The following is a 63100-nucleotide window of genomic DNA, read 5'->3' as shown; positions in this document are numbered from 1 at the left end:
GCCCCGCCCCATCAACCCTCAGTTTGTTCTCTGTATTGAAGAGTCTCTTACGGGTTTGCCTCCCTCTCTGTTTGAAACTATTTTTCCCCTTCCTTCCCCCATGGTCTTCTGTTAAGTTTTTCAAGGTCCGCATAAGAGTGAAAACATGTGATATCTGTCGTTCTCTAACTGACATATTTAACTCGGGGGAATTTTAAATCTTAGTAATATTAAAAAGTGACTACTGGGCTCATAAGAAGATATCGTTTACCCAGAGCCATAATTCATTTTATACACTATCTTCTCTGGACAACCACTGACCATCTCTCTCCTCACACCTTCCACCCTTGATGAAGGTCACACAGCACCCCAGTTCAGCGTCACCATTTTCCTTTTTTACTTTCCTCTTCTCCATTAGCATTACCGCCGCCGCCACCACCATCGTCATCACAGTGAGTGTTTACAGAGCACTTAGTGTGGTTGTTCACCTCCTTGTCTACAGGCTATGTGTACAATCCGAGACCCTTAGTGTGTGCCTGAAGCCGTGGGCAGTTTCCAGCCCTACTATGTGTCTCCTATGTCTTCTTCTGTACGTACATACCTATGATAAAGTTTAACTTGTAAATTAGGCACAGTAGGAGCCGGATAACAATTATTAATAACATGGAACAGTTATAACAACATACTCTAATAAAAGTTACGTGCATGTGTTCTCTCTCCCTCCAAATATCTTATCGCACTGTACTCAGCCTTCTTCCCGAGATGCTGTGAGATTAGAAATGCCTACATGAGGAGAGGAGGAGAGGTGAATGATGCAAGTGTTGTGATGTCTATTAGGCTGTGATGTCTATTAGGCTGCGGGTGACCTGAGGATACTTCAGGAGGAGGATCGTCTGCTTCCAGGCGGTAGTTGACCACAGGTAACTGAAGCTGCCGAAACCGCGGAGAAGGGGCTCTACTGTGTGTGCCAAGCACAGTATTAGCTCATTTAATCCCCTCAACCTTCATTACTGTGGGTAGCTCTATTATGACTCACTGTTTAAAACGTTTTTTAAAGTTTGAGAGAGAGAGAGAGAAAGAGAATGAGTGGGGGAGGGGCAGAGAGAGAGGGACAGAAGATGCTAACAGTCTCTGTACTGACAGCAGCCACCTCAAGACAAGGCTAGAACCCCAGACCGTGAGATCATGACCTGATTCAAAGTTGGATGCTCAGCCAACTGAGCCACCCAGGCGCCCCTATTATTCATATGTTAGAGATGAAAATACTCAGCACCGAGCTGTAAAAAAAAGTGGCCAAAATAAAATTTAAATTCCTAACAGTCTGGGCAATGGCTAAACACAAGGCCGTCTTGTTTATTCAGTGTAATTCCTACTTGTTGACTTGTCTTTCTCCCCAGCTTACTTAGTGCTGGCCGAAGGATAGGTGATGGGCTATGTGGATGGGTACTGATTTTACGATTCACAGCCTTTCTAAAACTGTAGGCAGATGTGTGAAGTCAGTACTTTCAGGCTTCAGGAACATATCAACTATTTTTTCTTATAAATGCTTTTCATCTCTTGGTAGAAACCCCCTCTGCCCATGTGAGGCAATCAGCCTTCGTGCATTTTGCTCTATTTAAAAAGAAAAACAAAAAGCACTCGTGAGTTTATTGGCCCTAACATGTAATCAGCTGATATAAATCAAAAGCATATTTGCATTTTATTTTATTTTATTTTTAAAGAATCTCTATACCCAATACGGGGCTCGAACTCACAAACCCAACCAGCCAGAAGCCCCTAAAAGCGCACTTACATTTTAAAAAGTAATAGAGCCTAATAAATAACTCCTTAGGGTTGAAAGTAGACTGAGGTCTTCCTCATCTATTGGTTTCAGGTAAACCAGTCCAATTTATATCTAAATTAGTTCATTTATATCTAAACTTTTTAAGTGATCTATTTTCTCTAACTGCTTTTATTTTCTGTCCTCTGGATATTCTCCCCCTAGTCCATTGAAATTAAAACACACAAAAAAACGTTATCACTAAATCCAGTGGTCTTTCATTAGAATACTTTCCCTTTCAACTTTTTTTATGGCCTTATTTTTTTTCTCATTCCTTCTGCATTGAAAAACTATTATCCTAAGATTCATGTAACACTTGTTTCATTCCTGTCCCACTTCTCTTTCAAATTTCCCCCCCCCCCTTTAAAAGCTTTTCTTCTTTTGATCTCCTAATTGTGTGAATTCTTCAGGCTACTTACTACTTGAACAAATAATACCCATATTTAAAATTGTCATTGGTGCCCCCTTATTTATACCTTCCCAAAGTGTGATGTTTGGAACACTGTTCCCACGAGTCTGCATTTACAAATGAACAGCCAGGAGCCCTGGCAGACACTTTTCTTGCCTGCAAGTTCTAAAGACTGTAAAATTCAACATTCTCTTTCATGATCTTACTTCTAGATGAAGTGACCAAGTAACACAATTCTGGCCAATATGGTATAAATTGGAGTCTGTTGACCCTTCAGCCTTCTTCCTGTTTTTGACACGGACTTGAAGCAGGGAAAAGCAAAGTGAATTGCAGAGATACCAGCTTTTGTACTGCACGTAGGCCGGCAATGTTCTGCCTTCTGAGTTCTTAGGTAAGACAGAAAAATCTCTATTTGTTTGGACTGCAGTAATCAGGCGACGTACATCTTACAGCTGACCATACTCCTAACTAGATATAAGAGTGCAACATACTGAGGTGCCCGGGTGGCTCAGTCGGTTAAGCGTCTGACTGCAACTCAGGCCATGATCTCATGGTTCGTGGGTTCAAGCCCCATGTTGGGCTCTGTGCTGACAGCCAGCTCAGAGCCTGGAGCTTATTTCAGATTCTGTATCTCCCTCTCTCTCTGACTCTCCCCTGATCACGCTGTCTCTCTCTCTCTCTCTCTCTCTCTCTCAGAGATAAAACATTAAAAAAATTTTTTTAAAGTGCAACATACCATATGTCCCTCTTAGAACTTCAGAATGCACAATACAGTATTAAAAATAAGAAATTGGGGTGCTTAGATGGCTCAGACGGTTAAGTGTCTGCCTTCAGCTCAGGTCATAGGTTCGAGCCCCACTTTGGGCTTTGCCCTGATCTTGCCGGTGTGGATCCTGCTTTGAATTCCCAGTCTCCCTCTCTCTCTGCCTCTCCCTCACTGTTTTCTCTCCTTGCTCTCTCTTTTTCCCTCTCAAAAGTAGGTAAGCATTTTAAAAATGAATAAATCTGCTTAATTTTGTACCATAGATCATCTCCCAAACTCATTTGATCAAGGAGCCCTTTTTTCCCTGTATTATTTACCGTCCCATAGAACCCAGTTTCCTGCATTGTTGCTTTCAAAGTGTGATCCCTAGACCAGCAACATCTGTATCATCTGGAAACTTGTTTATAAACAAAAACCTAAGGGCCCAGTCCCAAATTGAAATATACATTTTAACAAGACCACAGGTGATTTGGACGACATTAAAAATGGAGAAGCCCTGCTTCAGAAACAGTGCTTAGAGGATAAAGTACAACTAACTTTAACATCTTTATGTGACCTATCATATCAAGACATCTGTTGTCATTGTCCCTGAATGCCTACTTCACTAATAACCACACAGTTCTTACTCATTGCTCACGTTGTACAAGGCATTGTTTGAAATACTTGTGTGATCCTCAACGTAACCCTGTGAGGCAGTTACTCTTATAATCATCTTACAGATAAGACAGCCGAGGCTCAGAGGAATTAAGCAGCCTACCCAAGTTCACACAGCTCTCTGCTGACAGAATTCTTGGTTTAAGGGCTTAAGGGTCACCATGCTATATTGCTTCCTTTACCTGTTTTTTGTTTTTGTGCACTTTCCTTCTTTGTGTACTTTACACAAAGGTTTACAGTGATCTCCCACATACACCAGTTAAAAAAAAATCTCAGCTCAGAAAGTTAGTTCTCCTGGGAAGGTTTTTTGATCCTCTCCCCCCAAGCCAGGTCAGGTCCCTGCTATACATTCCCCCGGAACATGTTTTTCCTTCATGCTTATCAGCTTTTAAAATTATTTCTATTTTTGTGATTATATGCTTACTGCATGTCTTTATAAAAAAAAAAAGAGAGAGAGCTCTACTGAGGCTTTAACTATATCTGCTGTGCCTGATAGATGGCACTCGAATATTTTTTAGAATATCTTGCCTTAACTCTTACCGTCACTTGAAAGGTTCTCTCCCTCCACGTCACCTATCCAAGTTCTAGCCAAAAGAAGCTGTAGCATGGTAGCAAAACATGGGATTTCATTCAGAATTTGAATCTGAATCTGAATTTGGATTTGAATTCTTGTACATATTAGCTTTGTAACTTTGAGCAGTCACAAAATCTCAGAGCCACAAAAGCTCAGCTCTGTTACCTGGGGATAATACCTCCTCACAGGAATGGTATAAGAATTTAAGTGAGGCTTCTGAAAGAGGCGTCTAACCTACACAGACAACGTAAAACTATAGGATTCTGTTTTATAGTGATTGAGACCCTAAATTGTGTCTCTGAGTTCCAGCTCGGGAGCAGAGACTTGAGTTCAAATCCGAATTGATTATATTTATTGTCTATGCAGTTGACTTACCAATCTATTTTTTACTGGATTTTTTCACGTATTTTTTCAGCTGCATTCATACTTAATTTATTATGTTTTTATGTTTTATGTGTTATCTCCCAAACATGGTACATATTCTGCACTGTTGTATTTTTTTGTTCAACATAAGCGCTTATAACCTTCAGCACGCAGGAATTCAATCATCTATATTTATTTGAAGGACACACATATTTGCTGTACTGAAAGTGCAATAAGTAATAAAGCTCAGTAGGGATGAAAAGTAGTACACATAGCAGTTGCCATCTATCTATGTATGTATATGTTCACAAGTGCTATTTTTCAAATTACTTTAAACCGAGATGAATTGCAAAAGAAAGTCCAGCAGGGAAAATTAAACAGTATTTGGAATAAAATCATGTGGCCTAATTTTCATAACCACAGATTTCAGAGAATACCACCATCCATGCCACGTGTGCCAGACAACCCCGTTGTCCGTTTTAGCAGTATAGGGGCCCTTATAGTATAAGCCGTTCAGGTTTGCAGAGTGACACCTAGTGGGAAGAAAAATAAACACAAAGCAATCAGACTAGAAATACATTTTTCCTAAGCCTTTATGATAAAAACATTTTGACTCTGATTTCTGCCATTTTTCAGACAATGGACGATCTATCTATCGATCGATCAATCGATCGATCTATCTATCTAGATATCTATCTATCTAATCTATTTTTAATGTTTTATCTATTTTTGAAAGAGAGCACGGGCAAGCAAGGGAAGGCCAGAGAGAGCAGGGAATAGAAGACCCCAAGCAGGCTCTTTGCCTGCAGCAGTAAGCTGGTGCCAGGCTCGAACTCACAAACAGAGCAAGATCATGACCTGAGCCAAAGTCAGATGCTCAGCAGACGACACCACTCAGGCGTCCCCAACAAGGGAATGTTTACTAATTTCCAAAAGGCAGGAGATTTCTACAACAGATGTTTGGTGTTTTCTTAATTTCTTTTTTGTTTTTTGTTTTTTTTTTTAACTGATAGATTTTAGCGCCCTAACAAATCTCAAGATATAGCCCAGGTCACCTGTAGTGCACTGTAAAAGAAGCATTTCTGTTCTTCATAGCTTTTAAACAAAAAAGCAAGCAAACAAAAACATGACCTTGTAACCTCTGGCCTTCACAAGAGTGCTAAGAGTTAAGGAAATGGGAACAGGGTGTGGCTGGTGTGGTGCTTGTTGCCAGCTTCCCCGGATAATTTGCACTTACGTGTTCACCTTTCTGCTGCCAAGAATTAGCTTTCGTGCTGCAAACTCCCTCTCCCCTCTTTTAAAAATCGCCAACACATCCATTATTTTAACCTCAAGGGTAAGAAAACAAAACCCAAACCACCATTTAAAGTTTTCCCAGCAGTCGACCAATAATCATTTGTCCAAGTTGCTGAATTAATTTTTTAACATACATTTTTCCAATCAATTCAATCAAAAAAGCATATAATTTACCCATAGATGCTGAATGATTGGCTTGGATCAGTTACCAGCTTTGTGATTTGCTCCTGCTGACCATCCTGACAATCTCCTAATTTCTATCTGAAACCCTGCATGCTGAATCTGCACGTGTCAAAGCCTACTGTGTTTTTAAAACTGCATGAAAGGTAATGATAGAAAAGAAAATACTCTAAGGCTCTGGAATACATATCTTGGTCTATTTCTGTTTTCCTAGAGACATCTACTACACGTACATTTTTGTTTGGTCTGTGATTTGAATCCAAATAGGAAACTGGTCAATAAAAACTCTTAGCTATTCTTGGGGCGCCTGGGTGGCTTAGTCGGTTGAGCGTCCGACTTTGGCTCAGGTCATGATCTCACGGTTTGTGGGTTTGAGCCCTGTGTTGGGCTCTGTGCTGACAGCTAGCTTGGAGCATGGAGCCTGTTCTGGATTCTGTGTCTCCCTCTCTCTTTGACCCTCCTCTGTTCATGCTCTCTCTCTCTCAGAAATAAATAAAACACTAAAAATTTAAAAAAAAAACCCTCTTAGCTATTCTTAAAAAAAACACAAGCCTTTATTTATTTATTTTGAGAGTGAACATGAGCATGGTAGGGTCAGAGAGAGGGGGAAGAGAGAATCTCAAGCAGGCTCCGCGCTGTTAGCACAGAGACTGATGAGGGGCTTGAACTCCCTCACCATGAGATCATGACCTGAGCTGAAATCAAGAGTTGGACACTTAACCAACTGAGCCACCTGGGAACCCCCCCCTTTTTATTTTTTAAGTTAGACTCATGAGTAAACTCACAACTCTGAGATTAAGAGCCACATGCTCTACTGACTAAGCCAGCCAGGCACCCCAATCTTAGCTATTCTGAGACCAATTGTCCAGCATCTTTCAGCTTCTGGAACAGGACTTGCAACTAGGTTGGGAGATGGTTGGGGCTCTGTTGGTGAAGGAGCTGTGAGCATTTGCAAATGCAAAGCAGAGAACACATCAACACTCAGTGACTGGTTTGCTATGCGGAGAAAGAACATTTTGTAAGTGAGTAATAATTACGAAGTGCCAACGCATTGTGAAAGTTAGAAGAACTATAGGATTAAAAAAAAAGAGGATAAGGACGAAGAAGATGATACGATTAAACTACGGGAATGGGAGACATGGTAGAAGTAACACCGTGCTTCTGGAACAGTTGACTTTTTCTCTAGCTTTACTGACTTTCCACCTGCACAGGCTGGTCCTTATCCTCTCATTTGACTTCAAGGATAAGGTTCTTAGGCTGCTCGAGCTCAGTAGCTACCTTTCTTTGTTGTCTCTGAACCCGTGTATCTAAAGTCAAGTAAATTATTTATTTGCCTGGGTTAATATGTGTGCCGGTTGTCATTCAGACACAACACAAAGTAGCCAACTAGGTAGTACGTGGCAATCGTAACTGATAGGATTGTTAGTTCTATATATGGACTTCTGTTCAAAATTAAACATTAACGGATGCTTGCAACTTAGTGAATTATGGGTGAGTTTTATATAATGCATTAATTTTTACACAATGTTAACTTAGAAAGACAGGGGAAGAAAAAGGAGGAGGAAGAGAAGGTGACAAAGACGGTCTTTTAAAAGAACAAGAAAACTGCTAGGGAAAAAGACTATCATCACCTTTGATTGGTTAAGTAGCTAAGATACCTTTGTTTCTCTGTTCTCTTTCACTGATGTATGTGCTCTAGTGACCAAAAATTTAAAAAGTAACTCAAAATTTAAAAAAAGCAAAATCCAGCCAAAATACTGTTTTTAAAAAAATTGTTTTTTAATGTTTTACTTATTTCTGAGAGAGAGAGAGAGACAGCATGAGCAAGGAAGGGTCAGAGAGAGAGGGAGACACAGAATCCAAAACAGGCTCCAGGCTCTGAGCTAGCTGTCAGCACAGAGCCTGACGTGGGACTCGAACCCACGAACCGTGAGATCATGACCTCAGCTGAAGTCGGATGCTTAACCGACTGAGCCACCCAGGTGCTCCGCTAAAATGCTGTTTTTACAACCACTGAATTTCAACTTGACCCACCACACTACCTACAACTAGCTGTATCTCCATGGATGCCACAACTCTGAAATCAGCACATCACAGTCACGGAATGCTCATAGGGAAGACGCCCATGATTTGGGGGAAAGTTAACATATGCCTGATAGACCGCCACTTCCTCAGACAGGGGATTCCCAAATGCTTTATAAATACTTACATGAGAAAAAATAAAGGTTAAAAATTGGATTGTGGAACTTAAATGGATTGTCTTCAATAACATGGAAAATCTGATACTTCAGAAACACTCCGTAAAGAATCTATAATGGAAAATTTAAATGTCTAGACATTTTGAGGTACTCTTTGTTTTCTAACGAGAAAAGAAGATGTTCAAAACTCACGCACTGCCTAACAGTTGGGGCACATCTGCTTTGCAGACATAGCAGACCCATCAGGTTATTTTTAAGGAAGAGTGTATGAAGTTTCCATTCTTGCCTAAACTTTGTAATTACAACAAAGGGAGCTTTCTGGAAACCATCTTGGGTGGAGAACAGCTCAATGAATCAAGCATATCTGGCCTAGAGAGAGAAAATATTGAGGAATACAATAAATGTCTTCTCATGCACTGCCTCCAGGGTTAGGTTGAAAGGGAATTACAATTGCTCTGTAACTACTGAGAAAAAAATCTGGCAAAGTGTAAGAAGGCAGATTCCAGATGAATAAAAGGAAAAACTTACTACAATTAAAAAAAAAAAAAAAACACTGGAATGAGCTAGCTGATAAAGTAACATTGAAGTATTCACCCAGAGGGTGGAATTAAGTGTCAGGAATACTGCCGAGGAATTTTCCATACTGAGAGGAGCTTGGACTCAATAGTTGCATGGAAGTCTGAGTGACTGAAAAGTAGTATTCCATAGAAAAATTTACAAAAATCACATGGCTATCCCATGATAAGAGAAGATGAAGACCAAACTGGTTAAGAGAACACTGAAAATATTGGTCTTCTAATAAATGCTCCCTAGTTTTTCATGTCAATTTGTGGCCAACTATTTGTGATAACTCCCCCATAGTTCAGGTTGCAAACAATCTTTGCAGAAGTAGCTATTTGATTTACTTCTCTAACACCTTTCAAGCTTTATTAATGTACACACTGAACAAATCCGCAAAAATACTTCATCACTGAAGAATCCTAATGAGTGTGATGACTTAATAATACCAGCACTACAAAGAAGACAACATTACCTCACGTTATAATTAATACCCACCAGTGAGATATCAACACCATTGTAACTGTGTTTAGAAAGTGTCAAACCTGTTAAACCACCAGCCAGACTGATCTTCGTCTGCACAGTTCCCTTCGTAGTTGTCATTATCTCTGTCCTGTGTGCTGAATTTCATTCTTTGGTGACTAGCCCACCATTGCACCTCAGGATGAAAATTCCCCGTAAGGGAGTCTCCAGCTGTTCCAGAATATTCCCCGATGTTCAACTCGTAGGAATTCTAAAGGAAAAGAGGGAACTTTCACTCTCAGTTGTCACTGTAATATGTTAATTTAATAATCGATGTTCATAACACGTTTATTTAAAAAACAAAAGATAGGTTCTACTGTGTATTTTTGTCTTCACTGACTTCAGGGTTTACATTTTGTACATTAATTCATAATGTTACTTATTTGAAAATTTTAGTACCTTTTCGTCTCCAACTTTGAAAAGGTTATATTGCGCATAACGGCTATTTTTTTCAAAATCTGCAAGGTCAATTTTTAAAGTATAGTCTCCTGGAAAAAAAAAAAACCCCAAGAAATTACAGGATATTATTGATTTGTGAGATGACACTGATTTACTGAAGTTCAAAAACACATTTCGTAGCTCTATTTTATTTAAACTGTTTCCTTCTGCCATAGGTCGGCTTTCAAAGAACAAACAGTGGCTCCATTGTATTTACAGCATGAACGTTTCCTTGTGTGTTTTACTTGAAAAGAGCTAGGGACACAATACTGAAGGTGGAAAATTTCTACTGGTTTTATCATAGGTAAAGTCTAGTACAGTTCACTTGACAAAGAACAACAGAAACAAAGTCATTATTTAGCTAATAGATTAAGAAGCCTCACAATGAAAGAATAGAAATTTTAAGAAGTTTAAACATTTATCTTCTTTTTCTTACTTTCAGTAAGAGTGTTGATCTTAAAAGTAAGTAATTGAACTAGTTGGTATCGTCAAGGGATCCTTTTTCCTCCATTGTCCCCTCATTTGTGAATCACAAATATTACTCTTTCTCTTTTTTGAAAAGAGTCAGGAACCAGAAAGTTATAAATCAAATTAATTGTTAGATAATATATGGTCTGTCCTCCTACTTTGAGAAGTAAAATTTCACAATGACCTAGAAGATCAGGTTTGAACTTAGAGTCTTCGTCTCCTTGGGATCCAAGCCGGAACATGGAGGCCCAGGGAGAGAGACCCTCGGGAGCCCATCATGCAGGTCTTGTCTATGGTCGGCCTCCTCTCTATCCCTATCTCTACCTCCATCGTGCACAAAAAGGGGCCCTGGCCACATTTGCGGACGTTTTTGGCTGCACATCCAAGCTCTGTTTACACCTACACTAAAAGCTGTTGCTTCACCTCCCCTCAGACTCAGGGGTGTGCCCACCAGCAACACCATCTTCTCAAGGGGGATAGATGAAGAAGAGGCATGAACAGGTCTTGGAAACAAGCTCATGGCTGTTTGGGCAGGAAATCCCAGATTGTCCCTTACTTACTGAAAGTGGGAGCAGAAGGTAAGTGTGCGGGCTTCCGTTGGCCTTGGCCCTTTTACACCACAGACCCTCCCATGGAGTTCTCTAAGGTGGAATTTTCAAGACGCCCCCCTAATCTGATTGAAAGGCAGTAATGGCTGTGTGAGCCAAGACTGTGAAGTAGATGAGAACAGTGAGGTAGGCCAAATTAATTCTCCTACAAAATACTTTCCATTAGGGAAGAGCTATAAAGTCAGTCTCAGTGTTTCAGGTAACAATATAAATATCTTTATGGCCAATAAATAAATAAGATGGCAATTACAGACCATTCCTAAATTAATTTTATTGCAAACACTTGCAGTCAAAATCTATGTAATGGAGATAAAGCTATTTTCAGAGGAAATTCACTAGCCTTAAGTGTTCTAACAATTAAAGAATGTAGGGACAAAGGCATGCTTTTCCTTGGATGATGTGATATGTGGTTGTGAAACCTAGAATTGATAAGTACAATTTTGCTGTCACGAGAGTAACAGTCGTTCACAATTAAAACATGAAGGGGAAGCAGATGTGCTGGCTAAGTGCATCTGGATGAAGGAGCACTTAATAATAATTTAACAAATAATTTTGAACTTTGTATGTTTGGAAGGAGCCAGGGGTTACTTCTTGGAGTTTTCATAGTTTCAATAGGAAACCACGATAGATGTTACATATATCATAAAATACTCAAAATTAGGAAAATAAATACATTGAAGAAAGGGAAATATTATATAAATTTAGATAGCATTGACTATCTAAATTGGTCACAAGAAGGGCAAGCAGGCTTCTAGGATTATTCATCTTCTCTAGCTATTATTCTGGTATCTCAAAATCCCTATAATTACAATCCTACTTATGAATTATGAATATAGAAACATCAGTCACTTTCCGTAACTTGAATGAAACAAGCAAATCCTTGTTTTTATGTTGAATGCATTGCCAGTATGATATAGCGTGCTTTCTTGAGCAATATAATTGCCTTTTAGGAAACATTCTAAATCAGACCCAAGTGGGGCTGACTATAATCTCAGACTTACAATTGAGACAAGGAAGGCAGTGAGTTGCAGAAAATGAACATGGGAAAGAGAAGCTTAGAAAATTCATCAAATGATATTTTAGACAAATACTGAACTCTAGGGGAAGATACATGCAGTAGCATGTAGTGGGAAATGTATAAATGTCTGCAATTTGAAATATGTCAATAAAACAAAGAGGCTTCGTGGATGGATAGATGTGTAATTAAAACAATTTAAAAAACTCCCAGCAAAATGTTAATGTAGACTCTAGGTAGTAGGTTGAATCTTCTTTCTGTTTTGCTGCATCTTTGAAATTTTTCAAATTAGAAGTTCATGGGGGTGGAGACAGTACATTTATTATGGTATTTGACTGGACTGTATAAAACAGCCCCAAATGCCCCATTCTTTGCCTCAACCTTTGCAATGTGACTTTGTAACTCCTTCCATTAAGTCTCCTTAGTTCCCCCTTAAATCGTGTTCGTCCTGTGACTTTCATGTATAAGATGAAGGCAGTGAAAATGACCATGTGCCTGTTCCAAGGTTAGGTCTCAAGAAGCTTTTGTACTTGTACTCTCCTTCTTGGAATGCTGCCTCTGCTACACAAACAAGTGCAGGCTAGCTACCTGGAAGATGAGAGGCTATCTAGAGCCCAGTCTAGTTAAATCCTTAATCTGAGCCGATCTATAACAGCCAGCCAACTAGCAGACCCGGAAGTAGGTCACACACCCATGAGCAAGCCCAGCCAAGATCAGCAGAACACAGCCCTGCTGAGCAAAACTGCCCAGGTGACTTGTAGATTCGTGAGGAACAATAAATGAGTGTGGTTTAAGCCAGTAAACCTAGAAGTGGCTTGTTACACACTTATGGCAATAGATAGTTGACTCAGTATGGCTATTTTGAGGAACTTGAGGCATTAAAAAAATACGATTATGACATTACATTTCCTTTCCATAAAAAGAAAATAAATATATGAGGAATCTCCCGCCCCCAGCCCATATCTAGTTTCTTTGTGTCTAGTCCCAGTTTTAAGTGGCCACATTTTATAAAGGGGATTATTGCTGAAAAGGGATCATTGGCATCTGCAAAACACAACAGTTACTGAATTCGTTCCATTGCCTATAGTTTAGTAGAAAACATTTTAATGTTTTTTATTGTTCTGAGTTTTTAAATGTTTATTTGTTTTTGAGAGGGGGTCAGAGAGAGAGAGAAACACAGAATCTGAAGCAGGCTCCAGGCTCTGAGCTGTCACAGTACAAAGCCTAATGTGGTGCTCAAACCCAGGAACCCTAAGATCATGACCTGAGCCAAAGCCTGAAGCTCAGCCCACTGAGTCACCCATGTACCCCTTTAGTGTTGTTGTTTTTCTAAAATTATACTTCAAGTGAATTTGATATCAGGCAAACCTTACCTTGTGTGGTCAATAAGTGAATATTTTTATTACCCAGCCAATATTCACCATTTTCTTGAACAAAATTTCCAAAGCCATTTTCATAGTCATTCCAGCGTCTAAAAAATTTTCAGTGAAAGCTGATTTTAGCAGAACCCAAAAGGACCTTTGCAATAGTAACCAAGGTGCCCACCGCCCCCAACTACCACCCCAATATTTTTTTGATAAGCAAATGCACTTTCAGTATTCTTATTTGGAAAGTGTGAAATTCTAATTTTAGACCTCCAGATATAATAAAAAGGCTTTACTTGTTATAGATCTTACACATGCTACTCCAAATAAATCCTTATGTCATAATTAGCACACCTGTTAAAGTTCTCACTGCCATCAGATCTTCTCTGAATTACAGTCCATCCTCCTCCATCAGACATGTCACAGTAAACGGAGAATTCTGTTGGGCTCTGGAGAGGTTTGATTTTGTAAAATCCACTGCGCTTATACCCATCATTAAAAATCTCTGNACATGGAAGGCTCTGGATAAGATTACTCAATACCAATGGAGATAGATAAACACTGATGTAGATAATCTGCTTTTTAAACCTGCATCTGTTATATCTACCAGTAGATATTAGGAAAATCTTATTTCCTTTCCTAATAGTTAATTATATCTGACTCCTTGACATGATCATGAAAAGAAATAAAATAGGGATTTGTTTTCTCTTTTCTGATTTTTGTGAAAAACACTTAAAAAATTATATATGATCAATTACAACATAGTTAAGTGGAACTTATAGCCGTATCTGACAGAATAGTAGAACTTATCTCTCCTATGAAGCTAAAATTGGAGTAGAACTGGAACCTCAAGCAAATAATATAATATGGGTTATCTTGGCTTAGAACATTATAAATCATTCTGAACATCTGGAGATGAATTCAAAATAGTAATCTTGTTAGATTCTTATAACCTCCCGGTTTCAATAGATTTTTTTACTAACCCACTGAAATTTCTAACAGTCCATGCATTCTTAGATGCTTTTGCTAAAAACTGCAAACTTCTGCTATTCCTTTTATCTCTGCATTCTTCTTTGCCATGATATTTCTTTGACCATTGAAGCAAACACAGCTACAAGTTTGTCGCCAAAACGTAGTATATATTTCTTTAACTACTTGAGGGTAGGATATATTAATATCTACTGGGTGTCATCTATGCTGACTTATACACACTTAGAGAATTTGGCAAGTGTGGACCTCACTACGGTTTCAGTGTCCGGAATGTTGGTTGAAGTAGTGGCCACAATAAAGAGATGGTCTCAAGAATACTTACAGAGTTTTGAGTCAAAATACTATAAATTATAGCTAACTTGAACATTTTACCCTTTAGCATTTTACTAATTTCCTTCCTTAAAAAACAAACAATGAAACGACATTTTCTGTTCCTGATTGGAGAATTCCATTCTGTTAGCATATTTTCAAGTTCTTTCTTCATTTTCATTGTTTTGATGCCAAATTGTCTACAACTCCATTTTGTTACCAATAAAATGTACTGCACACCAAATAGACAGAATAGGCAATAGGAATTAGAAGAGAAAATAAAGAACCTTTGTCACTTTCTAGAGTCTTCAGCACGGTAAGACCAGTCATATACCACTACTGAGGTAAGATGTTCATCTTTGTCATAATTTAGGTTTTATTCATACATTTATTTCTGAGATTCAGAAGCGCATTCCTTATGCATGTTGGATTCTTAGAGACAGAGAGAGACAGACCTTTTTTTGGCAATTAAACAAGAAAAAAGTATTACCTAAAATTAGGTCAGTGTTGTTCAAAAGCATGCATTTTCTGGTCAAGTAGATTGTACAACACTTTTCATTAAAGTAAGCAGATTTTAACCTTATTAAGGATGGAGCTCTTTGCTCCATATAATCTCCAACCAAAGAGCTGAATAGTAAAGACTCTAAAGATTCAGACTGTTTTCCAGGCAAATATGGAAATGATTAGCTATAACATTTGCCTCTGGAAAACTTTGTGACTATAGCATGTGCAGCCAACATTTTCTATTTCTTTCTATTTTATGCCAACTGCAAGTTTGTGTTTTGAAAAATGTGTCCTTCTTCCCAGAGGAAAAAGCCAAACACAATTTAAGATCCAGAGCAAAGCTTTCAACTTAAGAAAAAAAAAAAAAACTAAAACAAAAAACACCCAACAAATGAAAACAAAACAAAACATCAAAGAAGCACCAGTAGCAAAATTGCTCATAAGAAAGAAGTTAGAAATAAGGAGGCTGCTTTGGGGAAATGTGAAAATAGGACTTGCATCTCAACAGCAGGAAGTTCAAGCAACGGAGGGTGTAAAACATTAACTAGATATTTGAAACTATGATTTTCAAAATGTTTCAACCCATTCAACTCCCCAGATAGTAAGCAGGCAAGGGCAAGATTAGAAAGCTCTGTGTTCCTGGGAGTTTAAAAAAAAAAAAAGGGATTTGGGGATACTTACATAATACTAGAGTGAGGCCAAGGTTGCCTGCCCTGTGACAAACGACACGCTGAACTGGATGAGGTGAATACTTGCTCCAACCGTGCAGAAAGCAAGCCATGTTGGAAGGCTGAATGTTTAAGCTTCACAAAGTGACATGATAACTTGCCAAATGGACTTTTCCCTTTTGTCCCAGAATGGTGGCTGCGCTCAAAGCTCAAGACCGAAGGCGCTAAGTACCCCACATTCTAAACTCAAAGAAAGGCCAGCATGAGCTCAGCTGCCCCCAAGGGCATGCTGGGAAATTCTAGAGCTAACCCTGCTGCAGCCATTCTTCCCACCCTCCCTCACCCGCTGGTGACCTTAAGAAGGAAACAAGAGAAGAAAGGATAATGATTCTTTGGAGAGGGCCGGCTTCTTGAAGGGTAGGGTGAGCAGGCTCTCTCCTTTGAAAACAAGAGAGAGGGTATATAATAATGTGGATAGAGCGCTGACATTCACTGAGCACCTCTTTTGTATGAAATGCTATTGGAATCATGTTACATGTGTTAACTCTTAATGTTCACAACAAAGAACCATTCTTATCATTCCCATTTTACAGATTAGGAAACTGAAGAACATAAAGGTTAAGTAACTTGCCCAAAGGCCACAGCTAGCAAGATGGACAGCTGGGCTCTCAAACCAGGCTTCAGAGGCAACACCTTAATCACTACACATGCCTCAAGGGGCTGTCTAATAAAGATTGAAGGCCTTGCAGAAGGGGATGTGGTTAAACCAGTGGTCTTGTTGACAAGATGTAATGCCACAGGCTATGGTAAGTGTCACCGATTAATTGAATTTAGTATCTTTTCATTTAAGTACACGATTTAATAGCAGCCAAAAGCTTTTAAAAAGGATACATTTAATTATATGTTGTATAAAATCACATGATTTGTGCATTATTTGCACAAATTGCTAGGTTGTGTGCAATTAGGTGGTTTGTACCATGAGATGAATTAGAATTCAGAAAACAAATTAGTAATGAAACAGTAACTTGTAAATAAGAACAAAGAAGTTTATATTTCTACAGATGGTACACATGAATTTTCTTTTTTTTAAGTTTGTTTATTTTGAGAGAGAACATGCACAAGCAGGGGAGGGGCAGAGAGAGAGGAGGAGAGAGAAAATACAAAACAGGCTCCATATTGTCAATGAGGAGCCTGATGTGGAACCTGAACTCGTGAACTGTGAGATTATGACCTGAGTCAGAATCAAGGGTCAGGGGCGCCTGGGTGGCTTAGTCGGTTAAGCGTCCGACTTTCGCTGAGGTCATGATCTCGCGGTTCGTGGGTTCGAGCCCCACGTCGGGCTCTGTGCTGACTGCCAGCTCAGAGCCTGGAGCCTGTTTCAGTCTGTGACTCCCTCTCTCTCTGACCCTCCCCTGCTCACGCTGTCTCTCTCTCTCTCTCTCCTAGAAATAAATTTTAAAAATTTTAAAAAATTAAAAAAAAAGAAAAAGAATCAAGGGTCAGACGCTTAACTGACTGAACCACCCAGGCACCCCAATGAACATCTGATGTTTTAATTTAAGGAGACCAAAAACATAAACTTTGGTAACAAGTTCTTATATATATTTTAAACTTTGGTAGTAAGTTCTCATATATTTTATACAACATTATACATTATGTTAATTATATACTTTTTAGAATTTATGGTTGTTATATATTTTATTTATCAAAGGTTTGCCTTTGGCAGGCTCTCTAGTACTATTTGCCTATATGCTATAAAATAAAGTACAGTTAAACTATATTTATATTTCATAATTTATTCCTTCTTCTCCTTCATGCTTCTAGCTTATATGAATTATATTACATAGTTCTACTAACTGCTCCATTTTTTTTTTTTTGAGTTGAGGGAGGGCAGAGAGAGAGAGAGAGAGCATGAGAGAGAATCTTAAGCAGGCTCCATGACCAACTCTGAGCCCACTGCAGGGCTCGATCTCACAACTATGCGATCATGACCTGAGCCAAAATCAAGAGTCAGATATTCACCTGACTAAGCCACCCAGGGGTCCCCTTTGAATTTTTTTTTCTTTACCTGTTATATCCCAAACCAGAAAATGTCTATCATCTATCTTATTTTATGCATTATAATGTTATAAGACAGACATACACATACACTACAATTGATTGTCTACACCCTGACCATATGACTCTTCCATCCAACTCCTGTTTATACAGTCAGTCCTGCTCTGCTCTTGGTATCTTAATTTCCTGGTACCTGATTTCTGCCTTACTCCTTGGTGACTTATTTCCCAAGGTCTCAACTCAGCACTCCCGACACAGGAATTGGAGTTCTAGCTCCTAAACCTGAGTCTTCCGATGACTATGTTTTCCCATGCACAGTCCTAGTAACAAACCTCCAGTCACCTGCCTCCTGACCTTATTGAACACTTGAATCTGTATTCACAACCTGTTCAGATTGCATTTAAATAGATATCCTGGGTTTTGGGCTTGGTTTGGAATTTGGACTAACGGTGCTTCTCTTTGCCCTTGGGATCAGCTGTGTACCTAGTTTTGGAATCACATAAGGTGCCAGCAGCGTTGGGCTCTTCTGAACCTTCTGTCCTTGGCTTACAGACGGCTGCCTTCTTGCTGTGGCCTCGCGTCGTCTTTCCTCTGTGGACGAGTGCCCCAGGCGTCTCTTCTTATAAGGACACCAGTCAGATTGAATTAGGGCCCATCCTAATAGCCTCATTTTAACTTAATCTCTTCTATTAAGGCCCTATCTCCAAATACAGTCATATTCATAGACATTGGGGGTGAGACCTTCAACATTTGAAGGGGGGGGGGTGAAGCACACAACTCAGTCTTTAAGACAAAGTCACCAGTCAAACGGCCTTTTGGCCATTCTGGTTATCCCCTTCTCTGAATCAACCTTATCAACAGTGATTGGCCTAATTACTCCAGTGATATCCTACCCTGACATTGGTATCTTACATTTTCCACAATCTTAGGATAGGTAGTTGAAGTCTGCTGAGTGTATAACTGACTACATTACAATTAGGCCTTCAACATTCACCAAATGTAAAGGGTACTGAATTCCTACCATGCCCTACCTCCCTCCCACCTGAAAAGAAGTAAAGCCTTCTATAGTAGATGGCGCCTCCTTAACCTGTGGGAAGAAATTTGGGGAGGAGCCTGGCCTGATTCTGGTCTTGAACCATCTCATCCGCACCCATCAACAAAAGCACAAATCCTTTGCAGTCTTGTAGGGATTCTCATTTAATTGGTCTGGAGTGGAACCTGAGCACTATTTACAGACACTTTCCCATGGGTCAGTTGTCTTTCTCCATATTTTGCAAGCAGAGTTTATGTTCTGGACTATTTTTTCCAGGAGGTTTGTATGGTAAGCAGCCTTATAAGATAGAGACCATGTCTTCCTCTAGAGCAGTTGACAGATTAGTTTCTGCCCACTTCCATAGAGATAACATCTCTTGCAAAGGAGAAAAGACTGAGCAGATTTGCTTGTAACCCATTATAAAAGATTGAGGTTTCCTAAAGTCAGGGTTCCTCAGCTGTGACACAGCCCACAGCCTGCACAATCTCCGCTTTGCTCCCTTAGTATTCACAGGCAAGGGATATTGGTACAAACATGAAGTTCATGTCTCTGACCCCGGCATCTCTTATCTTCTTCCAGCACCCATGAAAGCTAGGCAGGCTAACTGAAAATAGAATGACTTGCAAATGGAGTAAAATCTCAGACCATCCACAGTTCTTCATAGGTGATAGCATGTTAACAGGTCACCAGGTGATGATTCTAACTGTAGACCAGGCTGAGAATCATGGTCTTCAAGGAGTCTCAACTGACTGTGCTCCTTATTCGAGTGCTTTCCTGAGCCTTCTTTCATTGTTGTCTTCTTAGGTTCTAGTTCCTGTTCTTTGCCCCTGAGATTGCTTCACACAGTCCCTTTGTTTCCCAAGCCTATTTTTACTCGAGCTGTCTTTGGTTCCTCTTTGTTCCATGCCACAGAGCCACAAGCCATCCTCACCCCACATCTCTCCTTCTGATCCTGAAATGGGGGAAGGGGAGTTCGATTTCAAGAATCAAGAGTTAGGGATCAACTGGCTGGACAACAGTGTCAGGAGCCCTGGACAAAAAGTCTGACCACAAAGAGATTAGGTTCTTGGGTAAAGAAAGAAAAAGGGAACATTTCATTGAAAGATAATTTCTAAAATTCTCACAATTCTTACATCGCTCACTGATGAGTATATTTAGAAACACACAAAAAAGATGTCTTTATTCCATCAGCCTGGAATCTCTTTAGCCTCTACAGTTTTTCAGTTATGGTTAGATATATTTTCCAACTTACATTTGCTATTTAGCGATTCCTATCTCTCTCTACTACCTTGCTTTCTTTCATAAGTGTGAGGCTTTATTATATTCCAGGTGCTCTAATGGGTGATAGGGAAGAAAGATTGATGAAACATCATTCCTAACGAAGTGCCTGCTCAATTGACCAGGATAGACTCATAAACAAAAGAATTATAATACATCATGGCAGTAGCCAGAGCAGACATATAAACAAAGTGCTCTAGATAGCATTTTAATTTCTGACAACTATGGCTTGTTTACTTTAAAAGAAGCCTGGAGGAAGGCAGGTGAATAGTTTTCTACAAAGAATAATGATATGTGCATTGAATATGTTGACAGTTTAAGATCATTAAGTTTCTGGGTGGAAACATAGAAACATTGAAAGGAATATTATCAAACCATAAAATATGCACAGAAAAACAACTCTTGTATTTCCCTAAATAATTGTGATCCTTTTTCTTTCCCTGCCCTTTTATTCTATTACCTCATTTACTACCCTAAAGCACATACTGGGCCTCAGAAGGGAAAACTGTATAAATGTAACAAGAAGTGCTACACAGAAACAAAACTCAACTGTAAAATTTTTCAGATATGTCATTTGCACACCCATATGTGAATAATCCATTGTCTTTGATCTCTCTTTAAATTTTTTTAATGTTTATTCATTTTTGAGAGACAGAGAGAGACAGAGCACAAGTTGGGGAGGGGAAGAGAGAGAGGGAGACACAGAATCTGAAGCAGGCTCCAGGCTCTGAGCTGTCAGCACAGAGCCCGACGCGGGGCCCAAACTCACAAGCCACGACCTCATGACATGAGAAGAAGTCGGATGCTTAACTGACTGAACCACCCAGGTGCCCCTGATCTCTCTTTAAAATATAGAAATTCTGAGATATTTCGCATTGATATTAAATATCGCCTACAGAGATAATAGAAAAGGATAAAGTTAAATTTATACCAAATATACATTTGGTATAATGCTTCATGCTGCTTGTTATTAGAATAGGAAAAGCCCTTTAGAGAAACCTGAAGCGACCAAATAGCGAGCCACCACCGTTGCACAGTGATGGGAGTTAAAAGTTACTGAAACACGTATGAAAATTAGGTTCTGACCTGCATATTGCCTTTTGCCTCCAAGGTCCATGACAGTATTCTCCTCTCCTTTATCGAGGAACTGGACTTCATTCTCATGCAAAAGCTGTGTGATCTTGACCTGTTGCTGTTTGACCCGGGTCTCAAGCACGTGCACCTGGGCTCTGAGCCGTGCCTGCTCCTGGAGACAATTCTCTAGAGCCTGCAAAGGAATGTGCAGCTCACTCTCATTGGGAAATAAATGCTCTAACAAGTTGGACAAATTAATCACTCAATTTGGTCCCCAATTCTCATTTGAGAAGATTATTCTGACCAGAATGTGGTTTGAAACCGATGATACCTGTTATTTGAAGAAAAAATAATTAACGGCTATAATAAAGTGCTGAACTAGAAAGTTATATATTAATATGAAATAACCTGAATGACTACATTAAGAGCTTTAGACTCATTTTATCCTCATAATGATTCCAGGAGGGAGGAATTGGCTCAGTCCTGGTGAGGAAGGAAACTTGCCCAGGAATTTCCAGCAGGGAGGAGGAGTCGGGATTCAAATCCAGTTTGAAATCCCTGCCCTCAATCTCTGCATGACACCACCTAATGCTTTCTTGACAGTTAAGTGCTTCACGGCATCATTGTGCATTGCTAGTGTGTCAGTCTCTAAAATAAACAGGGCTTTTGAACGACCTTTTGGTATTAATGTTTTAAAAATTTAATTGAATGCTTACAATCTGATGACATGCAGTCGCCTTTATCAGAGGATGCTAATTTAGATCCTCATATCCCCGATTATGTCACCCATTTACCTGTGACTGGAAATTCTACTGAAATCACTTTAACTTTTTGCTTATTTTTTGTTTTTCCTTCAATTACTTCAGAAAGGGATAGTAAGGGTCTGAGTTTTCCAGTTAAGGCATTTATCTTCTCTCAAAGGGCAACCCCCCAAGAATACTGCACGTGCAAAAGTTTATCAGATCCTTTCTAAACCGGCTTCTGACTGAGGACTCTCCAAAGAGAAAGCAAATGTTGGGGGGAGGGGGGTTAATTGGGAAGGTGAGCTGCACAAGTGGGTCTCCTGCAGGAGGTACCAGGGCCAAGAAGCTGCAAGAAAGGCTCTTGGGTACTCAGTGTTGGAAGAGTTACTAGAGGTCTGGTGGGCAGAAAGGACAAAAGACAATTTTTTTTTTTTTTTGCCATTTTCCACTTTTACTTTGACATCTCTCNTACTCAGTGTTGGAAGAGTTACTAGAGGTCTGGTGGGCAGAAAGGACAAAAGACAATTTTTTTTTTTTTGCCATTTTCCACTTTGACATCTCTTTTTGCAACTTATGTCATGATCTCCTGTGATAAGTGTAAATGTTTACTTTTGAGAAATTATGAATTTTCACGTGTAGGTGCTTTATACCACTACCTTTATATACGTTATTGCCTAAAACAGCCATCAGATGTATTTCCCAATTTACAATTGCCTCTCGGTTCCTAACTTTATGTACTGCCTTATGCGTTTCCATATATATAGGAAGAGCCACTATGTTCCAGACCCTCTGCTGGTTGGTCAGAATAGCACAGCTGGACGCCCTGTTTGGGACAGAGGTACATTCCCCTCCTGTGAAGGCCTATCCCGGAAACCCAGAGATTCAACCTCAGACCGGGAAGTCACACAGCAAGAGTATAGAGAATTGTTGTGACAGATCTTCTCCCATTTTCAAGTCCAAGTCACTGAGTGTCTCCAACTATCGCTCCAGGACCATTTCTTACTTGTTCCCGGTGCTCCCTCTTTAACACTCCTTGATTTAGCCGCTCTGAAAGAATTATTTACTTAGCTCCCTGATTCCCACCAGTCTAAAACATGAGCAGCAAACCGTTCATGGGGTCTGGGATCCTGCGCTGCTTTCCAGTAGGTGGAAATTGGCTGTGATAGTGTTAAATATGGTACAGTGTGCAATTTAAAAATAACTGAAAGTAGAGGGCAAGTATCTTTTATCTTTAAAAGCCTACATACATGGACTTACTGAGTTTATTTAAAATTTAGGAGTTTTCTCTCTCCCAGAGCTTTGAGTAAATGAGTGTTTTCTCCCTTTTACTTGTAAGTGGAGGAAAGCAAGGCGTGAGCTCCCTGTAATTACTGTCAAAAAGTTTGTTTAGTTTACACTAACAGTGGTCAGCATTGGAAAGCTCGATATTGGGAAAGCCATGGGTTAATTTTAATTACTATGGATAGTTTTAAATTTCTAACATTATTTAACTACCTAAGTAACCCCAGTAAATCCAAAAAGATTTTCCTTATTTATGGCAAATACTGGTTTTTGACTTTAAGAAAAAGTTTGAAAGCACTTGGTAAGTGCCTAATACGTGACAGGGGCTTCTACAAACCTTATTCATTTTTTTCCCCCCCTCAGTTGATTTTTTTCGGTGACAAATTACTATATGTTTTCTGCAAAATAAAAGAAGATGCAAGTCAAAGTAGGCATTCTAGAAACATAAATAAATGAGCTTACCCAGCTCTTCCTGCCCATTACTAGAGCAGTGGTGACAAGGAGAACACTGAACATCTTTGCCATTTTCTCCATCGAAACAACTGCAAGCACAAAAGAAAGTTCATTAACTTATTTACTGTGAGTTTTCCATGACACCAGAGTTGGGTTCAGACCCAACGCGATCCAGGAGGCCGGATGCAGCGCCATCTTTAATCTGAGAGTCTTCGGGGAAATTCTCCTGGGCTTCCCCATGCCTCCCTCGCACAGGATGATGCTCTCTGTGACCTTAAATAGGATCGAACCCGTTTAATTACAGAAATAGAGAAGAAGATTCTGGAAGGCTCAGTAGGTTAAGCTTCCGACTTCTGCTCAGGTCATGATCTCAGTTTGTGGGTTCAAGCTCCACTTCAGACTCTGTGCTGGCAGCTCGGAGCCTGGAGCCTGCTTCTGATTCTGTGTCTCCCTCTCTCTCTGACCCTCCCCCCACTTGTGCTCTGTCCCTGTCTCTCAAAACTAAAGATTAAAAAAAAAATGGAGAAGGGACTCTGATTGTCTTTGAGGGTCTTACTGTTAATGTGCCGTTTGTGCAGAAAAGGCAGAGGCTCTGTAACCATGAAGGCTTGGCTCCGTAGTTTGGCTGAGCCACTTCCTCCTTGTGGGACCCCAGACAACCCACTAAAATGCTCCTGATTTGTAAAATGGAAATCGTAATTTCTACCTGACAGGACCGTGGCAACTTTGACATAATATTTTTAGATAGATCCTGGCATAGGATACATGCCTCATGAACACTTACTTTGCACATAGAAGACTGCTTTTATTTTTCAACAACTAAAGGAGGTGATAGACATTGTTTTTCTTGATGTCTTAATGTATAGGCAAGCTACCAAGATAATATAAAATTTTCAGCTCTGTTTCAAGTTGTAGAGGAAAACTCACTTTACCATTTCTTGAGATTATTTTTATAAATTTTTGTAATGTTTATTTATATTTGAGAGATAGAGAAAGAGTACAAATGGGGAAGGGGCAGAGAGAGAAACACACACACACAGAATCTGAAGCAGGCTCCAGGCTTTGAGCTGTCAGCGCAGAGCCCGATGCAGGGCTCAATCTCACAAACTGTGAGATCATGACCTGAGACAAAAGCAAGAGTTAGATGGACACTTAATCAACTGAGCCACACAGAGGCCCCTAGAGTGTGAATTTTTAGGGTGTGTGAAATTTGCACGTTACAGAGAGTAATAAAGAGTCTGCTAGATAGAATTGTATAATTTTACTTCTGGCTGACGTTTGTTTTACTATGAATGTAGACATGTGCTGTGTATTTTATAAGCATCTTCTTCAATTCTCAAGTAACTCTATACAGCAAGTACCATTATCCCCATCATACAAATGAATAGCTCAGAGGTTAAGTCACTTCCTTAACATCACACAGCCACTTTATGGAATATGCAGCAATTGAGCTGAAGGCTTTCCACCTTGATAGCCCATGCATGCCTTTAACCTGAACTCCACACGGCCTTCATCATTATCCACATATGTCTGCAATACACAGAGAAACAGGCTGCATGGACAAACAGAAGCCCTCCCCTTCACATTCTCCAGGGAACAGCAGTCTCACTCCTGTACATGGCTGTGACTTATTTGTTCCTTAGTCACACACTTCTCCAAAGGAACATTAGGTTAATCCGGCAGGAGAGGGGGCAGCTGGCCTGAAGCAGAGGCAATGCAAGGGAATGGTAGTGTTTGCAAACATTTACTCATTATCAGCTGTCTCTGTGCTCCGTTCTGTGCCACATGCTGTGAAAGAGTAAACATAGCAGCCTCAGCGAGGCAACGTTTCATGCAAGAAATGAAAATGACTATTAAAATGGAAATTAAGGACAGTATAAAGTAAGCATACATGAAACCTTATGTAATTCAATATAAAAAAACCTGAACTTTCCCAGACCACCCCTCAAGACAAAATTAATTACTTCCTCTTCTGTNACTATATTTATAGACCAAAATTGCATTTATCCACTCAGTAAACATTGTTCCCATGCCTGCTGTGTTCCCGGCACTGGGCCAAGTGATAGGATTACTTGCTTAGAAAAACTGCTTAGAATAAGATTTTTGAAGGCAAAGTCCCCACCTTGCTAATTATTGTATACCCAGCATCTAACTTATTTTTGCAACCCCAGTGAATTTTTACTTGTCTCTGCCAAACATTTTCCCCAGGAAAGAAAAATCTTTCTCGGAGGTGAGAATGTGCTTTCCTTGCTGTAAAACTAGTCTGTTTGCAGTGACAATACTTCTTCCTTCCTCCTCTATATTTATCCTGGTCGGGGGAAAACCAATGGCCTACGTGTATTTTTTAAAGTAAACGTTAGGAAGGAGTTGGAGACTTTTGGGGTGCCTGCGTGGCTCAATCATTTGAACACCCAACTCTTGATTTCAGCTCAGGTCGTGATTCCAGGGTCATGGAATAGAGCCCCATGTTGGGCTCCATGCTCAGCATGGAACCCACTTAAGACACTCTCTTTCTCTCCCTCTCCAGCTCTCCCCTACTTGTGCTCTTTCTCTCTAAAGTGAAAAAAAAAATTTTAATGGAAAGGAGTTAGGGACTTTGGTTGGATTGAACACATGCATTTATATCTCCTTTCTTGCAAAACCCCACTAGAAAAAGAGTAAAGAAAAATGGCAAAGACATGAATTGACAAGGGCGAAGAGAGAGGGAGCGGAGCAAACACCTGGCATGCAAGGTTAGCTGTTCATAGGTTGTACAAAGCGTGTGGGGGAGCTGGCATCGCTGCAAAAACTGAGGAACAAGCAGCTGCAAAGGGGGCCGGCACAAGAAGCAAGCTAAGCAGCATCGCCGTGCCCCTGCCCGATGCAGGGCTGAAGGCACCAGCCAGCATGGAAGGCAGGGTGCAGGTGATCGCCTGCATTCAGATCCTCACCTAAACCCTGAGCAGTCCATGAATACTGCTTCTCCCACACCATCAGATAACAACGCTTAGTTGTTTTGTTTTGTTTTTTTTAGCTTAAGTCCAAGTTAGTTAACATACAGTGCAATAATGATTTCAGGAATAGGATTTAGTGATTCATCCCTTAAAAGTAACACCCAGTGCTCATCCCAACAAGTGCCCAAGTACCCTCCTTGATGCCCCTCATCTATTTAGCCCTTTCTCCCACTCAACAACCCACCAACAATCCTTAGTTTGCTCTCTGTATTTTAAGAGTCTCTTGTGGTTTATCTCCCTCTCTGTTTTTATACTATCTTTGCTTCCCTTCCCCTATATTCATCTGTTGCTTTTTTTAATATTCCACATATGAGTAAAACCGTATGATACCTGTCTTTCTCTGACTGACTTATTTCGCTTTAGCATCATACAATCTAATTCCATCCGCATTGTTGCAAATGGCAAGAGTTCATTCTTTTTCATTGTCAAGTAATATTCCATTGTGTATATATACCACATCTTCTTTATCCATTCATCAGTCAGTGGACATTTGAGCTCTTTCCATACTTTGGTATTGTTGTTAGTGCTGCTATAAACATTGGGGTACATGTGCCCCTTTGAAACAGCACTCCTGTATTTTTTGGATAAATATCTAGTAGTGCGATTGCCGGGTTGTAGGGTAGTTCTATTTTTAATTTTTTGAGGAACCTCCATACTTTTTTCCAGACTGGCTGTATCAGTTTTCATTTCCACCAGCAATGTGAAAGTTTCCTCTTTCTCTGCATCCTTGCCAACATCTGTCATTGCCTGAATTGTTCATTTTAGCCATTCTGGCAGGTATGAGGTGGTATCTCATGGTGGTTTTGATTTTTATTTTCCCGATGATGAGTGGTGTTGAGCATCTTTCAATGTGTCTGTTAGCCATCTGGATGTCTTCTTTGCAAAAATGTCTATTCATGTCTTATGCCCATTTCTTCACTGGCTTATTGGTTTTTTGGCTATTGAGTTTGATATGTTCTTCATAGAGTTTGGATACTAACCCTTTATCTGATATGCCATTTGAAAATATCTTCTCCCATTCCATCCGTTGCCTTTTAATTTTGTTGATTGTTTCCTTTGCTGTGCAGAAGCTTTTTATCTTGATGAGGTCCCAATAGTTCATGTTTGCTTTTGTTTCCCTCGCCTTAGGAGTCATGACTAGTAAGCAGCTGCTGCGGCTGAGGTCAAAGAGGCTGTTGCCTGTTTTCTCCTCTATGATTTTGGTGGCTTCCTATCTTACATTTAGGTCTTTCATCCATTTTGAGTGTATTTTTGTGTATGGTGTAAGAAAGTGGGCCAGGTTCATTCTTCTGCATGTCGCTGTCCAATTTTTCCTACCACCATTTGCTGAAGAGACTGTTTTTATTCCATGGGATATTCTTTTCTGCTTTGTCGAAGATTAGTTAGCCATACGTTTGTGGGTCCATTTCTGGGTTCTCTATTCTGTTCCCTTGATCTCTGTGTCTGTTCTTGTGCCAATAGCACACTGAACAAGACTTACTGTTCACTGAGGTTGAACTAGAGAGGTTCCAGGTAGCACGACAGCAGGCACGGTAGAAGTCGGGGAGAGTGCTCTGTTCTTTAGGTTGAGACACCTCCCCACCTACCACCAGGATCCATCTGTCCTGGCAGCCAGGCAGCCCTTCCTCTACTCCTCTCATGACTTTCCAGGCCAGAGACATGAGATTTCTCTCCAGAGGAATGAATAGGCTCAGAGGAAAGATCATCCGAGACTAATGTAGGGCGATTCTCCAACAAAAGAGCCTTGTCCTTGCTTAATCATTTTCCAAAGAAGCCGGTGGATTGTCAGGCCTCATTCATATATACAGGAAAGGTACAGGCACAGTATTTTGCTTATTTCTTTCAAAGGAGCTCTTTCTGAAGGGAGGCATAAATTAAGTTTCCTTCTATATCTGTATTTACTTAACAGTCTAAAGAGAAACACTCTAAGACCAAATGTTCTGTATGATAACACTGGGCAGAAATCCATATAATGGCAGTTCATTTACTGTGAAGATGTATAACTTACCTGTTTTAACTTATCCCTTTCATCTAACATTGGAAACAAAGTAAACATTGTGAATGAAGAAAGAAGTCCCATGCTGAGTACATCGCACAGCTATATAGGCAAAGAAGTCAGACAAAACACAGGAACATCCATGATATCATTGCAGAAAAGTTCTAATAGCATTTGTAGATCTATTTTTTTTCAATAAATCACCCTTCTATACATTCATAGGATATAGTTTATAGCCATATAGCTTAGGAAAATTGGTATTTTACTCTGTTTTCCTGTAACCGTTAAAAATTCAAGCATGTATTGGTGCCTGCTTTATGCCGGGTGCTATGTACACTAAGCTTTTATATATTGCTTATGTTAAATATATTGAATTACATCTAAATTATTAGCTTATATTAAAATATAAAGAAAATTAAATTCAATTATGACATTTAAAATTGTTTCCAGTGTAAAGAAACAGCCTCCATCTGTGAGTTTCAGAGGGGACAGAAGTGAGAAGGGACTTGCCAAGAAATAGAAGTATGATGAGCACATTGAGAAGATGAATAAGTTTACTATCAATATTTTCTAATTGATAAAATAAGCTTGGAATTATGTTTTTAAAACTTTTCTAGATAGCTTCTACAATTGTCATGAAAATCATGATCATATTTTTGAAGAAGTCAACACCGACTACACTAAAAAGCCTTATTTACGATACAGTAGTGTCCTCAACCTTGCATTGCAGATACTGAGATATTTACAACTTAAGCAAAATTTCTGGTAGAAATGGATACCCTAACCAAGGGCAGGTGACGTTATAAACAAACACATTTTCATTCCCATCGAGGGGTGGCTTCATGTTTCTTTCCTCTGGGAGTTCCTGGATGGGTCTGTCATTCCTATCGGTCCATCTGTCAAGAGTCTGTTTGTGAAAAAGAGCCTGTAGAAGAACACATTCTTAATACAATTATGATAATTTACTTTATTTTTTTTTTTCTTAATGCTTCTTTATTTTTGAGAGAGAGAGAGAGAGAGAGAGAGTACAATTTGGGGAGGGGCAGAGAACAAGGGAAACACAGAATCAGAAGCAGGCTCCAGGCTCTGAGCTGTCAGCGCAGAGCCCAAGCAGGGCTCGAGGTCATGGACCATGAGATCATGACCTGAGCTGAAGCTGGACCTTTAATGTACTGAGCCACCCAGGTACCCCATAATAATATACTTTAAATGTATTGTGTATATTTAGGTAATTTCAAATTAGGCGTAGCAATGAAACACTCCTATAGTAAGATTCATTTTCTTAAAGATTTCCTATGCCCATGATTTTGTTCATTTAAACATAATTGTATGCAACTAACTCCTAATAAAATACAACAATGTCTAAAATATGTTTCTTCCTTTCCTCTATCAGAATGAGAGAGAGAAAAATGGGAGGAAACAAAGAGATAGAATCCAATTACTTTCAGTGACTACTCTCTATAAATCATATTGGAAAACAATATAGGTTGCCCATGTGTCTACTGTTGTATGTAGTAAATTTCAATAATTATTTATAGTATTTCATTGGAAACAAGACTGATCTTCCCTAAGAAAAGCTGAGATGATGAGTGGTGCCCTCTAAAGATCCTCAAGAAGGAAAAGCTCTCTATGCAAGACTTGAACTTGCCTTAGTTGTTTATAACATATACATAGTATTTCCCTACTTGAATCAGAAACATTTCAAGGCCAGTGTTTTCTGCTACAATGCCCATCTTCTGACCTACCTATCCTTTCGCAAAATAGAAGAGGTAATTATACTTAGACTTCAATAGTATCGTTAATTCTCTCAGTTAACCTATTGCTCAGCACTAAGTAAAATTGTGATAAAACTGTGATTTTAAAATTCTAACTTTAAGAAGAAAAATTAAACCTTCACCATGTAAAAACAGATAGAATTGAAAGTAGGCATATGAACAGTTTTTGTATACCAATGTTTATAGCAGCATTATTCACAAAAGCCAAAAGATGGTGTAAACAATTCGAATGTCCATCCACAGACAAATGGGTAATCAGAATGAGATAATACATACAATATTGACCTTGAACACCTTATGACAAGCGAAACAAGCCAGACACAAAAGGACAAATGTTGTACGGTCCCCTCCTGGGAAATACCTAGAGTAGTCAGATTCATAATATGTGTTATCCGTATTAACCTGAAGTACATGAAATTGCCATTGTTGTAGGTCAAAAGTGTTCAAACATATGCCATTTTTTTACAGTTCAACCGAATGTATTAAGAAAGGAACAGCTAGGCACTAAGGAAATGGAAATTCTATATTCAAATATAATGAAATATTATATATCTGTTTATTGTATGCCCCCTCCACCCACCCACCCCCACTGCTATCTACAGTGTAAGTGCCATGAAATGGAGGACGTGATCTTGTTTGTTTCTGCTCTATCCCAGTGCTGGGTAGATAGGTACTGGGTTAGTTCCGTAGGGCTGTGTGAACAAATTATCATACAGTGGGTGGCTTAAAGCAAGAGGAGTTTATTCTGTCACATTTCTGGAGGGTATAGGTGTGAAATTAAGGTGTCGATATGGCCATGCTCCCTCTGAAAGTCTCTAGGAAAGAATGCTTCCTTGCCTCTTAGAGCTTCTGGTGGCTTCCAGAAGTCCTTGGCCTTCCTTGTCTTATGGTAGCAACACTCGCCTCTGCTTCCACTTTCACATGGCTGTCTTCCCTCTGTGTGTCCCTGTATCTTAATTTCCCTCTTCGTGTAAGGACGCCAACCTTTATATGAAGGCCTCATCCTAATCCAATATGACCTTGTCTTAACTTGATTACATCTACAAAGACCTTATTCCATTCACAGGTAATAGGAGTTAGGACTGAATGTGTCACTTGATGGGACACAATTCAACTCAGTTCAGGTATTCAACAAAAAATTTGTTGAATCAATGAGAAGAAAAGTTGTGACTTGAAGTTAAAATTTTAGAACCTTCCAGCATCCATTATTGTAATTTTACAATTGCTTATTAGACATAAAATTCTTTTTGTTGCTTAGGTATTAGGTATTTCAAATGTTTTTTTTTAGTTTTTTAATGTTTTATTTATTTTTGAGAGAGAGAGAGAGAGGCAGCGTGAGCAGGGGAGGGTCAGAGAAAGAGGGAAACACAGAATCCAAAGATAGGCTCCAGGGTCTGAGCTATCAGCATAGAGCCCGACATGGGGCTCGAACCCACAAACCGTGAGATCATGATCTGAGCTGAAGTCAGATGCTCAATTGACTAAGCCACCCAGGTGCCTCACAAATGTTTTGGAAGTCTGGTCTCTATAATCCATCAGAGTCAACCATTATTATTTTGCAATCTGGTTTAAGATAAAGTTGTATCAGATAATTTAATTCCTCACTATACATTTGTATTTCTTTTATAATATTTTTGCTTTAGACTATTTCAAAAGGTTCAAGTTTTATAAAACTAAAATAGTTTCCAAATGGCTATTCTTTGACATGCTGTATTATTTGATATAAATTATTCTAAACCTCTAAAGTCCAATTTCTTCTCTATAAAAATATTTTAGGTTAGTTGATAGTGGATTAAATTGAAAGGCAAAAATATTAAGTTTGGAACTGAATAGTTGTACAGCTGATATAACTTTTAAAGACACAGTTACAAAATGAAAGTACATATTAGCATACATTTTTTTTAAATGAAAGGATACAAGATAAAAGAAATAAAAAGAAGAAAGAGCTATTGAAGGAAGCGTGGCTTGTAAATTAGCATTCACAAACGGACTACACGCTTAATGAAAGACAGTTAAAAATTCAACCATAAACACAGACTTAGAGACTCCTTTTGGGCTATTTTCTTCCACTTTTTTTTTCTGAAAATGGAATATAACAATATCTTTGTTATTTATCTTAAGAATTATACTCGGTAAAAGCCTTAAAAAGCTAAATAAGTTAGATTCCCAAAAGGTAGAAATAAAGAAAAGCATTTCTGAAGACTTTACTTCTGAAATGGAAATCGTACCATGACCTATTTTATTTTCCATCTTGCATATTAAAACTGGAAATTCTGTTAGTTACATCAAACTCCCATCTAATTCATTCAAAATGTGCTGGAATGGAAAGGAGATATAATCCTAAATTTATTTTCCAACCTGCAAAGGCAGGCTTCTCTCTAGTTAACCTGACCTCTCTAAGAGCCCATGGTTGTTTCTTGAGTTATGCTTAATATCAGACCTATGAAATCAATTAGCATTATTACAATTATGTCTAAAGTACAGAGACATTAAATACCTTGCCTGAAGTAAAAACAGTCAGAGACACAGCTCAGGGTAGATCCCGCCACTCTGCCTCCCAGGATTCTCTAACTGCATTCAGATTTTGTAATTGCTTCTCTGTTATTTGATTAGAAATAGGGACAATGTTGATTCTGGCTTTACTCCGGAAACAAATATATGAAGAAATCAGTTTAACTGGAAGGAAAACTAAAAAAGGAGATTCAATGACAAATCGCAGTACTCTGATCTTTTTTTTCTCCTATATGTAAGAACTTTTATGAAAGAGCTAATGATATATCATTAGGAAAATACATCTCTGTTGGTTTTTTTCAACCTGTATTTTTGTGCTCATCCAGAGAGTTTTTGTACTTGAATTTTGGCAATGCTCACTTTGAACCAAAGTTCAGTTGAAGCTGAACTGAAGCAAAGTTCAGTTGCTTTATAGTACTAACGACAATAAAGTTTTACCTATTAAGATATGGATTAAAATGCCATTTCAACTACAATATGGAGAAAAGGCCAATTTCTCCTAGTTATAAAAAATGTGTCAAGCTAATAATTGCCAAGGTGAAATGGTCAGTTTAGTTAATCTTTAAGAAAAACAACAATTCCCTTAGGTGCAAAATTATGAAATTTATCTGGAACCATCAACTAAACTCTGAACGAGTCGTTCCTTTTGTTTTCAACTCTAGAGGAGTTTTGAATGTGTAACAGACGACTTGTGAGCTCCCCTGGTTGAGTAACGGTATCAGACTGGAAATCCAGGTTCATCATTTCTTTTTTTGTTCTGATGTAACTCAAGCTGTTGTTTGCTATTTCTCTGTGATCTTTATTTATTAACTCAGATTCCAGTAAAATGCAGAAGTTGTGTTTTCTCTCTGTTCTTGGTTGTTTTCTACAGTCGAGTTTTACCAATGTTTGACCTGCCCTTTGAACATTTTCCTGTCATTCACTCAGAAAAAGCTAATCCTGATGGCTTACTGGAAAGAAGAGCAGGATTCAAGTTGAGGGGGAAGCAGGAAACATGACCCCCAAATATGCCTCTTTGGCATGTGGATTATTTTGAGCTCAAGACAATCAAGCCCAACAGACTCAAGAAAGCCATTTGCCTTCCCTTTTACTGCTTAAAAGAATGTAAATAGAGGGTCTGTACCAGGAAGGAGTCAATACCAAAGATAATCTTTTATCAGAAAGACATTGGCAAACATGTAGTTTACCAGACATGTGCTCTACTCATCTTCATGCGACTTTCCCTTCTTCTCCTTTGAAGCTCCAAACCTCTATCAGAATCTCCTTAGCTCATCCCTCATATGAGCTTAACTGTCTGACAGCCTTTTGAGTCTCCGTCTTTGGAACTTTCATACATACAAAATTTGTTCCTCTCCTATTAATCTGTCTTATGTTAATTTAATTATTAGGGTGAAGAACATGGAGGGTGAGGCGTGGTTCAGTCCGACTTTGGCTCAGGTCATGATCTCACAGTTCATAAGTTTGAGCCCCGCATCGTGCTCTGTGCTGACAGCTCAGAGCCTGGAGCCTGCTTCTGACTCTGTGTCTCCCTGTCTCCCTCGTTCTCTCTGCCCCTCCCCCGCTCATGTTCTGTCTCTCTCTCTCTCTCTCTCTCTCTGTCTCTCAGAAATAAACAAACATTAAAAAAATTTTTTAAAAATGAACATGGAGGGGAAGAAGGGAAAAATTTTCCTCCCTGACAAAGTGATGTACACACACAGAAGTGGAGGTGAAACATTCGTAACTGTAGAGAATTCAAGCTGCTGACATTAAATGTCAAAAGGAAAACTATGGGATTATTTGACTGAGTTGATAATTACCTCAATGGGAAAAGAAATACTTTGAAATACAAACCTATTTTTTCCTTCTTTATTCCTTTTGCCTTCTCCTGGTCAGACATCTAATTAAGCCCTGTGCTCCCTTCTTCAGAAGAGGGAATAGCCATAACAATAAGTTTCCCATGTGGCATACTTAGATGTCAGACATGGTAAATATATCATAACTCATTCAACCACAACAGTCCTAAGAGCAGATATTGTTGCTATCTCCATTTGACAAACGAGGAAGCCGAGGCACAAAGGCTTAAGTAATTTGCCCAAGGTCACAAAGATAGCACCAGGTAGAGACAAGATTCAAAGTCAGTAGGGGTGAGAATCTGTGCTCTTCACCGTTAAAGGTAGATAATTCTGTCTACTGAAGACTTAGCCAGACTCACTGCCTCAGGAAATACCTGGAAAAAGCTAATCAGGCAATAAGAACAGAATCTAGGAACAATGTTCTGGAAAGCATGCCAGGCACTGAGTTCGCTAGGAGAAGCATTATTACTTTAGTCCACAGATGCATGCACGAAGAAATGTTAATAGGGAAGGTAAAATCTGTGGCCTTGCACAACTGTACCCATGCTATAAAATGAGAATGAGACCGGAGATCACCAGCCGCTAGAAGTGTGAGGAAATGCTGTAAGAGGGGTGGGTCGCATTCAGTGTTGGAGGAGATGGACCAGAAGCAGAAGTATTGGGATGCACACTTTAAGGCACAATTCTTAATGCGGCTTCACTGAAAGATAGTGAGGTTATTAAGGCTTACATCTTAAATGAGCTCATCTAGAAGTTGGACTTTATGCATTTACCCTAAGCGTGATTAGTTTCTCAGCAACCAACTTACTCTCGGCAGTTTCTCTAGGGATATATAAAACAGAAAAGCCAACGCATTAATTTAGAAAAAGGGACTTGCTTAATAAGATCATTTGTTCAGTTATTTGTACGGCAGATTCCTCACGGGTGGGCAAAATCACCCTGGAGAGCAAGTCACAAGCAGTTTGGGTGCCCACAGAACATGAATAAAGGGCACTGGATAGATTTTTTGGTTCTTCAAAGTAATTAAATAGACTTTTCTTCCGTGGCCTGAGAATACTGCCACCAGACAAGAGGTACAGGGCACCAAGGTCAGGTCGCTCTGGCCTCTGGACACGACTGGATGAGCACCGACAAGTTCTCTCCTTCTCCTTTTGGAAGATCTTATTCAGAGAAGTCTCTCGATTCATACATCAGTTATAGCATAATTGTCATCCAACCCCTCTGGGCCATGGATTGTGTCCGCTGGATTGGACACCCGCCCAGTACTTGATATCTGACCCAGTCCCAAGGGGAAGGTTTAATTCCAGCTCTCCCCCTCTGCAGGCAGCTCGAGCCTCGAGCAGCAAACATATCTGTTCTCAGCCCATTATAAACTAGAGTCAGACAACTGGTCTTACATCCCTTAGTATATGCAATGGGCATATATTTCTGATGGTTATGTTTTCCAACCTTAACTCCCAATTCTGGGACATGCACCCTTTATGGGACTTTTAAAATCCTGTGTTCTGAATACAATAATCACATTTTAAACTCAAAGTGTGCCTTTTACTGAAATATTTAAAATGGAGCATATTGTAAGTATCAAGGTCATCAAGAACTATCTTTGTTCAGATAACTAACAGAAACTTCTCAGGCGCAGGTAATAAAACTCCTTTCTAAAATATTGGTTTGGATATCATCTCAGGTAGAGTCCTCCAAGAATGCAAAATTTGTTCTCACATAGCATAGGTCTGAGAAATTTCCGAAGAAGAGAAATAATAATAATAAAATATTATTATTTTAAAATGTTTTATTTATTTTTGAGAGAGACAGACTGTGAGTGGGGAAGGGGCAGAGAGAGAGACACAGAATCCAAAGCAGGCTCCAGGCTCTGAGCTCATAGCTATGAGCTCGAAACCACAAACTACAAGATCATGACCTGAGCTAAAGATGGACCCTTAACTGACTGAGCCACCCGGATGCCCTGAAAAGCATTCTAAAATTAGTAAAACTAAACCAATATTAAGGAGAATCACCCTATTTCTATTGTTTATATAACTAGTGAAAACTAAATTAATAGATACTAAGTAAATAGCTCCGAAATTAATTAATCCATGCCATGACAATATGAGTGATATAGTCAAGTGATTGAAAACAATTTACTGAAAACTGCAAGAATGCATTGATATTCAGGCTCTGCCGTGGCTCTCTGAAGCTCAATTTTCTCATCTGTAAAATAGTGCTATTTGATCAGATAGTCCCGCAAATCCACTCCCACTTCAAAATTCTTCTCTTTTGATCATTTGGTATTATCTACAAGGAACCTCGCTAGAACATAATGAGGATTAAAGTTTTATATCAAAGTTAGGAGAGTTCACGGATAACTAGGCAACACAGATAAATGTACATAACGGATGAGTCAACTAGGTTGGCGCTAAGACTCGGATACAGAGTCCTATGAAATTAGGGACCCCTTCACAGCTCCTCTGGTGCTCTAAGCAGGCAAGGAAAAAGCTGCTGTAATTATCTAGTTGGAAAACTCATATTATTAGTATTTTACCTAGTAAAACTCTTTGTTTTAAATGTTTTAAATTGACACATAACATTATATAAGGGAAAACCCATATTATTACGTTAAAAAAAAAAAAAAGTTTCTCTGTTCCTGGCCAACGGTTCATGTTCTGGGACCCTGGTGGTGTCTTGAAATGCTGCTGTTGCCACCAGGGAGATTTCAAAATGGATGTGGTGGCTGTGGGGAAAAGCTACTTTCTCTTTCCCTAATCTAAGCTAGATTTGGACACAAGCCCTTTCCTGAAAGCCCAACACCAGCTTTTAGTAGTCTGTGACAAAGTTTGCAAAACTGTTCTGAAACTTGGGAATAATGGAAGGAAATGACAATGCAGAGAAGGAAAATGTAAACCGGTCTATTAACCATGGCTCTTCTCTTCTCCACAGAGGTCCCCCATCAGGCTTCTCTCATTGTATCCCTGGACCCAAACTACTGCCATATTGAGGGGGCTATATAACCCCCCATGTGCAGAAGTGCCCTTGACCATATCCTACCCCTAACTCTTCTCTTGCTTCATAAGAAAGGGGAGAATTCTATCTCCCCAGCCAATCAAGTCATGAGCACTAGTGATATAGCTGTGCCCACAGTAAAGAAAACCATTTGTAGGGTTATGTAGAGAAATTTTGCTTTTTACATCAACATACTTTCCCTTTCAGAATATAATATAGGCTATACTTTGTATAATAAAAGCCCATTAAAGTGTCACCCACCAAGAAAAAGAAAAATTTTCTCCCAAAGGTAAATGTGGATTTGCCCCTAGTTAAACAGAAAATTGTTACCAATATCTTGTTAAATATGGTGAATTGACCACACACTTTTATCTGTGCTCTCTCCCCAAACCCTTTCAAAAATGACAGCAAAGGAAAAAAAAAGGCATAAAGCTACAATAGCAATGTGAACATAAATGATACATGAGAAGACAAGAGATTACAACTTATCAGAAAAGGTTTTAAAGGAACCACAAAGTTCAAGGGTAACTGTAAAGAACTGAAAATGGGTCCAGGGAGGAATTGATGAAATAATATAAAAGGTATATTTGGACCCAATAGCCCTTACCCACCCCATGTAACTCTTTACTTACCACCTACTGCTTGTCCATCTTTTATTCCTATAAAAATCTGATTTGGAAGGTTTCATTTGAGGATATCAGGAATATTAGAAGGTAGGAGCCATAAACAGAGATATTAAATGAAAACATGCATAGACCGAGTGTGTCCAACCACCTTTTTAAACCATATTACTGTCAGACCACCTTATATTTCTTGGAAGGAGACAAGTATTCTTCTTGGGAGAAATGGAATGGTCCCATAGGAAAAAAAAATTAATGATACTAAAATACAGTAGTTCCTTCTGGAGATATGCCAGCTCACCACTGGATTATATATTAAAGCTCAGTGGTCCACAGACTCTACGCACGAACATAAAGCTAGCTTTCGGTACCCTTTTTTGGTGCTTCACATAGAGACAACCAAGGATCACAAGGCCTTTGAAAAATTGCTCCAGTATGAAAAATAGACATTACGAACAAGGGTGGAGGGAAGAAAGAACCAAGGAACTCTGAATACTGAGGGTTCACTCTGTGCCAGGCAGTGTTCTAGACGCTGGAGAAACTGCAGTGAACACAACTGACAAATCTTTGCCCACATGGAGCTTACATTCTAGCAGAGATGGGGAAGTAAACATTTAACAAAATGAATAGATTATACAATATGTTAGAAAGTGATGTCTCTTGTATTCTGTGAAGAAAAATACGTCAGGGGAGAGGACTGAAGAGTGGATGTGAGAAGGAAATGCAAATTTAAATAGAGTGGATCAGAGAAGACTCCACTGAGATGGCATTTGGGCAAAATCTTAAAAGTAAGCCGTAGGTTTGCTTCTCTCCCTTTCCCCTTGTTCCTCCGTCAAGTTCCTCCTAATCCTCCTATACGTGCAAACATATGATATTTGTCCTTCTCTGCCTGACAAAAACTGAGGACTGATGGATGTGGGGGGAGTGGGGGATGGGCATGGAGGAGGACACTTGTGGGGATGAGCACTGAGTGTTATGTGGAAACTAATTTGACAATACACTATTAAAAAAAAAAAAAGTAAGGCGTAGGGACACCTGGGGACAGGGAGAGGAAGGAAGCAGTTCAGGCAGAGACCAACGAGTGAAAAGAGTAGAGGGGGACTGAGTAATAGGGGTATTATTGTTATAAGCGGAAGTGGACTAGGGGTGCCTGAGTGGCTTGGTTGTTTGAACGTCTGTCATTGGCTCAGGTCATGATCTCTCAGTTCATGAGTTTGAGCCCTGCATCAGGCTCTGTGCTATAACAGTTTGGAGCCTGGAGCCTGCTTTGGATTCTTTGTCTCCCTCTCTCTGTGCCCTTCCCCTGCTCGCTCTCTGTCTCTCTCAAAAAATAAATGAACATTGGGGTGCCTGGGTGGCTCAGTCGGTTGAGCATCTGACTTCAGCTCAGGTCATGATCTCACGAATTCGTGAGTTTGAGCCCTGCCTTGGGCTCTGTGCTGGCAGCTCAGAGCCTGGAGCCCTTTTTGGATTCTGTGTCTCCCTCTCTCTCTGCCTTCCCTTGCTCATGCTCTGTCTCTCTCTTTCAAAAATAAATAAACATTAAAAAGTTAAAAATAAAGAAATAAATGAATATTTAAAAAAAGAGGAAGTGAGGGAAACAAAAGGATTTATTTTGTTAAGATGGGGGAATGTTTGCATGATAAACCCCCGAAACTATATTATCTGACAGGTAAGAAACAATAAGAAAATGCTATTTTTTTAAAGGAACAATTAGCCCAGAGCAGAAAGAGTGGTAAAGAAATTAAATAGTTAAAATTAAAAACCAAAACAAAACTTAACTGATGGATTAGAATTTATATTCTAGGAAACCTTCCAGAAAGTGGAATAAAAAGACAATGGTATGAAAAATAGGAAAGCACAGATAAGAAAATTAAGTTTTATTTTGGGAGTCAAGCATGCACCTAATAGAGCTTTCAAAAAGGACACAGGAAACCATGGAGAGCAAATTATCAAAGAAACAATAGAAAAATAATTCCTAGCAATGAAAGAGATGAAGCTGAAAGAGCCTATTCACTACCTAGCACAATGTATAATAAAAAAAAAAAAAAAAAAAAGACAAAATACCCACCCACTCCTCAGGCTATCATGATGGAATTTTGAACAATGAGAGTGCAAAGTTGCAAAGAGCTTCCAGAGGGAATGAAATCACCTAAAAAGAACTGAGACTCAGAATACTATCATGCTTCTCCACGGAAAGAATGCCTTAAAAATTCCGAGGGAGTTTATATTTTCCAAATCAGGACTCTACACAGCCAAGCTAGCAATCAAGTGTGTAGAATGAAGACAATTCAGATAAGCAAGACTGAAAAAACCTCAAAACTACCTTTATGTAGCCTTTCTGAGAAAGACTCTGACACAATATGTTCTAGAAAAATAAGCGCAAATATCAATCAAGAGCAAGACAAAGAAAAGGAGTCAAGAAAGAGTGGGGGACTTTGAAATGTGTCAGCTTGGCTGGGCTAAACTACATTTCCCAGAATTTGTGATTCTCATGTGCTGTTGCCTATCTGTTGGCTCATACTGTTGGCCTAAGATTTTGGTCAGGCCTACAGCTGCTCTGCCTGGCCCTGGATCATGGATTCAGCTCATGATAAAAGTTCAGTCCCACATCACCAAGGTCAGAGGCAATAAGAACTGATATAGGTTTCAGTCCACCCTCCTTCCCTTACAGCCAGCCATCTAATCTTCTCACTTAACTTGCCAGGCATACTTTGAGCTCCAGCATCACGTGTGAAGAAAAGGGACTTTTTAAAGACTGCTTTGCCAGCCCCCACAATTGCATAAAACCATCCCTTATAGATCCTAGAGGCTCTGCTTTTCTGTCTGATACAGAATCCCAAACAGGAAAACCAAATCCCTGAGAAGGAATTTTCCAAATGCATTTTCCAAATGCAGTTTTTTCCTAGAGCACTCAATATGGGAATCCTCTGTTCTTTTGCTCAGATCTGAACGGCTCACTCCCTACACCTGCTGCATGAATCGTGTGAAAAGTAGTACTGGTAGAAATTGGACAGTTTGTCCAAGATGTGTAGCTTCAGATGGCACGGTGGCCTTCCCTGCATACCAGTTAAAATGAAATGCTTATTCACTATTCTTTGTTTCAGAGGATTCTTGTCTACCTGAAAATGTTTCCCTCTGGTATTTAGCCAAGTTTAAATTGGTTCCCTGACAGAGCAAAGTGCAGAAGATGTTTTCTTCTTCATTTTTTTTTCCCTGCAAAGAATGAAAAGGCTCTGGCTAAGAAATGTTTTTCTTCGATGCATCTGTGAGAACTTCAGAACTGCATATATTTTATGCCTCTGAAAAATAACATCTTTCTTATTGAAGAAGAATTTCCCCATAAGATCGCAGGCCATTAAAAAATGGCAACCAAATAAATGTTTAATTCTAATAGAAAACAGATTTTTTACATTTAACACATGAAGAAGAAATTCAGCTATTGGTAAAAATATGTAGGGGGAAAAAATTCAAGTTCATGTTAAGTAAAATCACATTTTAAAGTAGGCCTTTGCACATAAGAGAGATGGGTAATGCAAGATGTCTTTTTTCATTCAACTCCACAATATGACTTCTCTGTCTTTGATAAATTTGCTATAAATCTCTTTGGTTCATATGTGTAAATCCACTCTCCATGTGTGCTTTTCCCTCTCTGGTTTTAGATTCTTTAAATATTACCTCCTCTTAAAACATTATCCAACTAATTGGAAACCACATGATGATTCATACTTTTATGACCACATCTAAAAGTAAAGTTTCCAGGGTTGTTAAGTATTCCAACAAAATTTCTGAATACTAGCAGAGAATTTAAAAATACACATTTGACAAAAATGTATTTGCACGCTTGAATTTACAATCTGTCCTTATTTTTTATTCATCTTTTATTATTTTTTATTTCTTAGAAAAAATAAGACCACTTAATACAATGCCCTGAGATATAGCTCAAAGATATGGCTTTGATTTCAAATAACTATACATATGCTGAGGAAAAAGAAAAGCTCGTTGTGCACAATTACACACACATTCCGATTCATATTTTGGTTAGCCCACACATGGCTCATTACAATGAACTTATTTTTCGGCATGTACGTTTGAGACCAGACGCTGACATATTAAACTTTAAAAATTTTACACTTAAGAAGTTTACATTTATACTTGGATTACGTTATCAATAACTAGGACTACATCAAAAACAAAGGGTAAGGACCTGAGTCACATGTGCAAGACGCAAGAATATATACTAAAGTGATTCGTGGGGTGCCTGGGTGGCTCAGTCGATTAAGCGTCCAACTTCAGCTCAGGTCATGATCTTGTGTTTGAGTTCAAGCCCCACATGGGGCTCTGTGCTGACAGCTCAGAGCCTGGAGCCTGCTTTGGATAATGTCTCTGTCTCTCATTCTCTCTCTCTCTCTCTTTCTGCCCCTCCCCTGCTCACACTCTGACTCTCTCTCTCAAAAACAAACGTTTAAAAAAATTTTTAAAAACAAAATATAAGGTGATTCTCTAAGATTGAACTGCTTTTTCCTGCTTCCCCCCTTAGAGATATTGAGGGAAAATTCTAGAAACTTCAGAGTAGACCCTCAGTCCCTAACTGCAGCAATCAAAGATTATGAAATATTAAGGGCCAGTTTCAGAGTAATTCACTTACACTGGCTTTTTTTTTTTTTTATTTTGTTTTTGTTTGCAAGCTAAAGAAATAAACTTCATCCAGCCATCTGGAGTAAAAAAAAAATTGGATTTATTAGAGAGACGCTGATAAGTAACAGACTCAATAATAGGCTGCCACAAACATGCCGAGGGAAGGCAGAATAAGGACAGCTCTAAAAACCTCAGCAAGAGGAGTTCTTCAATTTATTCTGTAGCAGGCAGCCCTTAACATGTTTTAGTTTCAATTGGAAATTTAGCCGCGGTGTCTTTCTGTACAAATTCTACATCCCTAGGAGAAAGAATCCAATTAGCCCAGTCACCTACATTTCAGTGTACACGTATACATATGGCGGCCACACCTCCGGGCTACACCTCTGCTCTCTTGCCCACAAAGGATGGATCCAGGGATAGAGATTCTTGCAGAACATGACTCCTGTGGTGAGTCTTATATGTAAGGAAGGCTCCCCGTGTGTACCATTCTCCTGCCACACAGTCAGGGAATTCAAAGAGTAAAGAAAGGAGGCTCTATGCCTGACAAGCCTAAAATCTCATGTCCCACGACTATTTTCGCCACTGAATCAATCACATTGATATGCCCTTTTATTATTACTGACAGCGTATGTATGTACATATGCATGTACGTGTATGAGTGCCTATATGTATGCGCCAGGCCTCTCCTTTATTTGTCTATTTCAATAATTTCTATGTGTATTTCTATGTGAAATAGCACTCCCCTGGGGATCTGTCTTTCCTCCAGCCCTATCCACGTAGACTACATGCTCTCCTATGTGTTTTCTTGTCTTACACTGGGCATCACTGTATTGTGTACTGGACTCTCTTTCCTCACTAAGAAAGGTCAGGGACTTGTTTTCTTATTTCTATATCCACAGCACCCAGCATACACATACCTTGCATGAGAAACTCAGGAATATTTATTATTCACGGAACAATAAAATTCCATATCTGTAGCAGCATGTAGTATAAATATTCACACTTGATTTCAAACTTGGTAACTTACATGCAGTGCTTACGAGAAGGCCTAATACACAGAAGAAACGCAATTTTCATTTCCTTCCATCTCAAAACAAGATCAGGACTGCAATTTCATTGATTGAGGGTGAGACAGCAATATATACACACAGATAATTAATAAATAATTTAATAAAGATATCGCTTTATAGGGGCACCTGGGTGGCTCAGTTGGTTGAGCGTCTGACTTCGGTTCAGGTCACGATCTCACAGCTAGTGAGTTCCAGCCCCGCGTCGGACTCTCTGTTGACAGCTCGGAGCCTGGAGCCTGCTTCAGATTCTGTCTCTCCCTCTCTCTCTCTGCCTCTCTCTCACTCCCTGTGTGTCTCTCTCTCAAAAATAAATAAAAACATTAAAATTTTGGGGCACCTGGGTGGCTTAGTCGGTTAAGCGTCCGACTTTTGCTTAGGTCATGATCTCGCGGTTCGTGGATTCGAGCCCCGCGTCGGGCTCTGTGCTGACAGCCAGCTCAGAGCCTGGAGCCTGTTTCAGTCTGTGACTCCCTCTCTCTCTGACCCTCCCTTGCTCACCCTGTTTCAGTCTGTGACTCCCTCTCTCTCTGACCCTCCCCTGCTCACGCTGTCTCTCTCTCTCCTAGAAATAAATAAAAATATTAAAAAAAATTAAAATTTTTTTGAAAAAGAAGACATTGCTTTATATAAGGGAAGGAAGAAAATGATTTTTAATAATCTACAATTATTTGTGAGGTGGAGAAGCAGTGAGTTTAGATGGAAACAATACCCTGCTCCTAAAATCACTTGCTAACATTGTCCAATTCATTTGCACTTTCAGCAGAACAAGAATCTTACATTCCAATATGGAAATGTTAATGCGAATGTCTGCTTTAATCGGTGATGAATGAGTGTGTGGAGCACAATGTTGTTACCAAGAAAAACTTGAAAAGTTAGATAAAATTTTAAAAAATAAGTGGATTGATTAGAAGGATACTGAGGTATTATCAATATGAAGGCATCTGGGAATCACTGGCTCAGCCAGGACTCGAGGCGTAAGATTGCGTAGAGAAGAAAGCTACCCTTACTCATAGCACAACAAATGTAAACTACTCTTTCTTTTTTTAAAATGAACTATTCATCAACGCAAAAAATACAGAAAAGTGCACAAATCATTAGCATACAGTTTCATGGATTTTCTCGAGCTGACTTTTTCTAGAGTGTGGACATGTTGGTTGACTGATTTTTGTTTTTGAGTTTTTGTATATTTGAAAATATTTTTGCCTTAGATTCTGAAAGGTGTTTCGTTATGTGTAGCATTCTGTTTCCGCCACTGTCCTCACACAACGTTGCTTCCAAGAAACCTGCTGCTATGCTTCCTGTTCCTTTGTGTACCTTTTTCTCTCTTGCTGTTTTCGAAGGTACTTCGTTTGCCCATTCAGGTTATGTTCTTCGGGAGGCTGACTCTGAGAGTTTTGCCCACAGGATGTTTATAGGTGTGATCACTCCCTGTGAGGAATGAAAAGGACTGGGGAAAGGGAGAACCTCTGATGGACCTTCCACGGCATCTGTGGACACCATCACAGGAATTATTCACTGGCTTTGGGGAGAAAAGCAGAGTCTAGATACCCTAAAAGATGGACTCTTGCTGTACCTTCTTGGTGACTCAGTGAGAAAGACTATTGCCTTTTTAACAAATTGTGATAAAATATACATAGGATAAAGTTTACCATTTTAACCGTTCCCCCCCACCCCCAAGCGTTTCTCAGTGTATAGGTCAGTGGCGTTAGTACACGTACATTATTGTATAACCATCTCAACCATCCATCCCTAGAACTGTTTCATCTTTCTGAACTGAAAATCTGGCCCCGTTAAATATTATCTCCCGTTCCTCCCTCCCCTAGACACTGGTAACCTCATTTGACTCTGTCTCTGAATTTGACTGCTCTAGGTACCTCACACAAGAGACTCATTCAGTACGTGCTCTTTTGTTTCTAATTTTACTTTGCACAATGTCTTCCAGGTTCATTGAAGTTGTAGCATGGGCCAGAATGTCCTTCCTTTTAAGGTTGAAGACCTTTCCACTGTATGTATAGGCCACATTTTGTCTGTTCAGCCATCAGTGGACATTTGAGTTGTTTCTACCTTTTAGCTATTGGTAATAACGCTGCTATGAACACTGGTGTACAAATATGTCAGCGCCTTGTAATTACTTTTAGTGACCGCTAAAGAATAAAAGAGAACAAGAGGCCAAAATAGGAGCCATGAACTTCAATGGGTGAGATCCAGTGTCAGATTTTGAGTATTTATTCAATTGTGCAGGCTAAGTGAGAATGAAAAACCGGTTTGCAAAGCAGGTAAATGTCTTAAAATGATTTGTTCAGCTTTTAAAAGAATTGAAGCCCACGAAAAAATATTATATCTGAACTATCTCATGTTCCCAGCACCCCAGCCAAACTGGACAGATGCCATTTCCCAAACACAAGCTGTACTTTCTGTTTCTGTGCCTTTGCCCAGGCTGCTCATTCAGCCTGCAGAAAGCTTTTCTCGTAGGAGCTGTGAGATAGCCGACTCTGTCCTGCAGTTCCAAACACGGCAAAATGCCAATAACTATTTTCCTGTTCTGAGGTAATTTTATTTAGCATCATTTTATTCCACTACTAGAGCCTGTTTCAATGTATTCCCATATTTCTCAGTCTGTCCTTTAAATATTATACATATTGTAGCCAAGGATCCTTGTGCTTTGTAGATTATAAAGTTCTCATGGTTATTCACTTATCGATGGCCAGTCCCATGTCATCTGCAGTCAGCAGGCAGCCCAGCCCCAGCCCTGTCTGGTTACCTGATGAGATTTGCAGTTGACATTTGCTATTCTTTTGTCTCCTGGCTTCTGATCCTCCTTTCTAATAGCAGCTCTATTTCTAGTTGGGGCTTCTCCAGAACTTTGGGGGAAAATAATTCTGCAGTTCCATGACAAGAGCCAAAGGGCTAGATCTTTTTTCAGCCAAAGGGGCTGGTGGGTAGTTGGATGAGGGTGTTGAGTGCTCCTCCCAGAGAATTTGCACCTTTAAGGAGAGACACAAGGAAGGTCGTTCATTCCAGCAAGAGCAGCAGTATTCTGGCCAGACACTTCAGGTTATGACACGGCTGCTCTCGTTGCTTCCTGCTACTTGGCTTTCCATAGTTCCCCCTGCCCCCAGCCCCCCTTTTTTAAAAATTTTAAATGTTTATTTTTGAGAGAGAGAGAGATGGAGCGTGAGCAAGGGAGGGGCAGAGAGAAAGAGACAGACAGACAGACAGAATCTGAAGCAGGCTCCAGGCGCTGAGCTGTCAGCACAGAGCCGGATGTGGGGCTCGAACTCACCAAAGGCAAGATCATGACCTGAGCCAAACTCAGACGCTTAACCGACTGAGCCACCCAGGTGACCCTCCACAGTTCTCTTAATTCCTGTTCATTCTGACGTCTGAAGTACAGATGACTTCTGATTCTGTGAGTCCCACATTCTCCAGTAAATTGCACCAAATTCACTCCTGCCTAAGTTAGCCAGCCAGAAACCAATAGAGAACTCTGATACATTATTACCTCCTTCCTCCTATTCCTCTCTCAACTTCCTGTCCCGCCCTGGCTGATATCTATTTTTTAAAACATAGATATATATAGATTTTGGCATAGACATATAGATATAGATAGAGATAGAGATAGATGTAGATATAGATATAGATATAGATGAAAATGCAATGTAACTTTAGACACAGGCAAAGGAGTAGATGAAGGAGTAGATGTGGATGTAATCTATCTCTCTATCACCCCCAAAAGAAGGGTCAGATTCAGAAATCATGGAAGTGAAGGTGAGTGACACATATTGACAGCTTCTGCTGCTTCCACAGATGTCTTTTCAAGAGGTTCTTATTCTAGACACCTCATCTGATGACATAGCATGACTGGTATGGACAGAGACCTAGAAGCAAAATGAACAACTTGTATTTTGGCAATGGCATGTACTCTGCTTGGAAAAAAAATTAATAAAAGTGATAAAATATGATTTGGCTGAGAAAAGCCCAAAACCTGGAATCCGAAAGCCTGGGATAATATTCTAACTCGCAATCCTTTAAAATTGGGGTTCCCCCAAAGCAGAGCATGACACAAAGATTGGGATGCAAGTAGTTTATTTGAGCGGTGATTCCGGGAAGCATAAGTGAGGGAGTAGTGCCGTGAGTTGGAATTGGGAGGGGGGGGTGCCTCGTGAGTGGACTACACCCTTAGACAAGTGGGGCCTCTGAGAGAACACGTCAGAATTTCCTCCTCTTGACCCTTGGGGTACATATCTACCAACTCCAGCCCCCGACTGCTGGATTTGCTGAATTGTTTCTGTAGGTATTGATCCCTCTTTCCACCTAGGCTCTGAATCCCAGCCCTTCAATTCTTCTCTAGAATTGCATTCCTTTCATTTTTTTTTTTTTAAGGTTATTTACTTACTTTTGAGAGGAGGATGCGGGAAGAGAATGAGTGGGGAGGGGCAGAGAGAGGAGGACAGAGGATTTGAAGCAGGCTCTGTGCTGACAGCAGAGAGCCAGATGCGGGGCTCGAACTCATGAACCATGAGATCATGACCTGAGCTGAAGTCAGACACTCAACCGACTGAGCCTCCGAGGCGCCCCTAGAACTGCATTTCTTTAATTCTGTTCCCCTTTCTCATTTTTAATGTCACCCTCTCCTTTCAGAGTCTTGTCCCCCTTTCACCTTATAAACAAGCTTAATTCCTTTAAATCCTAGGAAATAAAAACTTGCCTTATTCCTACCTCTAGCTACCCTCTGATTTTTCCCTTTCTCCTTCCACCAAACTTTGTAATGAAAGCAATCTACACTCATGGACTCCATGGTCTCACTCCCTATTCTCAGCCAAAGCCAATGACACATGACCCTTCACTTGGCTGCAACTGCTTGTAATGGGCCACATGTTTCCTCATAGTAGTTTCTCGTTGATTCTCAGACTGTTCCTTTTTCCTCAAAACGTATTCTTCCATACACTTTCATGAAACGCCTGTTAGTTCTCTTGGGTGTCCTCCAACTTTCTCATATTTGTGGGGTCTTCTTCCTCTGCTAGTCCATTGAATGTTAGTGTTTAGCAATTCCAAATATTTAACTCCAACTCTTACTTGTCTCTGTAGCTTCAGAAGTGTTTGCCCTCTAGCTCACTAGCTTTCAACTAAACTCCTTACAGTGTCTTCCTCTTCCCTCCCTCTCTTTCCTTGGAGGAACATAAGGAGTTGGTAAAACCACTATTTATTCACTTACCCAGTTTCAGAGGTTGGCATTATCAGACACCCTTCCTATCTCTCATCCTTTATTTCCTTTGCTAATCAGTCTTGTTGATTCCACCTTCTAAATGCCAAACTCTCTTCATCAGCCCCATCACCAATGACACCTTAATTTATGTCCTTATCACCTTAGCATAATCTACTGGTACTTTTTACCTGATTGATCTACTTCCAGTTTCTTTCCCATGCAGACCATCTCCTACACAGTAAAAAAAAAAAAAAAAAGTTATCTTTATAAAAACAAGAGTGACCACAATACTCTCTACTTAAATAAGCTTGGTCGTGCTCCATTATCAGTAAGATAAAATCTAATTTCTTTCCTGTGGTGATCCAGCCTCACTGTCGGCATCTCGAGGTAGTCATGTAGTCCTTATGGTTAAAGCCGTCATGACTCAGCCAACCGAGAATGGTGTGAAATGTTTTGAAATCTATGCTAAAATGGGAGTGCAGGATGGGTTCTGAAAACGTGGAGGCCCAAGTCAATATTAGCACAAAGCCTTCTTTGTAAACTTAGTAAGTATAAACATATCTATATCACTTACTGTGAGCCAGGTACTACCTGGATACTTTCAGTGCATTTACTCATTTAATCCTCATAACAGTCCTTGAGATATGTATTGTTATTTTTATTGCCATTTTGTCAATGAGGTGAATGAAACATAAAGAGGGCAACCGCTTGGTCAAGTTCACCTACAACAGGATTTGACCTGAAGTAGTCTTGCCCTACAAACATGCTCATATCCACTTGCTATAGTGCTTTACAAGCTTTGCACAGAGGTAGTGGGGTTGCCCAACCTTAGAAAATGTTTATAGCCTGTGCGGAGATTTATGCTAATCAGAGACAAAGAGTGGAAGCCCAAGCTGGTGGTGGCTGAGGGCAACCGCGACCTTAACCTGGACCGTAACATTATAAGGAGAATCCTTGTCTCCCCATCTTCCCAGTGCCTGCAACTCCTCGACCCCCCATCCCCACCCCCCACAGTCCATAGGAAGCTTCTGAGAATTCAGAAGCAGAATCGCTGCTGCAGAGGATAACGATGGCCGCAGATATGTGGGAATGACAAGATGAGTGTAGTGTAACAAAGAGCGACAGCAAGAACAATAAGAAAAGCCAGGACCTATCTGTAAAACTGGACATGGTCCCTGTTCCTCTCTCCACGTGGGTTTGGACTGAAGACTGGCGCTTAGAACTAATTCAGGCACCCCCCACTGCATTCTTGATGACTGGAGGTGGAGGGGTTGGGGAAAGGGAGATGTTTCTTCTTACCATTTCTGCTAATCAAGATAATGAAGAACTTTATGCAATTGATTTTAGCATCCAAAGAAGACAAAACTTTCTTAGAGCTCCAGGCTGAGGAAATGAGTCCTCCTGATATCAGTGTAGCAGAAGAAGAACATTTTATGTTAATAGTGGGTCTAGCTGGGAAAAGCCAGAGGCAAGGCCAAGAAAACAAAATTGTTCTGTTAATGAAAAACTAATGAAGAATTTGGAGTTTCCATGAGTAACCCAAGAGGAAAAGGGTGAAAAGGGGGGAGGGTGATGAGATAAAAATGGGGAATAGGATGTGAAGGCAGAATGCATCAAAACCACAGGGAATTGGGTAAAAGGCAGCCAGGAAGAAGTTCCAGGCTATGGCCAAAGATCTTTTAAAAAGGACAGAGTTGTCCGAATAGCTGCAGTATAAATCTCTCTTCGTCTCTTCTTATACCGTTAACTCCAAATTTTCAGTGGAACACAGTGTACCACACAGAGGTGCCTTGTTTCTATGGTATTTTGAGAAAATAAAGGGAAAGAGGTGGTATTCTGCCTTGGGAATGATGTGGGATGGGGAAAAAGAATAGCCATAAGAAGCTAGACTTGAAAGAAATCAAGAATTCAGCAGAAGCAGGAAATATTAGACAAACAAAACAAAAAAATACATTAGCTCCAAGCATTCTAGAAGATATCATCGACACTGAGATTAGGTTTCCTACTGTATATGTGACGGAGATATGGTTATTCCAACAGTTTTGAGGACTTGGGGACACTCGGGCAGCAGACATTCGAACGAGGTAAGTGAAGTGGGTATGTTTTTTTTATGCCACAAACTTACATGTTTGTTTTTCTAATTGGATTTCAAGACTGTATTTGATAGGCTTCGAGAGACCTAATCTCACTCCTGATCTGTTATGTCACACCGAGTCTCCTCTCAGGGCTGCATGTGACTTCCAGGGTTGTGGTGGGCAAGCTCTGCGGAGTGCCACAGTAGCCTCCGGTCATAGCCATGGAACCCTCCAGGCCCTCCTCGGTCACCAGTGCCCACAGATTGTATCTTCCACCTCTTCCATTTGCAGAGATGCGGGGAAGAGCATAAAATTCTTTGAATTTCCCATGATTTCTTCCTCTTTCCACCCAGGCAAATTGTGAGAGGTGGAGACTGCCCTGATTTTAATCTTTTTTCTTATGTATGAAATTTGTATCTTTTGTTTCTGGTGTTTGTGGCTGTAACAAGCCTTCATGGGGCAACACATGGCTGCAACTAGCCAGGAAAGGGGAAACCAGACTATATAAGAAAAAAGCATTAACTAATACCTACAAATGCTGTTCAGTTACATTTGCCTTATATCCTCCCTTTCTTATTAGTGCAAACGATTCTTTGTAAAATAACCATCCTGCAAAGTAATGAGTCTCTATTTTTCTTCCATGGCTAATTTCTTCTCTGATCTATCATTAGCTAAAAATTTTAAATGTTGAGTACTCTGTCAGGCATCAGAAAACTATGGCCCATGGGTTAAAGTGGGCCCACTGCCTGCTTTAATATTGTTTTTTACGTTTATTTATTTATTTTGAAATGGAGAGTGCAAGTGGGAGAGGCGCCAAGACATTGGGAGACAGAGAATCCCAAGCAGGCTCGGGGCTCAATCTCTCGGAGCCCTGAGATCATGACTAGAGGCGAAATCAAGAGTAGGACACTTAACTGACGGAGCCACCCAGGTGCTCCTGTTTTAATACTTTTAAATGGTTGAAAAAAAAATCAGAAGACGATTGATATTTTGTGACATGGAAAAATTACATACAATTTAAATGTCAATATCCTAAAATAATGTTTAATTGCAACACATTTATGTTCATTCATTATATTTTGTCTGGCTGCTTTTACACTACAATCACATAACTAAGTAGTTGCAACAGGGACTGTGTGGCCCACAATACGTAAAGTATTTAATATCTGGCCTTTTACAGAAAACGTTTGTCAATCTCTGCCCTACTTCTTATCAGGATTTTACATTTTTCCTTATCCTTATTTGGACTATCCATCCTGCCACCCAATATCCCCAAGTTTTTAACCCTGAAAATTATTTGGTACTCTGGAGGTAAAGAAAGAGCATTCTAATCTTTTTCCTGTTTAATCTGAGCTCACATATGTTTTGCCATTTTTTTCCTGAATTACCCAGGTGCCCCTTCCATGATTGTATTTTCAATACCAGGGTTTTTAAAGTAAAAGCTGAGGATTGATTGTTCATACTTTCTAATATTCTTCATATGACTTAGGAAATCTCTATCAGCCTATATTTCCATATTTTGGGAATCCTCCCACTTAATTGACTGATCTCTCCTAAATTAACAACCTATATCCAAATATATTTAATACTTTCACTCTTATATGCTGTAGGGTTGATAGGAGGCTAGGAAATAAGGTATAGATGATTTTCTTTGTAGTTTTAATTATTTTTAAGTTTATTTATTTATTTTTGAGAGAGAGAGTGCGAGAGGGAGAGGGGCAGCGAGAGAGGGAGACAGAGAATCCCCAAAGCGGGCCTTGATCTTGTCAGATCATGATCTGAACTGAAGTCAAGAGTTGGACGCGCTCAGCCTACTGAGCCTCCCAAAGGCCTGTTTTTACTATTATATGGCTTTATTTAAGCCCCCCCGCCCCCGATCTGTCTGGGAAGCAAGCATTCCACACAGGAGTACTCTATTGCAGCTCTGATGAGGTTTACAATGAGTAGAGCAAGCAGGGTAAATATATAGACCCACCCCAAAATATACAGAGAAAAGTGTAAGAAGCAGGGTATCACGGTTAAGACTCTACAAGAGCTGAGCTGTGTAAAGACTGATGAAAAGCAAATATGGACAGAATAGTCTGAAACACAAGGGTACATCTATTGAATGAGAGACTTTTGAAAGAAGAGGACATAAACAGGTTATGGAGGAAAGGGCAGCCAGACTGGGTAAACACTAACATTGTATGTAAAGGGTGGCAAGTAGGTATTTGGAACCCAGTCCTAGAAAGTATGAAGTGGCAGTAATGAGAGACGGCATGGTAACTAGATAGGGGGAGAATGGAGGCAGGTAAGATGAGCCTTGAAACATTACTTATGTATGTGGATTTGATATAATTAGTTGATATAATTATATATAGTAATTAATTGATTTAATTATTCATACGTTTAGGTTTTTGAGCGAGACAGGTACCTAAGAAAAATCGTGAGTAGCATGATTTTCTCAGTGCAAAGGTTGGATCAGTGCTTCTCACTCGGGAGTGCTTTTGCCCTCATCCCTTGCCCTGCCCTCCGTGGGTGGGGGGTATGTGGCAATGTCAGAAGACACTGTTGGTTGTCACAACTGGGGAGGCAGGGTGCTACAGGCATCTCGTGGGAGGAGGTCAGGCATGCAGCTAAATATAATACACAGGAGAGCCTCCTACAACAGACTCATCCAGCCCCAAATGTCAATCATGTCAATCTTGAGAAACTCTGGGCTGGATTAAGGGAGAGAAGTAACGTGCTTACGTTTTGCCCCAAAATGTAAGAACTAGGTCCGAGTTCTTCAACTGATCCATTGTTTATACAATTTCTTCATCCATTGAGCCCACAAAGCTAACATGAAGAGTGAAGATAAAATCATTTATGCTCAAACTTAGAAATATTCCAAAATTAATTTTACATTCTCTTCTTCAGACGTGTTTCCACCCATCAACATGGATGCATCTCAGAAACGATGAACGAAAAAGCAAGTCAAGCAAGCATATATTCAGTATGATACCATTTATATAGGGTTTGAAAACCAGTGAAACTAAACAACGCATTATTTGGGGATATATACATATAACTACATGAGGAAAATGAAGGAATGATAGCATTGAGATCTACAGGACAATATTTACATTTGTAAAGGGGAATGAGTTTGGAGAAAAGCACAAGGGGTCCTTCAATAGATTGTTTATAGTCTATGTTTTAGGTTAGGTAGTTGGTTCTTGGGTGTTTCTTTTGTTATTGTACTTTATAATTTACATAAATGTCATATATTCTTTTGGGTGTATAAATAATCTCGTATAAAAATAATCATAAAATTCAATATGATGGGATAGTGGTCACTGAAGATTTTTTCCTTTAAGTTCTATCACCACCTGCAGGTTAAAACTAGGTGCTGCGCATCCTGTTCTTCTCAAAGTCTAAATTAGTGAATATCGAAATACAGTAAATGAACTTTGCAAGGCATTTGGGCTATAAAGAACTCCCAAAGGCAGGGTTTCTGCTCTCACCATATGTAAATCCATCTGTGGATAAAGAACAAAGAACAGAGTAAGGAGATAAATAATATAGCACAAAACGTTACACTGTGAACACCCCCTGGTCAGTGTCATATTAAATATCAAACGACAGAAAAAATGCTATTTTACACAGTATGGCAACTGATTTAGTTTGCCATCAGAATCCAACTCCTTGATTCCATCTGCTACTACCGTAGGACTCAATTACTCCCTGCTAGTTAACGCTTGCTTTCTTGTCACTCGCTCCTCCCTCTAGCCTGTTCTAAACATTGCCACTAGATTAAATTCCTTAAATAACTACTTCATTATATCATTGTTTTTTCCAAAGCCTCACTGTGATTGTACCCTACCGACAGAACAAAGCCCAGTCTCTTCAGATTGACATAAGATTTTCTCTGGTTTACAGAAAACGTACAGATACCTGTTGATCACTCTGGCTATCTTCTCATGCCTCCGCGTTCCCCAACCATTTGAATCCGCTACTTCACCCAGTCTGGTTTCTGCGTTACCCATCACGGATGCTGGATGTACCAGGTGTTTGAAATGTGCTCCTTTCCACTCATGCCTCCTCTCTTGAAGTTTAGTATGTGTATTAAGTTGTTCTTAAATGTAGGAAACTGAGATGGAGTTCCATTGTGTAACTCTGAGAGGCCACCCATGGTCCCCATCTACATTTCCACCAAACTGGTGCCCCTAATTTCCTCCTACACAGAAGTCCTGGAGCCACCATTATCTTTGAAGCAATATATCAATATTCTTTCTCTGAATTCCTAAAGCACTTATTGTCTGTATCATTTATTTGCCATATTCATACACTACTGATACTAAATCGATTCATTTGCATAAGGTTTATTTTCTGAATGAGATGTTAAGTTTTTGGAAGTCTAGAATAATTTTATAGTTTTCCAGTTTTTTTTTTCTTTTCTCTGTTCTCTGCAAAGATCAGTAATGCTCATTTTTGAGTTGGAGGATCTCTTTGGAACACAAATTTCTCAGACAACTCCCCTCACTAAACAGGCCTAATAGGATTGACATTCTTTAGAGATCATAAATTTAAAAGGCATAATGACCATCTTGATTTCTGTAATGCTTTTAAATTCATTTGGATTGTTTTAATGACAGAAGCTTCTACATATTTAAAAAATAAAAATATATGTATGAAAATAAAATGATGATGATAGGGATAATAATGATAACTAATGTTTTGCAGCCTTACCATATGCCAGTAATTTTTTCCACTCATTCTCTTATTTGATCAAAAAATCCCTCCAACGAGTTCAGTAGATGTTACTTTCACCAAAGCTCTACCACTTGGAGCTGTCAGAATTTTGGTAATTTACTTAAATTTTTGCTCATAAAATGGAAAGAACGCAGAATCAGTCTCTTCAGGATAGTTGGGAAAATCAAGAAAATCACAACAGGAAGAATGTTTCACTTGGGCCTTTTAGGAAATAAACACTACTGGAAAAAAAAAATCCCTACAAGGTAGGCAACATTATTCCTTCTTCATTTTACAGATGGGGCAATTGAGTCTTGGAAAGGATAAATAATTTGCCCAAGATCTTAGAGTGGGGGGATTAAAATGGGGCCCAGGTCACTCTGTGCTTTGGATTCCCACAGCACTTTGTTTTCTTCCAAAACAGAATTTATTTGTATCACAGCCCATTTCTCCATCATTCGCTAAAATATGAGCCCTTCAAGGGCAGGGACTATGTGTTACCTAAATAATTATCAACGTTAGACACACAGAATGTATTCAAAAATATATGACAAAGTCTCACGGTAATGAGACTGAACCTGCATCTAGTTTCAGGAAGAGCTTTATTTACCTGAATTATGTGTGGAGATATGGTTCTATTATTTGGCTTTTGAATAATTTTTTCTGGTTATGAGAACGATTTGTTGTTGGAACCTAAACGTCCTCTATTTCTCCTCCTCCTTTTTATTTTGCTTAAAACAAACTCATCCCACAAACTGTCTAAAAATAGAATGCCCTTGCACTCAGTAAAACAGAAGGTGTTTTAGGTCTTCAGGGAGGGACACTGAAGGCCTTAAAAGTCACTATCACATTTTGTGTGTGTATGTGCTAAGGGAGTTGAAAAGGAAACAGCAGGGGGCATCTTGGTGGCTCGGGTCATGATCATTCGGTTCGTGGGTTCAAGCCCCACATGGAGCTCTGTCTGTGCTGACAGCCTGGAGCCTGCTTCGGATTCCGTGTCTCCCTCTCTCTCTGCCCCTCACCCATGTGCAGTCTGTCTCTGTTTATTCCTCTCTCAAAAATAAACATTAAAACAAATTTAAAAAAAAAAAAAAGGAAACTGCAGGCCCCCAATAGAATCCTGTACTAAACCCCAACTCAGAAAGCCAAGATCTAATACCTAACCTACGTGCAGTTTCAACACCCCAGAAATGTAACCTTTAACCAATCAACCTGGAATTACTTGGTCACCAGCAGGTCAATAATGCATCGGGTAGGCCTTTCCATTCCACATAAGAAAGCAACCTTCCCAGAAACCATGCACTCTTTGCTAATAATTTCCTTTTTCCACCCCCTTCCTGCCTTTAAAAAGCTACCCTTTTCTACAGCTCCAAGGAGCTCCTTTCTATTTGCTACATGAGACGCTGCTCAATACGCTAACTGAATAAAGCCAATTGGATCTTAGAATTCACTCAGCGGAATTTTGAATTTTTACAAAGGGAGAACCTAGCAATTCAACATCCTCGAAAGAGGAACCGCTGGGATAGGAGCATAAATGAGCATTCAGGGACTAGTTTTAAGACAAATTTCCCTCTACTAAATTTTGATTGAAATCCTCTGGTTCTTCTGAGCAACACACAGGACGTCAGTCCAAGGTGATGTTCATCACTAACATTTAGGAGTCTCCCCGCTGACTAGCTATTCGGTTAGTGGTTTGGCCACTTAACTTCCCACGATTAAAGCCCACTGAGTAAAATCAGGACTACATCGTATAGGCCCTTCTGTTTCTATCTCTTAGTAACCCAGATGCAGATGAACAGACGGGCGACTTTCGTCTTTTCTTCTCTTTCCGGCCAGAGTCCGGAGCGAACACACACACAGAAAACCAGAACGGGCGTCCTCTGTTTTCCTACTAAAGAGGGAGCGCAATCTACTTTCGCACAGGCCCGCAGCCCCCGCTCACAGAGCGGAGCCGTGGAGCGCACAGCATGCCGGGATTTGTAGTTATCCCTCTCGCGGCGGACGCGCGGGCGCTCAGAAACCAGGGTCCAGTTGGCATTCTGGGATATGTAGTCTCTGGTTGTTCGTGTAGTCGGCGCCAGGCTAAAGGGCCCGAGGTGACACCACAGACTCCGGCGGTCACATGACTCCAGCCTAGAGCGCCGGTCGCACTGCGGCGCCCGCTCCGGCGAATTCTCGCCCCCGCGCGGCCGTTGCCGAGGAGACGGCGCAGTCTCACGGCGCGTTGCCCCCTCTGCAGTCCCCCCGCCCCTCTTCTCCCACCACAATGAGATCCTAAGATGGCGGTGGCTGCGGCGGTTGGCGCCGAGTCGCTAAGGTAGAGAAGGCGGCCATTGGGCCGTAGGCAGCCAGGGAACTTGTGGGCGCTCCCTGCTGCGGTCTCTGAGGGAGGACCCCTGCCGGTGGCGGGTCGCAGGGCCTGACCGCTACTCCACCCTTGGCCGGAGGGGCTGCTTCGTTTACAGGTAATGCTGCGCGTCCCCAGCCCTTGGCAACGGCGGGCAGCGCGGCGCAGGGGCGGGAGAGCAACGGCCCTGGGACCCTTGACCCTCTAGGCCCTGGCCTCGGGCCCACGCCTTCTGTGGCTTCCTGGGTCTTCACGCCCCTTTCCCCAGGGCCGGACGCCGCGGTCTCCGGGTGAGCACCTAGGGACGCGTTAACGGCTTGCAGAGCCCCCTCGTTGCCTCCGCGCGTCTCCCATTTTCTGGCCCCAGAGGGGAGGCCGCCCTGCGTCTCGTGGGCTACAAGAACGTCCCTTGCAAGTGGAGGAATCGGAGCGGGGGCTGTGGTTTGGCTGCCGGGGACAGGGCTCGAGTTCTCCACAGCAAGGGGCCGTAGTGGCCTTAGTGTACGTGACTGCACCCCCTCCCACCCCAACTCTCGCTGTGGGACTCCCAGTGTCCGGAATTTGGGGGGCCGGAGGCCGAGTGAGGAGCGACGCGACTTTCGGGCTGGGATTTTGGAGCAGCGGATTTTTGCTGTCTCGGGTATTTCTTGGAGCAAAACGGNGCACGTCCGGTTAGAAAGGGTCTGAGACGGGGGGAAAACTCAGTGCCAAGTGGGATTCGGGAAACATTGCTTGCTTTGCAGAAATGGTGTTTGGGGATTGGATAGTAGGCCCTGCTAGGGAGGCGGGTCATCCAAACTTTTCATCGTTGGGCCCATTCCTCAGGAGCTCACCTTGTCTGCTTTTTTCTTCTTTATNCTGGTGAGTAACGGATTGCAATTTGGCGCTGGAAGAAGCGGGCTTTCTGGGCGCCCCTCTGCCCCCCGCCCCATAACTGCCTTCCAGACTCCGCCTTCTGGTAGTCTCTGGTTACCGGAGTGGGTGTTAGAGAGCTTCGGGTGCACCTGCTCTTTTCTTTCCCTATCACCTTCCTGGTGAGAGTCCTGGAAACCATTAGAATACTGAGGTTTCGAACAGAAGGTAAACCTAGGTTTGTATAGTGACAAGGTTGTTTTCTTTTAAGTAGCTAGCTTTCAAGTAAACCTTTCTTCATCTTTGGAAAGACAAAGCTCTAGAATAGGTTCACTGGCAGGAAAGTTAGTGACTTGATTTTGGGATGGATCTTTAGATGAAAATTAGGGTTGACCATTTTCATTATGTACCAAAGTAGATATTAATGCATCGCATTGTTGTTTGGAAGATGTAAACATTAAGTATATCATAGTTTTCCAGAAGGATTATAGTAACCAGTCTAAAATGTCGATAAATCGGAATTTTTCTTTTTCCGTTCATTTTTCTAAACATTTTAGGCTATATAGTATTTGTTATTCTATACTTTAAAGAATTTACTAACATGACCTTTTTTTTTTTTAAATCACAAGCAGGCAACAGCTTTGAAGCGTGAAGCAGAGCAGGAGAGGAGCCGTTTCTGAACTGTAAAACTAGTCTGTAAACAGGTAATTTGACATCATATAGGTTATTATGCTTTGTGTTATAGTTGAAGACTTTATAGCTGAGCTTGCTGTCAACATACCAGTGCGTGGTGAGATTCCTGTCTATTTAGTAAACAGACATTCTGGGTTTGCTGCCCTGCGTGCCTTGCTTTTTGGCATGCCACTTTGCTCTGCTTCCATACTTTTGCTAGAAAAGAGCGATGTTATTCCTAATTATTAATTAGTAAAATAGTTTAAGCACTACATTTTGAAATGTCTTTGTCTTCACAGAATTTCTTCAGCCCCTTTGAATTTTTCTTATAACAGCTGTTGGATAGCCTCTCTTTCCAAGTCCACTTAATCATAAGGCATTTTCTATAACTTTTTTGAGCTTGTGATATATACTCTTGATTGAAGTTTTGCTTTTTTTTTTTTTTTAAGGGGCATAAGATCACTTTAAATGTTAGTTTCTGTGCTCAGTGCATTGTCAAATGCTGGTTACTTAAAGGTATTCTCTGGCCAGCAAAAAAAATGTCAATGAAAGTTCACCGAGGGAAAGTTAAATAATTGCTTGCTAAGGATACTTTAGAAATTAAATGACTAAAGGATGAGTGTCAGAAGAAATTTTTGTTAAAAGGCATTTTAAAAATAATTGCTTCTTTTAAGAAAAACGTCAGAGCCTGAGTTTAATTCCACTGTTAAATTGTAAGACAACCCAATTTAAAAATACTATATGTCCTTGCTTTCTAAGAAAGCAGGTAAGTCCTTAGTTCTCTTCTGATCTAAGCCAACTGTAGTGAGAAAATACAGATTGGCAGTTGATTTGTATCTTCATTAGAATTCTCAGTATTTTTTTAATTGGAAGACTAATAGGACAAGAAAGAGTGACCCCAGGGAAGGTCAAGTCAAATGTGAGTGTGTATTCTTTAACACACTAGAATGATAGAGTAGGCATTTAGTAAATAAAAAGAATTATAAAACCACTTACAATTTTTCTTTTTAACATATTAGGGAAGATGGATGAGATGGAATAAAAATGTAGGGCAATTGTGTTAACTCATGTTAGAAGACCTTTGGTTTTCTCATTAGAGGACTGGCCCATTTGTAAGGGAGACAAGGGTATTTGAGCCTTGGGAAAGATAGAAAGGATTTGGTATATCACACTAGGGAAATAGAAGAGACTTGGAATAATCGTTATCAGTATGGAGTTAGAAGTGAACTGATTCCAGATTGATGGTGGTAGCAGGGCCTATAGATTTGAGTGTTATAAGTAATCCTTGACAAGGAAGTGATAGATTTTGAATATAGATATAGGGAGGGAGAGGTCTTAGCAAGCAGAATTTAATTGACCTCCATGTTCTCACTTCACTGAGCAAGGGTATATTTTGTTGATATGAAATGTTCTATGCAGAACAACTGTACTGTAAGATAGACTTGATGCTGTGCTTCGTACATAGGTCTAATAAAGTTTTTGTTGATTCAAATTGTTGTATTTTGTTGCAGTCTTTTTATCCCCTTTCTCCCAGTATCTTAACAGTTTTGGTTTTAATTTGAAGAGGGTAATTACAGAGATACCTTAAGTTCTAGAAAATTACTGAAATTTTAAAAAAGTCTCAAATTGAAAGCACTATGGAAAAGATCGTGTGTGATTTTTTTTTTTTAGGTACTTGACCATCGTAAGTACAAAGAAGAAATTGAGAAGTTCTTCAAATGAAACTGACTAAACAACACATAATACCAAATATTTAATGCATTATCTTCTCAGTTTCCATTAAAAGTGCTTAGTACATTTGGACACTGTATGAAGACTTTCAAAACAGTGTACCGGGTACTTTTATAATTAGTAAAAGAAATACCCCAAATAATGCAACCTTTAGAAATCTAATATAGATATGTAAAGTACCACTTTTGGTTATTTTGTGACTCCGAGTAAACATTTAGAAAAAACTTGTACCTTGTATATGTCTAAAACCTTTAATTACAGTTTTTTCCCCAGTCCTTCTGTTCCGCTTCAAGTACTTTTCTGAGTAGATGACTTACAAGTCTCTCTCCAGCATAGATTGCATCTCAAACCCAGCACTGCTGACACTGAATTTATCATCTTCTCTCAACAAAAACCTGTTCCTTTTCTAGTCACTGGAAACGTATCATCATACACCCAACTGTTCAGACTAGAAACCTGGGACTCAGCCTGTAAGAGCTTTTGCACTGCCTCATGGTCCGCATCATAGTAGTCACCGAGTCCTGTTGATTGTGCTGTTGGAAGCTTACTTGAATTGGTCTTGTCTCCATACCTATTTTGATGATTAGAAGTCTTTCCATTTCAGAGTTTAAAATAATGATAAAAATATATAAATAATAACATTAATGTGTTTACAGAACAAGATTTAGAATGCAGACACCTATTTCTAAAGACGACTTTGATGTGGTTAGAGAGGTTAGGGTGAAGAAAAGGAAAACACTTGCCTGTACTTTCTACATTTTATAGCAGGAGATACCGTCTTAGATAAATCAGCTACTAATATATTGAGAATTGATCTACACACAATTATTTCTTTAGTGTCATAGCAATACTTTTACTTGTATAGGAGGGTGCCTTTCACACACATTTGGGATCATTATTATTTATTAAATATTCTTTCCTCATGTGAGTGTTTATTTCACAATATAACTGTAGACAAAGTTGTTTATTCTGTAAATTTAATGGACTTCATTTAGTATATTGTCTTTTAGAAGATTTAAAAGGTATTTGACCTATTTTTCCCAAACTGATTGTAATTTTTTTAATTTAAAATAATTTTTTTTAGTGTTTATTTACCTTTGAGAGACAGAGACAGAGCATGAGAGGGGAAGGGACAAAGAGAGAGAGAGGGAGACAGAGAATCTGAAGCAGGCTCCAGGCTCTGAGCTGTCGGCACAGAGCCTGATGCTGTGCTGGAACCCACGAACTGTGAGGTCATGACCTGAGCCAAAGTCCGAGGCTGAGCCACCCAGGCATCCCCCGCAACTGATTTTAATGTGTAGTTTTTAAATTGTTTTAGAAGCTTAATAGTGTTCAAAGTCATTTAGCCTACAAATAGATCCTTAGAAGAAGCTTTTTATTTTTCAGGGAATTCATCATAATATAAAAATAAAAAGTAGAACATTATCTTTCCAGGTATATTTTTAATTTATCTTTAAATAAACTTTATTACTC

General features: G+C 39.9%; 2 protein-coding genes and 1 non-coding gene across 16 annotated transcripts in view; 2 read left to right on the top strand and 1 right to left on the bottom strand.

Moving 5' to 3' along the window:
* Positions 1 to 2704: 2704 nt before the first annotated feature.
* Positions 2705 to 2789, top strand: TRNAC-GCA (transfer RNA cysteine (anticodon GCA)). The gene has a single exon. It is a non-coding gene; the product is annotated as a tRNA-Cys (tRNA).
* A 2007-nt stretch (positions 2790 to 4796) lies between these two features.
* Positions 4797 to 23686, bottom strand: FGL1 (fibrinogen like 1). Its single transcript, XM_077773345.1, has 8 exons — positions 23609 to 23686; positions 21135 to 21315; positions 19247 to 19255; positions 13563 to 13713; positions 13218 to 13315; positions 9715 to 9803; positions 9339 to 9526; positions 4797 to 5094 (listed from the first exon to the last, which is right to left on the bottom strand). The coding sequence occupies exons 1-8, from the start codon at positions 23678 to 23680 to the stop codon at positions 4935 to 4937; spliced, it is 948 nt and encodes a 315-aa protein (XP_077629471.1). The 5' UTR covers positions 23681 to 23686; the 3' UTR covers positions 4797 to 4934.
* A 34442-nt stretch (positions 23687 to 58128) lies between these two features.
* The window catches only part of PCM1 (pericentriolar material 1), a 78328-nt gene continuing 73356 nt past the window's right edge, over positions 58129 to 63100 (top strand). For 5 of the 14 annotated variants that reach the window (XM_077772388.1, XM_077772366.1, XM_077772396.1 and 2 more), the window contains exons 1-2: positions 58210 to 58490; positions 59854 to 59928. The gene's annotated coding sequence lies outside the window, so the exon portion shown is untranslated. Of the gene's footprint in view, positions 58491 to 59853; positions 59929 to 63100 lie in introns of all 14 variants that reach the window. The other 9 variants (XM_077772414.1, XM_077772384.1, XM_077772424.1 and 6 more) reach the window with 6 other exon arrangements.

Source organism: Crocuta crocuta, unplaced genomic scaffold (assembly GCF_008692635.1).
Source record: "Crocuta crocuta isolate KB4526 unplaced genomic scaffold, BGI_CrCroc_1.0 scaffold140, whole genome shotgun sequence".
Taxonomy (NCBI): domain Eukaryota; kingdom Metazoa; phylum Chordata; class Mammalia; order Carnivora; family Hyaenidae; genus Crocuta; species Crocuta crocuta.
Note: the sequence above shows the minus strand (reverse complement) of the source record. Positions and strands in the feature narration are given on the sequence as shown.

Bases quoted from the DNA above. Each gene is read 5' to 3' on its own strand.
- FGL1 (XM_077773345.1), bottom strand. From the start codon at position 23,680: ATGGAGAAAATGGCAAAGATGTTCAGTGTTCTCCTTGTCACCACTGCT. The intron at 9,804-13,217 runs GTAAGGTTTGCC...TTTTTTTTCCAG, and splicing joins TCACTTATTGACCACACAAG to GAGACTATACTTTAAAAATT. The intron at 9,527-9,714 runs GTACTAAAATTT...CTTTTCCTTTAG, and splicing joins TCAAAGTTGGAGACGAAAAG to AATTCCTACGAGTTGAACAT.